This window comes from Grammomys surdaster, unplaced genomic scaffold (genome assembly GCF_004785775.1).
Source record: "Grammomys surdaster isolate TR1022 unplaced genomic scaffold, NIH_TR_1.0 99, whole genome shotgun sequence".
Taxonomy (NCBI): domain Eukaryota; kingdom Metazoa; phylum Chordata; class Mammalia; order Rodentia; family Muridae; genus Grammomys; species Grammomys surdaster.
The window spans coordinates 15,982,563-16,054,651 of NW_021604578.1; the positions used below are offsets into that span (position 1 = coordinate 15,982,563).

Consider the following 72,089-nt stretch of genomic DNA (forward strand, 5'->3'; position numbering starts at 1 on the left):
CCGTGGCATGCCTGGCTCCATAGTCAGGCCCACCACTGGAAAGAATGGGGTGGTCAGAAGCCTGACGGAAAGCAAAGCTATTATGACCTCTCTGGTTTCATGCTGTGAGAAGGTGTCCTTGAACCTACACTCTAACTACCTACTTCTGCTTCTCACGACCATCCTACAGAACAAGAACTCTCTTTTTTCATATGCCTCATGTAGTAGATTCCATTTGGGACTTACCAGTCCTAAGGGTGAACATCAGTAGATGTTATTCTAGTATAGGAGGAGACAAAGTACTGTGTAACTGTGAAGGCAGGTGTAAAGGTTCTAGGAATTGGCACTCCTTTGAAAGATGGAACTTTAGATGTATTTACATTTGCCCTAAATGATTAGTGGAAGAATGGTCCGAGCAGTTTCAGGGCTCCTGCCCCTCCCTCTCCTTCATATGCCTAAGTTAAGTTTCCATGGGGGATCATTTCCTACTTAAAAGGAGCATCAGATAGAGCCTGTGGCACCCGATCCCAGAGAGCACGGATATAAATGGAAAGCGGTGCACATTTATCCTCTCGGGCAAGCCTTTGTGATTCTTGATTTGCCTCGTGCTAACCCCAGAATGTAAAGTCGAAGATACAAAGATAGCTGAACTTAAATTGGATTTTAAATTTTTCTTAGGAAAAAGCCTGCTTTATCTGGGATGAGAATCACAGTCTGTCCTCACACAATTTTTGGATAACCTCTTATTTCATGACCAGCTAGAGAGATTTGAGCAGCAGCAACAACAACAAACCTCATTAGGGAGACACAGGATAGATGTGTACAACTGTAAGCTCCTATGCATGGATTAAATAACATTTGAGACATCATAAATATTGTTGATACAGAGACTAAGGGATGTTCTTTGCTCTCGGAGAGTACAGGACATGTATATGAGAAAAAAACAACTTAATTATCCCAGGCTGAAGCAGAGAAGGAACATTGTGCTTCTAGAGAGAACATTCTAAGTAGGGAGAGGCATGCCAGGGGAGTGACAGTGACGTGGAACTTAAAAGAAGGAATTTGAAGGCACTGGCAGAAAACTGGGTGTACAAGTCTTTCAAATACAGGTGCATTTAAATGCCTGACTTCCCTCCCTCCCCTACCCCTCGTAATTCCATCCAAGGACCAATTTTCAAAGGGCTTAGGGTCTAAGGGTCCAAAATCAGTAGTCACTGCATTCCAAAGGTCCAGGGAGAGCTAGTGGATAGAAAGTTATTCCTCCTCATTAACTCATATTAATTAAAAATTGGCCTTCAATGTAGGGCTCAGCGAGTTTATAGAGTTAAAATGAATCACAGCATTCTCCTTTATATCCCAATGTGACAACAGGAAGACAGATCACACAGTGACATCAGGTTTGAGAACTTAGTTCTACACAGCAACCCTTCCTTTGTGAGTTCTACCTAACTAGGGAGGGATAACACTCCCAGTTAAGCATCCCAGAGATGGGAGGCTAGGAACTGCTGAGTTTTGAGATTCCTGGGCTATGAAAGTCTCCTGCAACTGTCTTAGACTACCTAGGACAGACATCAAGAAGGAACACAGGTTTCCAAGTCTCAATTGCCACTTCACCCACAGTCTGTGATGGATGAGAGCCTCAAATGACTGTGGAGAGTTTGTCTCCTGTGTCTTTCAGTTTTGTGGGGACTGTTGAGAACAGCGGACAAAGAAAGTCACGATCTCCAAAGTCCCTGGCTCACTGTGTGTAACCTTTGGAGCTGGAGAATAATTCTCTCAGTGGCCAGCCATCCTACTGATGCCTTAGATCAATGATATTTCTCAAGCAAATTTTTGTTTGTTTTGTTTGTTTGTTTTTCTGTGTAACCTTGGCTGTCCTAGAACTCACCCTATAGATCAGGCTGGCCTCAAACTCAAGAGGCCCCTGCCTCTGCCTCCCAGAGAGTTGAGATTAAAGGCATGTGCCACCACCGCCTGGCAAGCTAAAGGAACTATAAGTTATAAATGCTAATTGCCTTAGTTTGCTTCCTACTGCCATGATAAAGACTGTGGTCAGAAGCTACTTGGAGATGAAAGGTTCTATTTTTGTCTTAAAACTTATAGTCAGTCCATCATGAGGAGATGTAAGGGCAAGAGCCTGGAAGCAGGGACTGAAACTGAGGCCATGGAGGAACACTGCTTCCTCAGTCTTTGTTCCCATATGCCCCAAGACCATCTCCCTGTGGGTGGTACTGTCACCACTAGGCTCTGCCCTCCTACATCAATGAAAACTCAAGAACACCTCCCACAGGACAGTCAGATGAGGGGCATTTTCTCAATGTAGGGTTTCTCTTCCTAAATTACCCTAGTTTTTGTCAAATTGATTAAAAATTTTAACTAACTAGCACAGATATAAATAAATAACTTATATACATATATATGTATATATGTATATATATATTTATATCTGTGCTAGTTAATTATACATACATATGTATATAATATATACCATATTATATATACATGTATATATCAACATAGAAATATACATACTTATGTATTTTTATATAATATATATATTGTACTCTTCATAATAGTAGTGTTTTATATGCAAAATAGCTCCTGCCACAGCCTGTATTTATTTCATAACATACAGATGTTTATGGAAAGAGAAAAAAAATAAGCTAAATTTATGTTGTATCTTAACATGATTCTGGATTTCTAAACCTCTCTTCTTGCTTCTGTGAGACTGTGTATGTAGTTCTCCTCCCCCTAGAAAGGTTTTTGGAAATGTCTTAGAGAAGCAGCTGGCCTTCTGTGTGAACTTTTACCTCACCTTGTGACTGTGATCACCTCCTACAACCTACAGCTTCATCACAGGGTACAGTCACTGTGGGCCATTGAAAGGGTGCAAGCATGATAGGGTGGACCATGCTGTGGCACCTTCTGGAAGCTGTAGAATCCTCTGGCTTCCATTTAAGGCATAGATCCTGCCTCTGGTTCATAAAGGAAGCACTCAAGAACAGTAACTAGTGTAACAAGACAAAGAAAATGCAAGGGGTTTAATTATCGCCCTGGTGACCTGTGTAATCATGCAGCTTTCTTCCAAACTTAAGCAGCAATTCTTGAACAAAGAGTATAACGTGGCCAGCGTTGGCAGTGGGCTTCTACACGCCATGTCTGGCTTCACATTGGGGTGGCAGCTCTGTTCAGTATTCCTGCCTGTCATTCCCATGGTCTTTCATACTTGCTTAGTATTTACAGCATCTTATGGCATCCTTAGGAAACAGTGGTAAGATCACTAGTGGGGCTGTGTGTCCATGTGTAGAAGCACACGAACTCCATACATCTATCTTGTGGGTTGAGAACACCGAGAACACTTTCTACATCCCATTGCTGCATGTTTAGTCTCATTTTTCCTTACAGCATTGAAGTAGACCTGCTGTGGAAGCTTCTACTCACAAGTACAGGGAGGTGGGTCCAACAGCAGTCAGCAGTGTAGACAGACTCCTGGGATGAGTGGATGGTCAGCTCTCTCATACCTTCCCTTCCAGGAGAGTTTGATCATGGGACAGCATCAGTCTTTCAAAAGAACTTCATGGTCTTCCTTTTACTCTTCCATCACGGATGGAGACTGTAATGTCCCAATTTTCAGCCCTTGCTCAAATAACATGCCAGGCTTAACCCCTGCAATTAGGAAACTTTCCACTCAGCCTTATTGCTTTGTTTAAATTCTTGGTGCTTAACAGAAACTCTAGGCCTCACCAGCACTTGGTTGAGGAACTTCAAGAACTCTGGGAGCTTCTCAATTATGGGGTAGGGACAATCAAGTGGTATGACTGTCATCCTTCCATATTTCCTTGTATTTCCAGAGTTTTGGGCTAAATACAGCAAGAGTCATCTAAAACACAATACCTAATGAGGAGCTGAGGTTAAAATTCACTTGGTAAAGTACTTGCCTTGCAAGCATGGGGACTTGAGTTTGATCCTCTAGAACAATGGTCCTCAGCCTTCCTAATGCTGTGACCCTTTATTACAGTTCCTCATGTGGTGGTGGCCCCCACATAAAAGTATTTCATTGCTACTCCATAACAGTAATTTTGCTACTGTTATGAATCCTAATGTAAATATCTGATTTGCAGATATCTGATAATGTGAAATTTGCAGATATGTGATAATGTGGCCCACAGAATGAGAGCCACTACTCTACTCATATGGGTGCAGACACCTAAAAGCAGAGACAGGAGTGTCTCTGGCTTTGCTGGCCAGCCAGGTTAGCCTACTTGGTGAGTTCCATATCATGTATCAGGAAAGAAGGTAGACAGCACCAGAGAACAGCCAGCTAAGGATGTCTTCTGACCTCACATGCTTGCACATAGACACACACACACACACAAATCCTACACAACACTCATACACATATATAGCTAATGAAGCAAGAGTACTTGGCACCCACCAGGCTCTGCTGGGTTTTGCACAAATTCATGTGACCCCCAGTTCTTCTCTGAGGCAGATGCTATAAATAGAAGTGCCCCCATTTTCCAGACACACAAACCAAAGTAGAGTGACATGAGTAAAGCAGCCACAACCATCTGCTAGGAGGATGATTTCAACCCAGTGTGAGTCAGAGGCTGTGCTTTCAATGCCTACCACACACTCCTTCAACACATGCATCTAATTACCAGTACCTCTAGTCTAATGCTCACAGCAGGCCTAGCAACACCAGGCTATAATCAAAGTGCTAAACATAAGAAACAGACTGTAAACATGACAGAAGTTCCAAAGAAGGAAAGACTACCAGCATGCACCAAAAAATCTCCAGAGAACAGGGGGTTAACCTGTGCAGGCCTTAAAAGACAGTTGGAGAGTTAGTACATGGCAAAGTAGATTTGGATAGCTCCAGCAACATGAATAGAAGTGCAAATGTGAGGCGGGTCTCAGGTGTTGTGACGTACACAGTGAGCCTGGTAGGTTGAAGCCTTGGTTCATGTTGGAGTAAAGTGTGCAAGCAGGCTGGAGCTAGGGTGGAGGATGAGAGTCAGGCCACATCACAAGGGATGCCAGAAGAAAGATATCCTACCCCAACTGAGCTTTACAAAGAAGATCAGACAGAAACAGTGGTCCTTAGTTTCCTAAGGCCAAATAATAAACTGACGAACCCAGACTGAGACCTTGAAGGTACTCAGTTCAGCCCACTTAAAATTCCTTCCCTCCCACTGTGCACTAATCATGGAAAGACTTGCAAGTAAAAGTGAATTAACCAGACATCTAGTAGTCTGCTTCCCTGGTTCTGTTGTGGTTGCTGTTGTTTTTCAAACAGGTATCACAGAATTTCTCTGAGTTCTCCCATGCCTCAGGTTCCTTGTAGCTCTTGCTGTAGCTAGGTGGATCCACTAGGTGGCAGGCTTTGCAAATAGCACCCAATAGTTTTTAATTTACTGTTTCTATTGATGTTTCTGATTAATATTTGCATGATGCATCTTGTACATTTCTATTACAGGAGCTGTCTTTGGTGTATGTATATCATTCTGACAAATTTCTTTTTGAAAAGTCATAGGTAGTAACATAAAGTAGGTTTAGTTTTTGTTGAAGGAGGCATTTATTCAGAGCCTCACGATGTGCTGAGTCAGCGGGCCCTGCTTCTCTCTATTTTCTAATGAGAAACACTCATAATTGTACTCTATTTGTCTTACACAATTTTATCATGCGTATGCCTCCTTCATTTCTCAGTGATCTAATTCTCTGAGCATGTTCCACATGGCCGGTGATGGTTTGCGGACCACCACTGGGATGAACACAAGCCAAACACTAGAGAGAGAGAGAGGACCAGGCAACTGATGCTCATGTGGATCAAGTTAGGAAGGAGGAGCACTGGGGGGATGAAGGACAGAGTAGCTAGGCTTTGATGGTTCCATTTTCCATCTTGTTCTCTGAGAACAAGAATCTCAGGGTCCTTGAAACTGTTATCATTATCTGACAATGACAGTCCTTTCTCACCTCAGTAGTGACCCAACCCTCGGATCTGATTATAAGAATAAAGACTATACATGGAAATGGCTTTAAAACTAAATTGTATTTTTAAAACACCAGGTGGCATCGTTAGCCTCCTACAAAGATATGAAAGTCTGAGCCAGGTGTGATGGGACATAACCATCATTCTAGCCCTCCAGTGGCTGACAAGGAAGGACTGACACAAATTTGAGGCCAATGTGGGGCTACCTTGTGAGTTCTAGGCCAGCCTGATCTACAGTGTTTGACTGTGCTTTTAAAAAAAAATGGGGGGGGGCAGTGTTGAGATGCATTTGAATACAGGCTCTGGTGGCTCATGGGATAAGTCAACCCTAGTGATCATATGGAGGTATGTGTGTACTCAGTATAGGAAAGTGGAAAAGAACACCCATGAAGGATGAGTCCCAGCTGCCTTGTTGCCCCTTTCATCCATCACAGGGGACACGGGCAGGTGGTTATAATGTCACTGTAGCATCATGGGTTCAATTTATGAAGATCTCCTTCTAAGAATCTTCAGTACTGAATTTTCCATTTGGTGAAAAATAGACCAACCTCTCCCATTAAAGTAAGTGTAAACGTTTTAAAGTTCTGCATCTACATGGAAGACACACGACATGCATCTACATGGAAGACACACGACATGCATCTACATGGAAGACACACGACATGCATCTACATGGAAGACACACGACATATCTTTCTGTTGGAATTCAGACCCCGTCTACCTACAATATTTTTGCAAATCTATTATTAGGTGGGAGATTATACTTCTAAAATGATATGTGAAGAGCTATGAAGGCACTAATAAAACACTGTGTCTTTTCAATAATAAGCCAGAGGTAAAATATGAACAAAGAGCTCCCTGAAGGTGGTCAACCTGTGGGTCATAACCCCCTGGGGTTTGCCAACTAGATATCCTGCATATCAGATGTTTACATTAGTGTCCCTAAGGGTAGCAAAATTATAGTTTTGAAGTAGCAGTGAAATAATTTTATGCTTGGGGGTCACCATCACTGTATCAAAGGGTCACAGCCTTGGAAAGGTTGAGAACCACTGCCCTAAAGAAACATAAATAACTAATGAACCATCAACTCAGAGAACTGAAACTCAGAAATGAATAATAGTGAGTAGACACCGGTAGGCAACCAAGACAAAGCATGACCTTAGAGAATCTCCAGTGAGAGGTTTTCAGACATATAAGATGGAAAATAGAGAGCCACAGATATGACATTAAAATTGTTGATAAGATATGCATATATTTATACATGCTCAAAGAAAGACTAGTATGCTCTAGGGATGATATAGCTTTGTAATTTAATGCCAGGGTGTTGCTTAGCATGCACTGAGGCCCTCAGTCTGATCCTCACACTTCCTACTCAGAAACAATTAAAACCCAGCAGGAAACAGATTGAAATATCATCAGTTGTAGCTTAGTGGAGATTTCAGTGATTTTTTTTCTTTTACTTATGCTTCCCATTTTTTTTCTTATAATAGCATGAGATACTTCCCAATCAGGGGAAAGAAGGTAGATATCAGCCAAGCAGAGATCTGCTTTCCCAGTCTCTGTTCCCACAACAGTTACCTTCCCATTGCTCAGTATGGCTTAGAACTTAGCGTCTAGGAAATCATCCTGGTGTTTTAAAAAGCCCTTATTCTTGGGCTACTTCTCATTTCAAGTTTATCATAGCCACCTGACTTTGAAAGACTGTATTCATTCCCTGGCTGTTATGACATGTAAGAAGAGATTGTAGGTACCAGTCTCTGCCCACCTGACCCGGCACCCCTGGGCCTGGCTGTATTCACCTACATTTCTAGGACCTGCCAAGTAACCCCACCCCGCCAAGGTGAAGTGAAAGGACTCAGAAGCCCACCAGGAATTATGTCGCTGTGCATGACCTGGTTAGAGAGCTTTCCCCGTGGGCTGGCACATAACTCCCCAGCTCTGCAAGGTGACAGGTTTTATGACAATAAGAGAGGAACCTTCTAACATCATTACAAATAAAAGTCTCATTCGGTTCTGTCGCCCTATGATTTCTAGGTCAAAGAAAAACATGAAACAGAGAAAGAAGGAAAATATATCAAGCAAGACCAGACAGCTCCCGGGCACATTTATATTTAATACATATGGATGAAGATAGCTGTTATTTATAGAGTCCTTTCCATGTGTCACTTGATGCTAAAGGCTTTGCAAACTCTCATTTACTCCTCTGCTGAGCTCTAGGAGATGGTGGGGTCCTGCTGGGAGCGAGTATAGTCATGAGAAGCAGCGTAGGGCAAGCAGTCCTACTGATCTTGGATTTGACTCCAATATATGGACTCCCACCTACAGCCCACTCACCAAAGAGACTTGTTACATTATCTTCTCCCCCATTTGGATTGGCAGGACCTCATGGGTCCAGCATCATTTAGCAGCAGGAGGCGCCTTTACATGATGAACCCATCTTTTTACTTGTCTTTGAATCTTAATTCTGATCTTGCGTCTTCACAACGTTTCTTTTTAACACCACCTCAACTTTTTTTTTTTTTTTTTTTTTTTTTTTTTAGAGTGGGAATAAGGTTTCAATCACCACTACCCCATTTGAAAACACATCAATCAAAACGGGACCAGCCAGGAGAAACAGTTACAAGGGCCGGATGGTGAGACGAAGCAAGAAGTCCAAGAAGAAGGAAAGTCTAGAAAGGTAAATTGGGTCGGCCGTCTTTGAAAGGTTGTGTTGAGTAAAATATATTCCTTCTCAAATATGTCTGAGAAAGATAAGTTTCACCACGTATGAGAAATGCTATGCCACAGTTCACAGGAGACATTCAAGTTCAATGGCATTGCATGTATAGCAGACAGGAGTTATTGATCTCACTGTATATCGATTGCTGTTAATTGTTTAGCATGTATGGGCACCATGAAAAGTCCTTTGCTGGCTTAAATTTTAGTTTTAGTGTGTGTGTGTGTGTGTGTGTGTGTGTGTGTGTGTGTGTGTGTCTATGTGTACGTCCACACATGGCACAGTGCATCAGAGATCAGAGGATAGCTTTGGGAGCTAGTTCTCTCTTTCAACCTTAGGCTCAGGGGACTGACCTCAGGTGGTCACACTCCCATGGAAAATACCTTTACCTGCTGAGCCATCTCAGCAGCTCCTCTGTATTTTGTTCCTCTTTGTGGTATTGTTGCTGTTATATTTGTTTAAGCCTTTAGACATCGTATCAGGAGAGTTGGATTTGACACACTTAGCCATCAGGAAATTTTCCACATGAAATCTGCATTTAAAATAAAATGTCCACTGTGTGATTAAGGAAGTCTTTTTTTTTTTCTTGTCTGTTTTTTAATATATCGAAAAAAAAAACATATTTAAGCCTTTCAAATAAGCCTGGAATTAAAAGGCCCTGGGGGACTGAAGTCTAGTGAGGTGATACACATTGGCAGACGGGGAAGCACCGAAAGTTCTATGTACAGACTAAAGCATGTGTGAGCCTGGCTCTGGGAAAGCGTGTTTCTTTCCAGTCTAGGCATGGCTCCTTTGAGCTACCATCGTCAGGATCCTTTGTTCACTGGAGCCTGAGTCTCTTCATTCTGAGTTTGGAGAGAAATATAAAAGAAGTGATCTAATAAAAATCCTTTATTAACTCCCAAGCAAGAAAACATATAGAGCCCATTTGAGGAAGAGATCCCTGCAGGAGCCACTTAAGTACTCAGACTGGTGGGGGTCAGGCAGAGTGTGGTATTAGAAGGTAGAGGTGATTTTATGTGTTTAATTCTAATTTTATGGTGATGTTGAGGTTCTTTTATTTGGTTTAAGTACTGGGCATTGTGCCTGGGCCTCCTGCACATAAGCAAGTACTCTACCACCGAGCAATGTCTTTGGTCTTCCTTTTACTTTTTGCTATTGTTTTGGTTTGAGATGGAGTCCCGGTTTCCCAGGGTGGGCTTAAATTCTCCCGGTAGCTTTGTTAAAATTAATTTTGTAGCATCAACAAGCCTTAAACTTGAGATCCTCCAGCCTCAATGTGCCAGGATTACAGACCTGCACTTCCTGACTCAGTTTCTCATTTTTCATGGTTGGATAACAACAGATAAGCCCCAGGCCTGAAAAATCTAAGATAACCACATACACATATGAGTTATAGAGGGTTATGTACACTGCAGAAGCGGAAGTAGAATCGGGTACGGGAATAGAAGGCAGTCATTCTGCAGACTGAGAAGAAAGCAGAGCACTTCTTCAGGGCTTACAGAGCCATCTGGCTTCTTTCTATGTGTATGGGGTTCTGCCTGCAGGTATGTCGATGTAGCATATGCTTGTCTGGTTCCTACAGAGGCCAGAAGAAAGTGGCAGGTTCCCTGAAACTGAGGTTAGAGATGTAGCACCATGTAGTTGCTGGGAATCAAACCTGGGTCCTCAGAAAGAGCAGCCAATGAGTGCCCTTCACTGCGGAGCCATCTCTCCAGCTCCTTGTGTCATTTTGTCCTCAGTGTATCTGTTTCCCTTTTATACAAGTTCTTAGATCATTCTGGGTTTCTTGAAGGGACATTTTATATTTTCATGATTTCTTCAGGTTACCCAGGAAAGTGTTCAGTTTAGTTTGTGTTTAGTATTATGACAGCTATCTGTGTAAGCTTACCGGGACTGGCTTAGGCATCTGTGGTAAAAGTACTGAGTGCAGCTACAGCACTGATAAGCCTTGGGCACCCATGCTTTTTATTTTTATCATGAATTCTTTTAACATTGAGTGTGCATCTGTATCTGCTGCCCGCTGATACAATGGACTCGGCTTCACCTTGCTCTGTGCTTCCCATGTAAACACAGCATACATTGTGTGGGGCATATTTAAAAGTTTACAGTGGACGACAAGCACAGCAATCAGCCCTCTACAAATAAAAGCCTCTGCCCCACACCTGTTACCATAAAGTAAATCTATACCCAAGTCAGTAGTCATTGGGAGAAAAGTCTTATCTTTTGATTAAGTCACATCAATACATACAAGGCATAAATGTACTAAGAAGTAGAGTTTTAATATTTTATAACTTGCTTACTGTTTCTTGCTGTTTAGAATTAAGCCATTCTTCATGCGTTCTGTCAGCTTCCTAAGAAATTGTCTGTACAGAAGTGGCATGCTGCCATTTAGTAGGTCGGCTGTCTTGTCACCGGGTGACAGGGTGGCGCTGAAGACTTAGCTCTCATGAGGATTGTTTTAAGGAGGTTCTGAGCCATGTGCTCCTGTCTTCACTCAGGAGGAGATCTCTCTTCAAGAAGCTAGCCAAGCAGCCTTCTCCTTTACTCCACACCAGCCGAAGTTTCTCCTGCTTAAACCGATCCCTGTCATCTGGAGAGAGCCTCCCAGGTTCCCCAACTCACAGCTTGTCCCCACGATCTCCAACACCCAGCTATCGCTCTACCCCAGATTTCCCATCAGGTGAGTAGATCTTCTAGCCTAGACAGTCCTAGAAAGGAAGGTATGAACCGGGCAAGGCAGAAATCGGGAAGGAAAGCAGGCTGAATGGCACATGACAGACAGCACTCACAGAGAGGACACAATTGGGGATCATTCTATCCATCAGAATAGAGTGGGTTAAGAGGGCTGTGGGGAAACTTGTGTAAGAAGCCTTCCCTGAACTTCTGGGACCAGAAGTTGACCTTCCCCAGACCAGGATGGGATGGAAGTATAGGAAGAAATGGAAAGACATCTGGTTGCTCACGGACTCATGTTTTCCACCCACAGGTACAAATTCCTCCCAGAGCAGCTCCCCAAGTTCAAGTGCCCCGAATTCTCCAGCAGGTTCAGGGCACATCCGGCCTAGCACCCTCCATGGCCTGGCCCCTAAACTCAGTGGGCAGCGATACCGCTCCGGAAGACGGAAGTCAGCTGGCAGCATCCCACTCTCCCCGCTGGCCAGGACACCCTCTCCGACTCCACAACCTACCTCTCCTCAGCGTTCACCATCTCCACTGCTGGGACATTCACTGGGCAATGCCAAGATCACGCAGGCCTTTCCTAGCAAGATGCACTCTCCCCCGACAATTGTCAGACATATCGTGAGGCCAAAGAGTGCAGAGCCACCCCGCTCCCCACTGCTGAAACGGGTGCAGTCGGAGGAAAAGTTGTCACCCTCCTATGGCAGTGACAAGAAGCTCCTGTGCTCCCGCAAGCATAGCTTGGAGGTCACACAAGAGGAGGTGCAGAGGGAACAGTGTCAGCGGGAAGTCACACTGCAGAGCCTGGAGGAGAATGTTTGTGATGCACCATCCCTCAGTCGTGCCAGGCCGGTGGAACAAGGCTGTCTGAAACGCCCTGTATCCCGGAAACTGGGCAGACAAGAGTCTGTGGATGACCTGGACCGGGACAAGCTGAAGGCCAAGGTTGTAGTAAAGAAACCAGAGGAGAAATATGAATCCCACCAGAAACCTCACAACCTTGGTGGTGATTCAGAAAGTTATGCCCTCTTCAGGCTAGAGGAGAGAGAGAAAAAAGTATACCCCAAGGGGATGGAAAGGTCAGGTCATTTTGAAAACACATCAGCAGAGTCACCTTCTGTGAGCAGCCTGCTGAAGGACACTCTTCACAAGCAGGCCAGTGTGAGGGCCAGCGAGGGGGTAACCTCAGATGGGGCAGCTTGCAGCCTGGCACCAGGGGACCACAGCCAATCTCTAGGTGACTTTAAACGGGCCTCTGCTTCTGGCATCCTCCATGATAGTGTGTGCCCCATCTCTGACAGGCCTGCTCCTGTAAAGGTTGACTACTCGGAGAAGGTCTCTCAGGCCAAAGAGCTCCTTCGAAGTGAGAAACTAGACAGCAAGCTGGCCAATATTGATTACCTCAGAAAGAAAATGTCATTGGATGACAAAGATGACAGCCACTGTGCCATCCTGAAACCCAAGATAACATCTAGCACCCATGAATGCCTGCCAGGGAACCCCGGACGGCCCATGGCTGGGCAACAAGAGACCCTGCCAGCCTCTGAGAACCGGGCCTACATCAACAGTACCCACACATCTCAGATGAGTGGTGTTTCCTTTGTTCCTCTCAAAGCCTTAGCTGGCCGGGTAGAGAATGGAGGAGAAAAACCAGGCTTAGCTGCTCCTGAGTCCCCTGTCAGGAAGAGCCCCTCTGAGTATAAGCTAGAGGGCAGGTCAGTTTCATGCCTGAAGCCGATTGAGGGCACACTGGATATTGCTCTCCTGTCTGGACCTCATGCCTCCAAAACAGAGTTGCCTTCCCCAGAACCTGCACAGAGCCCCAGCCCAGGCATCAATGTGGGACTGTCGGTGCCACCAGCTCTTCCCGGTAGCAGTGGGAAAAAAGGAGACTCCACCAGCCTGAGAGAGCCTTCCTCAGCCAACTTAAAAGTGAATAAACCTTACCTGCTGGAGTCTCGGTTCCTACCCCCGAGCCGGGCTCTCCAGGACTCTCTTACAACTCCTGGGCCAGAACCAAAGTCAAAGCAAGAGAGGAAGGTCATTCATTCTTCTGCCAGGAGCACAGCATCTGTCACAGAGAGCAACCTCCAGCAGAAAGAGGGTGGTCCCACAACACACCAAGACCGCTCCACTGACACCAAGGTCCTCGCTGGCCCAGGGCAGACCCTACACAATGTGGACCTACCCAGGCTATGCACACGTGCCCCACTCCCACCAGAAGGGACATCCTCAAAGGAGAAGCCAGGTCTGAAGGAACCATCCGCAAAGGTGAAAAGTGAGTCATCTGCCATGAGGGATGATGGACACAGAGATCCTTGTGTGAAGCTGTGCCCTGCAGACACTGGTAAAGCCAGTGACAGTTCCAAACCCCTCCCTTCCGGGGGAAGAACCCACCCTGATTTCTACAAGCCCACCCAGACTTCGGAGAAAGCATGGGCATGCACAAAAGCAAACCACAAAGATAGCCAAGACGAGGTGAAGTCCCTGGCCAGGGAGGACTCAGCTTCACTTCTGTATGAAAAGGAGATAGGCCGGGCAAGAAAAGGCCCAGAACCCAAACCAGATGTTCCCAAACTGGAAGTTCCTGCTATCCGGTGCCCTCCTCAGCCGCCAGGAATTGAGGGTGAGAAGCGTGAAAAGCTCTCTGCTGCCGCCTCTTTGCAGAAACAGGCTTCCAAAGAGCCAGACAGGAAGGAACAGGCCCCGCAAAGGTCTGGAGGCAGTGGCCCCCAACAACCCTCATCCACCAAAGAGCTGTCTAACTCAGCAGCCTGGCAGCATGGTAGTTCTCCAAGTCACACTTTAAAGAAAGAGCTGGGGGCCAAAACTCCTGCTGCAGAACCAAGCACCAGCCTTCAGGACACTCCTCGATCTGCTACAGCCACCACCACTGCCATTGCCACTACTACTACCAGTGCCGGGCACAGTGACTGCAGTAGCCATAAGTCCCGGCCTGGCCCTGACCCCAGCCCTTCAAAGTCTAAGCATCAAGACAGGTCCCTCTCCTCACAGAAGCCAAGTGCTGGGTCTGCAAAAGGCAAAGAGCCTGTCACTCAACCCCTAGGTGGTTCCATCAGAGATGGCAAGGGTGGTGGCAAGGGCCCATTGGACATCTGTTCTGCTGTCCTGTCCACTCAGGGCAAAGCAAGTGATGTACTTGTGCAGGGAGAAGGGAGAGTCAGTATCATGCTCCACACTGAAGGGAGTCCTCTAGATGCCAAACTGCAAACCACCAATGGAGGGAGTCCCCCAGAGATGCAGGAGAAGCATCTACCCAGACAAGGACATCCAGGCCTCAGCGAAGCAGCAGACCAGAAGCTTGTCACTGCTGGTGAAAAGCAAAGCCTGTCTCCAAAGCATCCCAAACCATCCACTGTGAAAGATTACCCCAGTCTGTGTAGACAGACAGACAAAAGCCCAAGTCAGCAGGCTACCCCTGGGGACAGGAAGGCAGAAGGAAAGAAATGCACAGAAGCACTTTATGTTCCAGCTCCAGAGGGCTACAAGCTGGAGGCCAGCCCTTCCCTCCACCATGGTGAGTCTGGACTCAAAGGCCCAGAGAGGCCAGCCATGGGCATGGGGAAGGGCTTCTCTGAGTCCAAGGGGAAAGGGCCTGGTCCCCAGAAGCCACTGGCTGAAACAGGCAAGCCCAGCGGTATGAAACGGTCACCCTCTGCCACTGTTCAGAGCTCTCTGCGCTCAGCTGCTCCCCCAGAAAAGTCTCTGAGTTACTCAGCCAGCTTTCCTGAGGCCCAACCTGGAGTGCGAGAGGTCACCGCAGCCAGCAGCAGCCCCTCATCTGCCAAGGCTATAGGGGGGACCTCAGAATTTACAGCCCCCAGCAGCAGGGACCATAAGAAGCTTCAGTCTGGAGGAGATGGCCGAAACCAAATGATAAAGAGTGACTCTCTGCCCACCTTCCGCCTCTCCAACTCTGCCCTGGAGTCACATTTGCAGGATCCACTGGTGCCCAGCCCAGCAGGCCACCGAGACAGGGCACTGTCAGTAACTGCTGCCACAGGAGAACCCAAAGGGAGAGAGCTTACCCAGCCTCCCCCAGTCAGGAAACAGAATGTGGGCAGGGAGGTGACCAGAGCACCCCCAGCCCCAAGCGCAGATCGCTCCCTCCCTCTTTCCTCAGAGAAAGACTTCGTGGTTCGGCAGAGAAGGGGTAAGGAGACCTTGCGGAGCGGTCCTTACAAAAAAGCCTCCTAACCTGCAGCTCTGGTGACAGGGCTGTGAGATCCAGCCCAAGCGTAGCTGTGACTGGGTCTTTGTCACCTTACAAACCAGCACTGTATGGGAATGTCCTCCAAGCAGAGCCTGGAGGCTCACCGAGGATGAGGAGCGACAGAAAAAAAAAAAAGGGAACTTTCTTCCAGATGCCTTCCCAGTAGTCACCGGTAAAACTGTTGCCAGATAGTGTTTGTATAAAACCCGCCTTCCCAGCGGTGTGTGGGTGAGGAAGAGAATCTCTCTGTACATAACCTAGCAATGTGTTTGGTTCGGGATGTAGAGTGTGTACCTTGCCGCTGACCACTTTGGTGACCGAAGCTTTTCTAAACTGAACATACTTGTTTTTACCACTTAACCATAATGTAGTAATAAAGCAAAAGTGGTCAGACTTGGGGGGGTGTGAAAATAGAAACCCACCCGGAACTGCACGTGTACACATCCACCTGTGTTTTGATCTGTGGTTTGAGAATCGTTTCAAGGCTCCATTTGTAGAAGTAGAGTTAAAGATGAAAGGAAGCCCTAAATACAGTAGACGGTGAGGGTTTTTGTGTGTGTGTGTATATATTTAACCAGAATTTCTGATCGTACTGAATCTGGCTACCTGTATTTCTGAGCTGCTGCATTTGGACCCCTCCACTAGGAGTGGCCAGGACAGGGGGAGCTGGGCATCTATTTCACAGCTCTCATAGGGGACATTTTGACCCTCAGGTCCAAGTGGCCAAAAAGACAATTGTCCTTGTCTCTGGGTTATATGTCTGGTCTTCACCGGAAGGCACACAGGGACTATAAACACACTGCAGGTCAGCTTTCTTTCTTTCTTTCTTTCCCTCCTTTCCAAGCTCTTACCCTCAGGCCTTTATGCTGTGAGTCCAAGAAGCACATGTTTATGGCAGGTGCTGTACCAGCCCTGCCGTTGAGGAAACAGGAAAAAAATCACTGGCTGCACACAAATCTGCTAGCCCTTAGGTGGAGCGATATGCGTTAGGCATTGGAAGAGATTTTAAATTTGCTTTTGTCAAGGAAAAGGAGGGGGTGGATTTGGCATCATAGCATATATATTAAAGAATAATCAGGACATCAGATACATTTTAATACATAGCTGGGGCCTTATGTTGTAGATGAAGCTTGCTGTTTTTAGCAAGTTCCTGGGTTTCACATTCATCTCTGACGCATCAAGTAGCTCCGTACATTTCATAACACAATCTCTTTATTTGTATGCAAAAAAAAATTTACTGTATTAATAAAGAGCATCATTTTGTAACAAAGAGACTGGAGCTATTTGGTGCTTGAATGTGAGCATCGTTTTTACTTTTGCTAAGCCTTATTTAAATTTTGTATACCATGAAATATGTAGAACTTGTCAGATCATTTTAGCTCTGAGGGTTTTTCTGGGTTGTTTCTGTTGTTGTGATGGTCTTTGTTTTGTTTTTTGGTGGGGTTTTTTTTTTTGGTTTGGTTTGGTTCGGTTTGGTTCTGTTTTTTTAACGGCTTGTTTTGAATTGTAAGATGGCACTTGCTGACTAAGACACAATGCGGACACATTTTTTATAAGATGCTTGGGATCCATAACAAGACTTTGTTCTATAAGAGAAAAAAAAAATTACAAATGACTAATGAATCTAGCTCCAGACCCCTCAGGGGGTGTCCTGGTGTCTGTACACCATAGGATTGTTTATGTGAGCACAGCCCTGTGGATTGTAAATCACCTAGCGAGGTTGTAAGCACTCCAGAAACAAAGGCATCACATCACCAACTGCTTGGGTTGCCCTTGGTTGCAAAGCCAGTTGGTGATGGAAAAAGGAAAGGAAAAGGGAGTTTCCACTCCACCCCTGTCTCCCCACCCCCAGTTCCAGCCATCCCTCCATCACTACATTAAAAAACTGTAGAACAAACATATTTTTTTACAAGAACTCAAATGGGTCTCAAAAAAAAATAAAAAAAAAGATCTCCAAGCTCACAATGCATATCTGGTTGGCAGATCTAATCGCCCAATCATTCTCCACTCAGACATCAGGACAGGTCTGTAGTAGTTCATGGTTTACAGCCTTTGCTTTTTAACTGTCCGGTTTTCTTTAAAGCACAGCTAGCTGCTTGTTTACAAAGGATATTTTTTATCTATGTTTTGTACAGTGTATTATCATTTTGCCAAATTTGTTTTTGCATTTTGGGTAAGTAAAGGAGTACTTAAGGTTGCTTACATGTGATACCTGTTCGTTGTTGTGAACTCTCCCCCAACCAGCTGGTAGAATTTCTCCCGTGTCCTCTTTGGTCAGTCTCTGTGTGGTTGTAAGACGTGCCCCTTGGTAGTGCTCCCAGCCGTAGACTTACCAGCTTCAGTTTTTAGGATCTGTGCAATAAAGTGTTTGCAGTCTTATTTTCTCTGAGAAATACCCCCCATGAATGTCATAATTGTTGTATATTGAACAAATATTTATACTTATGCAGTTGCATAACATTGAATAAAAATTTAGCATGAAAGAAGACTGGTGTGTTTTTTCCGAGTATGTACAGATACACGCCATGTACACATGATCCCTTGGGTTCCCTAGGAATGCTTTTCAGTGAGCGGAATGGTGTGGGCCTCTTTTCTTTTTGCCCTACATGAATAGTTTGTTCCTCAAGGAAAATCTTCTAGCTTATTCCTCCTTATCACCCCCAGCCTTCCACAGAATATACCAACGTACCCACGGATACTCACCACCTTCCCAGCAAAGAGGTCTCATCTCCCATGCTCTTTAAGATCCCAGTCTAATGGTTACACCCTAGTTTCAGAAACCCCTTTCCCGGCTTCCTTCTTTACTGAACAAAGAAGCATTTGCACTTGATAGTTTTCAGACCCCTGTCACTCTTGATACCAGGGTGTGGCTTCCACATCCTGTTCTCGATGGTTTGAGGAGTGCAGTGTTCCATAAGTAAAAAAGACTGCTTCCCAGTATCTCTTATGTGGGACATCACCATGTCCCAGTACTAACCAGTATTGTCCCACTACTAACCAGTATCCCCCAACATGACTCCCTTTTAATTTAAAGAATCCCACTATTTTTCTTCTCACACATGTATACCCATGTGAACACACATACACAAAAATCCAAACACGCACTCCTGCTCCCTAATGTTCCTTCCCTCCCTCAAACCTGCCTGTGTTCCCCATCTTTCCCCACATCCTAACTTTCTACCAATAGGATCTCTCTCTGGTAAAACAAAACAAAGCAGCAATAACTAAAACAAAACATGTCTGATCAATTTCACAAATGCTGTCATTAACCCCCCTCCCCACACCCCACCTCCACTCTCCTGCCCTGAGCATCTTTAGTTAGTTTGTCATAGTCTCTCCCCAAAGTGACTCTAGAAGCTTCCTAAGTTTCTCTCTCTCTACTTTCTGCCCTCTACTGTTTCGCACAACGACCCTAGAGAGATTTTTACACATACACATACACAATACTGCTTTAAGTATTTGAAAGCCTCCCTTAAGCATTCTTTTTTAGTCTATCTTTTAGGGACATTTCCTATTGTTTTAAGAAAGTTTCAGGTTCCCAATACTTTATCGGAGGTTTCTTTAGTTCACATTTCTAGAGCTGAAAGCCCAGAATTGGCTGGTCCCGTTTGTTCAGCCTCTGGCCAGAGCTTCGTGGCAGCGGCTGTCAGAATGGTGGAAGCATTTGCACAGAGATCATATAACAAGCTGGGAGGCCAGGGAGACTCGGAAGCCGGGCTTGTTCTTTTCTATATAAAAAGCTACCCTTGTGAGAACAAACCAGAGCCCAAGACAACTAACTACTACCCCCTACTAGGGGTGGCATTTCCAGTGTCCTGTCTACTTTTTACTGGGCTTTAAAAGCTCAGTGCTGCCATCTTGTGGAAGGAGCTGCCAGCATTTCATCACTTTCAAAAGTAGCAGTGAATAAAGCCCCAACTAGTGAATATGCTTTGCCTAGGATTCCAGGATAGGCCTTTCCCAGGGGGCTATGGAATTCACTGCATTATCTTGGAATTTTCTGTTCCTATGTGGATCTTTCTGAGATCCAGGCTTCCTGTTTATCGGTCCACCTTTTTTCTGCAACCACAAACATAGGAAATAATATTTCCTGAGCTGAATTGAAGAAAAAATGTTAATAGTGCCTATCATTGTTGCAGCTACGTCATGGGAGTACCACATTATACACTAGATGCAAATCTTATTCAGACTGCATCGTTGAGTTACATGCTGTTTCACTGTAGCCGTTAGGAAACCATGACCCAGAAGACAGAGGTTAAGAGGCAGTCTAACCTTGACTTACAGGCCTATGAGTTGACCTTCTACAGTCTGACTGGGCATCACATGCCCTCTACCTCCAACCAGGTCTTTCTTCCACCTTCTCTTTTTGTAAATTATAATATGAAAGGGGTCAGAATCACAACATATTTTTTTTTGCTTGCATACCATAATTCCTGCTGAGAGGCATGGTTTTATACATGAAAATGATCACTTTACTGGACCTTGGTACCATGCTATGAAGAAAAAAAGCTGAGCCTCCCCATGAAGGAAAATCTCTAGAGAGTTTTAAGCACACACATTTCCAGAACCACTAGTTGCCACAGCAGTAGTTGTTACTCAGCCAGTCTCTAGTGAGCATATAACGCATTAGAAGAAGAAATGAAAGACCAGAGTTCCAAAGGTACTTACTCTGTTCCAGACTGAGCAAAATTAAAGAGCATTACAAGGCAGACTCTAGACTGCTGTGTTCCTGTGAGTCTAGTCACTGGGATGGAATTCCCTGTGTTATGTTTTAGCATCTACACAATACTGTTGGAGATTTTAAAAGATGCATTCATCTTTATGTATATAAGTTTGAGTGTACATACACATACACAACCCTTGTTTGTATGTCCAGTGTCCATGAAAGCCAGAGGAAGGGTATCAGATCCCCTGGAACCGGAGTTATAGACAGATGAGCTGCTATGTGGGTGCTGGGAAGTGAACCCAGGTCCTCTATCAAGAGCAGCAAGTGCTTTTATAACACTGAGCCGTCTCTGCAGCCCTCATTTTTTTAATTTTGTAAATAATTGAAGCAATCGAATTTATCTTACAAGATGAGGACTATATCCTTTCTTGAGCCCAAGGCATTGTTCTTAGTGAATCTCTAATGATGAGGCCATAGCTTTCAGAAATTATGAATTATCTTTTGGCATAGAAATGAGAACTAGGGAGAGAAAGACCTATGAGTATCATGCTTAGATAAATAAGAAAAATCACTTCCAAAACCAAAAACACTATTCTATTCATGAGAGGAGATCATATTGGCCCCCAACAGTCAAGCTCTTCTAAGCCAGCAGGCTGGCTTATTTCATCCCCAGCATGCATATGAGCCTCATGGGACTCTTTCATGTTCTGCCTCAGACTGCTGGGTAGGGTTAAAAATTCTGAAAAATCTAATAATCTCTTCAGTGAATCAAATGCTACTCACTATCTGTTTGACCATAGCAAGGAATTACCAGACTGGCATATCTATCTCCTCAAATGTTCTGAAATACAGTCAAGGAAGAGCAAAGACAGAACATTGTTTGAGTCACCTCCTCACTCCATGAGAAATCACCAATAGAGCATTAAGATATTTGCCATTTATTAATGAAAAAAACAAAATATATTACCCATACAACTGCTAGTGCAATTACCTAGAGTTTAAGGACCCTGCCCATTCAAAATGGATCCAACAATGCCTGTATCCCCTGACTTCAAAACCAGCTAGAGGCTGAGGTTCTCAGGTCCTACTTCTGCCCCACTAATTTTTCTACATTTAGCCCACTTGTTTCTCCATTAAAGTTTGAGACATTCTGTTAGCATTTCTTTCCAGACTTCCTAGAAGAAAGTTACTTTGGGTCTTTATCAAACATACAGATTCGAAACTGCATCTCAAAGCCATTGATGTAAAAAATCTCCAGGGAGGGGCTGGGTAGATGAATCAATGATTCAGCAGTTAAGAGCGCTGGCTGTTCTTTCAGAAGCTCTGATTCCCACCACACACATGGCGGCTCACAGCCATCTATAACTCCAGGCTTCGGGACCCGATGCCCTCTTTTGACTTCCAAAAGCACTGCCACAAGTGGTGCATAGACATACAGGCACATAAAACACCCACATACACTAAATGCAGTCTTTAAGGTGAGGTTTTCCTTGTGTTTTATTCTGCAAGAAGTCTGGAAAATGATTTGTAATCATTCAATAAGATTCCACCTAATCCTTCTGATTAGGGCTGGTCTAGAAGTATGCTGACCATGTGTTCAAACTTGGCTCCGGCCAGTGTGTGACACTACTGCTTTAGACCCTTAGGTAGGAGATGCTCATAACTATCAATAAGGAAGTAACTTAAATGTTTGCTTACCTACTTCACCTGCTTAGTGATGTCTGCCACCTGCCATCTAACTTGTGCCTCCACAGAACCCTTGGACTAGCCTATGGTTTTCCCATTTTCCAGGCAAGGAAACACCCCTACACATGCTGACAACCTTTCCAAACATCACCAAGTGGCATAGGATGCCAGGCTGCTCTCACCAAATTAAAACACAATTCTTCCTTTAACACAGAAAAAACACATAGAGTGCTAAATTACAACCTTTAGAATTGGTGGAAAATCACAAGGCAAAGGAAGATGATCGCTGTCTATAAAAGGACTCCTTTATTCTAATTAATCAGCAATTTCCCACCTAGCATTTTTGGTTCCCAACACAAATGCAACATGAAGAAATCTAGCTATATCAATTACAGACACATATGCCCTTCAGTGAAGGTCAAATGTTAGGAACTCAAATATTAGAAAATATTAGGATGGTGAAGTAATACTAGAAACTTATTTCCTACTAGTATGCTTAATTCATTCATCAAGACAATACATGTGTTCTATTCCTCTCTATTATAGTTAGTATTACACACACATCATACGTAAAAGCTAGATGTGAACAACACGTTGGAAAACCTACTTTCATTACTTTCTGCATATTTGGAAGCCAGTTGTCCTAAGTCAGGGTCATATTCTTGAGGATTCAGACACCCCAGACTCCTGACTAGAATCATTAGCCCCTATCCTTACACAGAAAATATGACAACATCTCAATGAATTCTGAAACCACAAATTACAAAAGACAGGGTCTTTCTCATATCTGCAGTTGAGAATAGACAGTTGATCTTGTTCAAAAGAGAATTTCTTATACCAATCACTTAAGTTTACTGGTATTTATTGAACAAAGAAAACTACAACTTGAGTCAGGCAGGATTTCTATTCCTGAAAGTGATCAGACAACAGTGGTAGAAAAAGAGAAGCAGAGAAAAGATCACTGGACACAAGTTAAATCACGTAGGCAATTAGTTACAGAGCAAGTTGTTTCCAGCTTAAGCAATCAGCTGTGTTCAGGGCCTTCTTTTACTAACCAAACTCGCCTACTATGATTGAACAGTAGTGTTTTGCTTCATTGGCTTCTGTTCTGTATCCAGGCTACATCCACAGTCTCTCACAAATCTTATTCAACAATTCCCACTGTATGAGAACCTGACCAAGATCTAGACCAGTGCATCCACTCTCAGGAGACATCATCTCTAGAAAATGGTAGCCTCATGATCAAACATTTGAGTTGTCCTTCCAGGCTAGAGACCAGTTACATCCCATCAGATGGCTACATGTAGGCATTCAAGACTTTGAGGGAACACAGTGTTCAGGTTGAATGATAAAACTACTAGAACAGTCTCTGGAGCATGTTTCCTAGTCAAGGTCTTCTGTTGGGCCCCATTTCAGCCCTGATTTGGGCCTTGTGGACAAACCTGAGCCTGGCTCGAGTTTGAGACCTGTCTTAGTCACTTCTGTCCTGGAGTGACTCAACAGGACCTGTTTAGCCCTGCCTCTCTGCTCAGCTATTGCTGATATAGAGCTTTGCCATTGGCCTTTTCAGTCACCCCATACCCTCTGTCACCCTTCCCTGCCTGCTATGTCATCTCACCCTTCTGAAACCCCTCCTGCCTATGCTCTGAGTTTATATAAACAAGAGGTTGTTATATTAAAGTTGAGTTCCTGCTCAACAAGACTCCCGGCCAGGTGTGTTTCTTTGGGCCGCTCTCAGCCCCAGAGAGACCCGGGGCGGGGCGGGGGGCACCCAGACATCTCTCTCCTCTTGCCTGGACCTGCCGGCTGCAAGGAGCCAACAGTCTTCTAGAAGAATCAAAAGTCAGACAACTCAAGAACAGGCCACAAGAAGAATCTAGCCTGCTTGTTTTATTCAGTCTAATTTACTTGTAACTGAGTATCTGACAGTCCTCAATGTACTTATGTACATTGAACACAAATTATTTGTTGTACAGTCTCTGTCCTCCCTGTTCAGCTGGTAAATTATCTGACACCTCATTTCTGAATGCAACTAACACAGGGATAAGTTGGATTTAGAGGTTTAATTGCCTGCCCAGTGCTTTTGTGTTAGAACCACTGGGATTTACAAAAGGAGTAACTTCCTTGTCATGATAGTCTTCTTCTGTATTTTGGGGAAATGTGTCAATGTCTAAAGCTTCTAGAAAGCTTTTTCTAGTAGGTGCTACATGAACATTCCAACAGATATACCATTCTAGAAGTCCAGAGGCTCCCCAAAGTTGGAAGATACAGACTTAAAAGTTCTGAAGTTTTATTTCAATAGCCAACACCACCATGTCTTCCCCACATCTACAATTATTCTGTACACTCTACATCAGAAGGTAGAGCCTTTAGCAGTGAAAACTAAAACTCAACAATGACTGAGAAGCCTTGATGCTCCCTCTTTGTTCATATTTAACATGAAATTTAAATTCCAATGCAGTCAATCTAATTTGGTCAAGCCTTGAGGCATTCACTTGAATTGCACATCTCAACATTCTTAGCACAACCTGGCTTGGTATGAAGGCAGAGAAAACATTCCTTGGATTTCAGTCAACATCTCTTCTTCCTGATATAGGATTAGCTGTTTTAGGAAGAATTTCTCTGCTAGTATTATAGGAATTCTTTATCTTGTCCAAGAATAAGATCTTTATGCCATCAGAAGCCTATACTTAGTAGGATCCCCTTCAGTGAGCTTACCTGGAAATGACAATGCTTCAAGCAAGAGAGAACATCTATGAAATGATACCACCCAAGGTGGCTGTGTGTGTTAGTTACTTTTGTACTGTTGTGATAGAGCACCACGACCAATGCAACTTGTAGAGAAGGATTCATTGAAGTCACCACACCATAGTCAGAGACCAGCTGAGATTTCACTAGAAGAGTCACAAAATTGACAAAAAAAAAAAAAAAAAACACCTCTGTAGAAATGTTTCTGTGCACCGTATAAAGATTTTCCCTGTGTTATTATGCAAATGCTAATTTCTCTGCCCTCATATCTTGTTTCAATCTGGACACAGCATTGTAATGCTTATGTCAAGAATCCCCTGTGTCAAATTTGTGTAAGCAATGTTTACCATTTATTCTCTACCTTGTTAATAAAAGCTAATCACCCAATGGCTAAACAGAAAAGAGAATAGGGCAGGACTTCTGCCAGCCAGGGGAGAGAGAAAGTGGGAAGAGTAAGACAAATTGAACCAAGAGGAGGGAAGAGAGAACACATCATGACAGTTCAGCTGGAACATGGAAGGCCCTAAATGCAAATATTATAGGGATTTTGGCTGAAAGGTAGGCAGATTAGCTTAAAGGCTTAAATATATATCAAATGGCTGCCCGGGTAGTGCCATAAAGGCTTAACTAAATCTTGGTTTCTCTGTGTTGTTATTGGGGAATTACTTAGGATAAAGAAAAACAGCTGCTGTATTAATTTACAGCATATATGTATATTAAAATTACCATTTACAAAACTCAGCGTCTACACCAGTCTTCTAAAATTATCATGATCAGGTCAGGAATATTGGGTTTCAATTTGAATTTCAGAATTTTTAATTCTATTTTTATTTCTGTGTATATGTATGAGTTTGTATGACTATATATGCAACACACACATCTAGGAGATCACAGAGGCCACCAGATGCTCAAAGTTGGAGTTACAGAAAGTTGCAGGTGCTGAAAATCTAACCCATTACTTCTCCAACAGCAGCAGTAAGTGTTCTCAATACCTGATCCACCTCTCCAGTCCCTCATGGTTTTTTAGAGCATGTTAACTTATCCACACAAATGCAATTCAAAGACGATCCAAGACCACTTATTGAGTGTGCTAAATTCTGTGAAAAGCATTGTCAAGTCTAACGCTCGTCTCCATTCAATAGTTTCAAAAGACCTATTTTGTCAAATTATAGAATACAACGTTTCCGGGACTAAGAACAGAGGCTAGCAAATTACTATCCTGCATACTTACACCTTTGATACAGGTGCTCAAGTCTCAGAAACACTTTACTTATTTTCTAACTTCAATCAGCTTGATCAAAAAGCTTTTTCATAAGATTCATCCCCCACAAAACTTACAACCTTACTAGCCTTTCAATTATTTGTTCTGGAGTGTTTTTCTTTTTTTCCTCTCTCTCTTACTTTGGAATAACTAGTCATTCTACTTTAGACCAACAAAATCACTTTAAAAAAAAAAAACAACCAAAGGTTTTTTTAAAAAATAGCCTTTCATAGTTTTCTAAAGGGTTATTTTAAATTATGTGTTTGTTTCTGTGTTGATATAAACATGTTACTGCAGGTGTCTGTGGATACCAGAACAGGGCACTGGATACCGAGAGCTGGAGTTATAGGCAGTTGTGAGCTACCTGGTGTGGGAACTAGAATCCAACTGTGCCATTTTACTGTGCAATAGCAGTAACTCAACCGCTGAGCCATCTCTCAAGTCATCCCCTAGAGCTGAAGTTACTGACATACAGATGATTGCAAATCACATGACATGGGTGCTGGGAACTGAACTTGGGTCCTCTGTAAGAGTGGCAAGTGCTCTTAACCACTGAATCATCTCAACATCCATAACAGCATAGAATTTCAAAACACTGTCCCACACTTGGCAGTATTAAATTGTTGCTTGCTCATTTTTGTCTTAGGAATCTCAGACTCACCTGCAGTAAATTATAGGCTGAAAAGATTTGGAAACTATTTAGAGCACATCCCATCCACCAGCCACAGAACACATTCTTGTTTTCATTAGCACATACAAAACAATTTTTTAAAAAATAGACCAGGTATCAGGGCTATAGAGATGACTCTATAGCTAGAAACCTTTTCTGCTCTTCTGTGGAGTGGTCCCAGCAATCATATTGGGTGGCTAACAACCACCTGTAACTCTCACTTGAGAGATTATAACACCTTTTCTGGGTTCTGTGGGCATCTGCACACATGTGCACAAACATGCACACATACATACACACACACTTAAATACATTTTTTTAAAATTTTGAGACAGGGTCTCACTATGTAGTCCTGGCTGTCCTGCAACTCTCTCTGTACATCAAGCTGGCCTTGAAACTCCCCACCCTCCTCCCCAGTACTGGGATTAAAATATTCCCCTCAATGTCCAGCCAAACTGGATAGCTGTATGTAGAAAGGTGAAACTACATTCTCTTACCTGTACTAAACTCAACTCCAAATGGATCAAGGATGGAAACATAAATTTAAAACTTTGATGGAAAGATAAGAAAGTAGGAAAATGTTTGAGCTTATAGGAACAGGAAAAAATTTTAAACAGGACCCCAATACCATGGACATTAGGGCTACTATGTACAAATAGGACCTTTTAAAACTAAAAGTTTCTGTATAGCAATGGACACCAAGAGGCAGCCTACTGAATGGGAAAAAAACGGAGTTCCCTGTGACAGAGAGTAAATTTTTTTGAATATTCAAAGAACTGAGACTCTAAACACAGAAACAAAAAGCCAATTATAAAAAAAAGAAACATTGGACCCTATCTACCATGTCATTCTAAGACTATGTAGAGACCTGAGAACCTGAACACCAGCAGAGTCAATCACCTGCCTGCTTACCATGCCACAGTCTACACCTCAGCCTGGGGCATGCATGTAGGGTCTCTCCCTCCAGAGCCAGTCCACCACCTCATCCACCAAGACACACCAGAACTGCAGGATATCTTGCCCTCCTGACCCCAGATAGGGACCCTAAGCTGGGCCTCTATGCCATACACCTTCACGTGAGGAAGCTATGGCATCTTGCCTCTTGCTCCCAAGCAACACTGCCCACTCCCACTGTGATCTCAATCCCTGCCACTCAAGGATCATATGTAGAAACCAAAGAATCCTCTCCAGACTTCTGAAGATCAGCTGCAAGAATATTGTAAGCCTACAGAGGTTTGTTACTGGGCTCAGAAGTTACAACCATCCCTAGATGGTTTGGGACCCTACTGATCCCTCATTAGCAAGTCAAGACTGAACTGCAAGCCACCATTTAGCTTGCCTATAACCTGATAGAATGGGGGTACTGTGGGAATAAGGCCCCGGCAGAGTCCCAGAGACTTTCTACGAGGCAAGTCCCACAAACAGGAGAAAGGTCCAGAATTCCAAAGGCTGGAAGCTTTGGCAATGGCAGGCCCCAAAGACACAAGAATGTCCATAGTTCCGAAAGGGTTTATTTTCATGGCGGATGGTAGATGGATCTGGATGTACCCTCCCCCCTCCCCCCACCTCCGTGAAGACCTGAGTTAAATAGGGAGGGAGAAAAGAGGGAGAGTCTGGGGAAAAATGCTTAATTGGCTCCGCCCTCTGGCCTTCATTAGTATGTAAATCCCTAGGGCCTGAGGCCTGTAGTCATGCCCTTTACCTGTGGACTTTGGGAGGGGCTATAATGGTCTACTGAACATTGTAAGTCTATGGAGACTAGACTGTGTGTCAGGACCTTGGGTTCTGGGGACATGGCTGAACACCTGACGTTTCTCCCTTGGAGTCTCGGGGTTCGAGGCTCATGCCCAGCCAAGAACCAAGATACCCTTACTCAGTCCCACAGGGTACTAGGAAACAAAGATTCAATCAACTTCTTAACAAAAGTGAGACCAGTTATTCATACCAGGAAAGTTCACCAATGGCCTTACTTTAGATGCCTAGATCCCAACACAAAATACAAACAACATGAATAACCAAAAAATGTCTTCTCCTGAAATTAGCACCCCCATCAGAATATTCCCTGAGAAAAACAATTCATCTGAATAGCTATTATAAATATGTCACGGAATTGAAAGATATGAATAAGTGCCTGAATGAAGTCTGTGAAAACACAGTTAAATTAAGTAATAAAAACAGAATTTAATAGATAGACTCTCTGAAGAAAAGCTGAACTAAAATAAAACTGAAAATGAAAAGACTTGGGAAACCTAGCAAGCTCAGTGGAAAGCTACAGCAATATATTGGATCAAATGGAGGAGAGCATAACAAGTTTCCAATGTAGAAGAAATGGATCACTCACTAAAAACTCCAAACAGTGAACAAGAAAAATCAAACCAGAAATGGAATATTCAGGAACTCTGTAACACTATGAAAAAACCAAGCCTATGAATCACAGACAAAGCAGAAATGAAAGAAACTTGAGTCAAAAGTGCAGAAAATATTTTCAACAAAGTCACGGAAGAAAAATTCCCAAATCTAAAATATGTTAGTGGAGGTGCAAGAGGTGTATTTAACACCAAAAGACAGGACCAGAAAAGAGATTCCCTGTGTCTCAAAAATCAAAACACTAAAGTATATAACAAAGAAAAACATATTAAAAGTTGTAAAAGAAGAACAGTGCTACATATAAAGGCAGGCCCATTAGAATAACTCCTGATTTTTTTAAAAAATTATTATTTAAAACAATTTTTAAATTTAAAAATGTTTTGATCATTTTCTTCCTCTCCTTCAAGTTTGGCCAGATCCTTTCCTCCCTCCACCAGACCCAACTATGAAGTTCTTTCTTAAAACAAGCAAAAAACCCAATATAAAGACAAAAATGCCTAAAATCTAGAAAATAAAATACATGACCCAAAACCAAAGCAAAACAAAACCAAAACATCAAATGATAACTAAATAAAAATGCACACACAAGCTGGTGCATGCATGCATACACACACACACACACACACACACACACCCCACAAACAAACAAGTAGTTAGTCTATTGTTTGTTGATCAACTACTCATGAACATGAGATATGCCAAAGTGGGTGATACATTCATGTCACTCCATTGGTGAAATCTGGTTTCCCTGCAGGTATAAATGACAGTTCCATTGTTAATCTTTATCCTAGAAACTAGGTTTACATTCATTAATTCATACATTTAAAAAAGAACACACACAACAAAATAAAATATAATAATATAAAAAAAACTATCACATCAAAGTTGGATAAAACAGACCAACAGAAGGGAAAGAACCCAAGAGAGAGCACAAGAGTCAGAGACCCCCTTATTCATACACTCAGAAATCCCATAAACACACTAAATTGAAAGCCACAATATAAGTACAAAGAATGCACTCCTACAACACCCAGAGGAAGTTCAACTTTCAGGAAATCTGACATATTCAAGATCACAGTTGAGGTCACAACATCTGCCCAACACCCAACATTACTGAGACTCCCCACAGGAACCAGGGAAGCAGAAACCCCCTGCACAGCCAGAGGCACAGATTCCTTCTGGCTTGCACCTGTGCCCAGAGTGGACCCAGGGCTCTGGCTCCCAACCCATTCCTGCAACACCCAGAGAAAGCCTGACTCTGAGGACCTTTGACACACCAGGATCTCAGGATCCTAGAGGCAGCTTGACTCCCAGGAGCTCGGCCACACCCAGAATCTCAAGATCACAGGATGACAAAATCACAAGATCACAGAAACGGCTAAACTCCCAGGAGTTCTGACACAACCAGGCTCAGAGACAGCAAGGGCAGTTAGCACCAGTGATAACCAAATAACAAGAGGCAACCACAAGAACATAAGCAACAGAAATTAATGCTACTTGACAACATCAGAACCCAGTTCTTCCACCACACCAAGCCCTGGATACCCCAATACACCTGAAAAGCAAGATTCAGATCTAAAATCTTATCTCATGAATATGATAGAACTTTAAGAAGGACATAAATAACCCCCTTAAAGAAATATAGGAGAAACAAGTAGAAGCCCTTAAAGAGGAAACACAAATCTTTAAGGAAATACAGGAAAACACAGTCAAACAGGTGAAGGAATTGAACAAAACCATCCAGGATATAAAAATAAAAATAGAAACACTAACAAAGACACAAAGAGAGATAACCCTGGAGATGGAAAACCTAGGAAAGAGAGAGTCACATCAGAAAAGGACAAGAAAGAAATAATTCCAGAGCATTTCATCAAAACAGATCCAAGAAAATGCCATCACAACAGGAGTCGATAAACAATGTTTGATAATAAGTGTCAATATTAATGATCTCTCTGGTTTTCAGAGACATTGACCAATGGCGTATAATTAAGGACCCAGATATAATCTTACACACCTACAGCCAACTGATTTTTGACAAAGATTCTAAAAGTAAACAGTGGAGAAAAGACAGCATCTTCAACAAATGGTGCTGCTCAAACTGGATAGCCTCAGGTAGAAGAATTAGACAAGATCCAATACAACAACAAAGGACAGCAAGTTTGGGGGTAGATGTAGGGAAGGAGGAACATTTATTTACTGTTATTTCTTCCCTTAAAAAGTTATTGCTAACTTGTGTAGCTTCTATGGAAATCAATGAGGAGGTTCCTCAACAAGTCCTATCTGTTACATCATCCAGTTATATTATATAACCAACAGACTCTACATCTTACTACAGAGATACTTGCTCAGTCATGTTCATTGCTGGTCTACTCATAGTATCCGAGACACAGAAACAGCTTAGATGGCCATCAACTAAAGAATGGATAGTGAAAAGGTGATACATTTATAAAATGGAGGGTTACTCAACTGTTAAGAAAAATAAAATTATGGGATTTGCGGATAAATGGATGGATCTGGAAACAATCATCCCGACTGAGGTCGCTCAGATGTAGAGAAACAAAGATGCTTTCTCTCATATACGGATGTTAGCTTTCGAGGTGTGTGCAAGTGCATGTGTGTGTGCATGTGTGTGTGTGTGTTTAATACGTATAGATGTTAGGAAACTAATTAGGGGCTGTATATGAGGGAGAAATCTTCCAAACAAATAGGAACAGAGTACAGTAATATAATGAGAAAAGAGGAATTATGCAACAGGACAGATTAATGGGGTGGAGGAATGGGAGAACACCACTACTGTAGAACCTCCCTAAAATTCGTACATATAAAAGTAGTTTAAGTGAAGGTACCCTAAAGTGACACTTGGGGGTGGGAAGGATGACAATAATACCTCCTCCAGATACTATAGATCACCAAATGGAAAGCCCAGTGCCGGGTACCTTTGTGTGTATATGTGTGTGTGTCTGTGTGTTGATCAATGGAGTCTCATAGAACTCCCTCAAAGACTAGACTATAGGCTGCTGCCGTTGCTTTCAGTTACCCTTCAGAACTCTATGGGAAGACCATGGTGCTGAATCACAGAACTTGGAGAAATCAAGCTGGTACCGATCTGGAAACTTCACCTCCACTACTCAAAACTCTCATCGGGATAGAAAGTGCTACACATATTACAGGGGGAGAAAAATGGACAGCAGTCATTTGTGAACCTACTTAGGTATAATAACAAGTGGTCTGGAAAGATATCCCATTGGTGTAATAGTGACATAATGTTGTAGAACTATTTGGCTAAATTTCAGATTGGATTTAAGGCTTGTTCCACAAGATAGAACTCTTGTCTGATACCATTAAAATCCCATTGCGGTCTAGGTCATAGGCCCTTCGAGTGAATCTAACACTATTATTCTGCTAAATAGATACAGTAATAAATGCATCATAAGTTCTTATCTTTATAAATTAATGCAGATCCCAATCCTCATCAGAGAAGCTTCTTTCTACACAAGATGGCAATTATATAGAGACCTACAACTGGTCAAATACAGAGAATAAGGGATTCTGGGATATTCATCTCCAAATGATACATCTGTATCTTACCTTTTCCCCTTGAGGCTCAGAGACCTACTTGGAAGAGGAGGCAGAAAGATTCTAAGAACAAGGGGTAGTGGAAGTCTGCAGCAAAGCAGTGCCTTTGCCTCCAATGGCAGGACCACTGTACACATAAACTCACAGTTGCTGTGACTGTAGGCACAAGACCTACAGGAAAGTCAGTTCACACACAATTCCATTATATCATCAGGAGATGGCCTTGAGAGCACAACTATTAGTGATTGATAGCTGCTGGGAGAGGGAGAATCAGTTTTCTTCAATGATGTATCCCCCTAGAGGCTACTCTTTATCTAAAAGATGTATTGATGCCTCTATACCCATGTACGTATAGGCAACACTATGTTGACTCAGTAAGGTTTTTTTTTAAAAAAAACAAAACACAGAGAGTTTAGAGGGAAAAGTGGGGGAGGGTGAGTAATTGGAATGAAGGGACAGGGAGTGAATTTTAGTAAAACACATTACATTGCATGTATCCAATTTTCAGACTATAAATAAAAATTATAAAAATAATAGGCCATGTATCAAGCCAAAAATATATTGTGACATGTTTAACATTTGAAATAATATCATACATCATTTCTGATTATTACAGAATGAAACTAATATCAATAGCAAGAGAAATTTTTAAAATACACAAGGACATGGAGACCAAAGGAATAATGGGTTATTGAGGCAACAAGCAGGGATTTTAGAAAATTCTTCAAATCAATCATTAGTTGAAATACAATGGAAGAAATCAATAACCATTTATTAACATTTTACTCTTAGTAAGACTCATTTGCACTAAAAGCTTATGAAACAGTTGAGAATACTTGGTATCAGCATTTTCTAGATAGATACCATTTGAAAGTCTAGAAACATTTCCTCATAAAACAATTGTTTTCATGACTTTAGAGACCTAAGAACTGCTTTTCTCTACTATATGATACCAAGATGTTCCACCATCAGAGATCATTCATTGTCATTCACTAAATGGAGACCAGCACAATGCATATTAAATAACGGGCAGAAGAAAGAAATTTGTGAATTTAATTCATCCATTCATCAGTTTGCAGATACTAACACAGGACTGTGAATGGAAAACTCTCTTTCCTCTCAGCACTTGATGTAATTACTAATTTTCTGTATTCTATTGCTTACAGTGTATATAAACACATTTCTTCTGTGACATCCTGACAGAGGAACTGTACTTATTCCATTTATCATCTTTTCCTGGTGCTAGCAGAATGTGTTACATGGGCAGCCAGGTACCTGATAAATGAATAGGTTCCATTATTCAGTATTTTCCAGCTAGTCAAACATGTTACATATTTTTTCCATTGAGAAAAGTAAATAGATGTCTTCTCTTCAAAACATTTTCTAGTATTCTATTCCAGTCAACGGTAATTAGAACATATCCTGAAGTCAGGCTGTAATTTATCCTGCCAGACTCTCTCCACAAATACACAATCAAATCAGAATTAATAAAAAGCCTGTTTTAGTATTTAATATCTGAAAAAAGTAATCTGACAGTTCATAAATTTTCAACATATAATTTGCTACAGCTAGACTCTTAAGACTTCAGGAGGATTCTGGAAACTAGGAAAAATTCCACTCATGAATCTCTATCTATCTGCAGCCATCTGAGCACCAAAGCAAAAGGGTTTCTAAGTCCTCCTGCAGTTAAAGACAGAGCCTCCATTGCACTGTCTCTCAGCCTTCCTAATGCTGTGGCCCTTCAATACAGTTCCTCATGCTGTGGTGACCCCCAACCATAAAATTATTTCCTTGCTACTTCATAACTGTAATTTTGCTACTATTATGAATCATAATATAAATATCTAATATGCAGGATATCTGATATATATCCCTTTTGAACAGGTCATTTGGCTCCTAAAAGGGTCTCGACCCACAGGTTGAGAATCACCACTCCAAAGGGCCTTCTTACAGTCCTCTGAAGATTATCTTATTCCATGACAGAGAATGTTAATATGTCGACAGAACTTGTCAAAACAATCCCAAGGATCTAAGGGCCCTTTCATCATTTTAAAAGTCTACCTCATTCTGTGTATATTTTCTTTGCCCTTTTCCATTTTACTCGTTTTTGCTAGGGTTTGTGTTGAATCATCTTTCCCCTTTTCTGGACTGATCTCCCTCATTATTGCCCTAAGGTTGGTGGCTGGAATCAAATTTCAGGCCTACAGATCAACATGTGCTGAGATGAACACATACAGAAAGCGCACTTAGTATACTTGGTCAAAGGTACTCCGGGATACATCTTAGTTCTTTTGTTGGGAAAGCATCCAGAAATGTAGTCTTTCCTCTCCTTTTAGGCATAGAGAGGGTGAACTTTATGAATAGAAATTTACAGAGACATATTTCCTTCGGTGAAGATAGGCCGAAAAGGATAACTAAACACTGGTAGCTTTGCAAACCAGTCTTTGCTACCAGTGTGGTCGATGCAGATCCTGTTAGCGGGAAGGGTCGGAAAGCATGGTTCTTGCTGCCCTAAGATGTCTTGCATCATAAAGTTGCCTGAAGAAGAAGATCCTGCTGAATGGAGGGTGTAACTCTACAAACAGCTCTCTATCTTTAGCATTTAAAAGTTTCTGTATGTAGCTGAAAATGAACCTAAGGGTTAGAAGGGTGTGGCTCAGTGGTGGAGGTCTTATTTAGCCCAAGGGAGGCCCTGGTTTCCATCCCCAACCCACAGTAGCAATACAGTCTTATTAGTTCTGTGACGTCTTTGACCCAGGTCTAAATTGCCTTACAAATACACGTTTCAACCTACATTTAAACTCCCTTGTTGTAGCTTCAGTATTTTTAAGGTATTTCTAGAAAGCAAGGTAGAACAGGAAATAGTAAAACACAACCCACACAAGTAAAAATCAAGCAAACTAACACAACAACAACCACATAGCGAGAGTTCTTAGGCTTTAAAATTAGCCAGAGTTCCAGACCCCAGACCTAGCTACCACGAACTTCCCAGCAGTCTTATTGTCTTCCCATAGCACAAACGGACAGTCAGTACTCACCCATAAGGTCACATCCTCTCTCACAGCGTGAATCAACCTAGGATAATGCCGTTACCTAGCAATTCTACTTACCTAGGAAACTCAGTTCCCTTTCCTTGTCTTAGCAAATGAGACTCTTGAGCGCTCTCCACAGAGCCTATTCCTGTTCCAGCTCAATCCAGTTCAGTATCTAGCTGACCCAGTCAGTCAGACACTGGGGTCCTTTTCATGAAGACCTGATCTAGTTTTAAGTTATACCTTACAAACCCAGCTTTGATTTTTTTTTTAAGTTTGCTCAATCAAGTTCAGATAACACAACACACAAATCTAGGGAGCTTCAGCGGCCAAGAGATAACATATTTTTGACACCCAGATAGAGAGCAAGGACTCTGGCCACAGCACGTCCATCAGGCTCAAGCATGAAGACCCTGCACTTCCAGGGTCTGTGGATTCAACTTAAATCCACTGACTTCCTCAAGAGTGTTAAAAGGTTCCTGAACCAATCACACATAAATGAATCTGAGTGTAACACACTCATTGGGCAGCTCCCAGAACAATCCTGGAGAGGCCCCAGCAACACAATCAGAGAGGATCAATAGGAAAAACGGAGCAAGGAATTAAAATTCTAATGTGCTACAGCCTAGTCAACCAACCAGCCAGCTGGTTAGAGCCTAAGCAGTTAGTTGTTTGTGGCCTAATTATCTGGCTACAAAGCTTTGTGAAGCCAGCCTAAGTTCATCAACTGTGATCAAACATATTGTGTGGCATGTTAGACCTGTTGGTGGGTTCTCAGCCCAAATCCTTGCTCCTTGCAAAGGTTTATTTAATATCACAATATTAATTTGTAGTTGAATACTACACAAAGGGAGGAAGAGGCACAATCTGTTTTTTTCCCTTTTCTTTTAATTGGATATTTTACTTATTTCCATTTCAAATGTTGTCCCCCTTCCAGGTTTCCCCTCCACAAACCCCCATCCCATCCCTCTCCCATTGCTTCTACGAGGGTGTTTCCCCACCTACCCACTCCCACCTCACCAACCTAGCATTCCCTACCCTGGGTCATTAAGCCTCCATGGGACCAAGGGCCTCCCCTTCCATTGATGCCAGATAAGGCTATCCTCTGCTACATATACAGCTGGAGCCATGGGTCCCCCCCCCACACACACACATGTGCACTATTTGGTTGGTGGTTTAGTCTCAGGGAGCTCTGGAGGAAGGGGGTGTCTGGTTGGTTGATATTGTTGTTCTTCCTATGGGGTTGCAAACCCCTTCAGCTCCTTCAGTCCTTCCCCTAACTCACCCATTGGAGTCCCCATGCTCAGTCTGATGGTTGGCTGTGAGCATCTGCATCTGTATTGGTCAGGCTCTGGCAGAGCCTCTCAGGGGACAGCTATCCCAGGCTCATGTCAGCAAGCACTTCTTGGCATCAGCAATAGTGACTGAGTTTGGTGTCTGTAGATGGAATCCTTAGGTAGGGCAGTTTCTGGATGGCCTTTCCTTCAGTCTCTGCTTCACTCTTTGTCCCTCCTTTAGACAGGAGCAATTCTGAGTTAATATTTTTGAGATGGGTGGGTGGTCTCATCCCTCAACCAGGGGCTGTGCCTAACCTCTAGATAAGGTTTCTGTGAGTTCTATCTCCCCTTTGTTGGGTATTTTGGCTACTATCATTCCCATTGGGTCCTGGAAGCCTCTTGCTGTTTCAAAAGCCCAGTTCTCTATTTAGTTAATGACATGTTGGTCCAGCATACTTGGATGTGGAAAGAAGAAAGACCTTTTGGCCATGGTACAAATTAGTACCCTACACAGCTCTACAAAATTTCTATTAATACGGTGAAACCAAATCTCTTAGAAATATCCATCCTCTGTTTTATTAAGCTTTGCCTGAAGATGGATGTCTGTAGCAGGGAGGTGAAGGATGAAGATGTTTGGAGGACCTGCTGCAAGAATGCATGTATTAATGCCACTTTACCATATCCGTAAGCACCAACCTTTCTAAATAAAAATTTTTGCCAAGGTGTCCTGTCACTTTGGAATACATATATTCTGTTCAATGGTGTCATGCTAAAGTAATTCTTCCAAGCTGGAGATATACCCATTCCTGTTGGACCCCTGGGGCTCCTGTGAATGGCCCACTGTGATACAAGCCCTTCCTCATTCCAGTAGTTATCCTTGGCAACTGCTATGGTCTTTACTAGGAAAACAATAGAGTGACCACATGGAGGTTGGGTGCGACCATTGCATTTGAAAACACAAACATTAATAAAGATAGTATTTTTCAGCTAGCGCCCCTCCTGAGAAGCTATTGACAGTTGAGGGCTTCTGGGAGAGGCACACTCATCTTTCTTCAAGGGTGGCATTTTACAAGAGTCTTCAAGACCCCTAATAAGCCAATTGTGCTCCAGCGGATAGCCCCACACCCAGGAGTATATGATATATAGGAGTATATGATATGGTGATACCACCAACTGTGCTTTGTGGTTTATTTAAAAACAAAAGAAAGAGGGCAGAGAGATGGAGGGATTGGGAGGTGGAGTGGATCCTTGAGGAGTTAGGAGGTGGAATAGTGAGTGAGTGTGACCTAAATATGCTGTATAAAATTTTCAAAGAATTAACAACTATTTGAAAAGTTAGTGCCCTTTTCCAGTATGTGCTGTTCTCACAATCCAGGACTCTTTCTTCATTTTTTTTTTTTTTTTACACTTGCAGAGACAGAAGTCTTAGGAAAATCCAGGCAGCTCTTTTCATGTCCTTATGTATGGATTTCTGGAGAAGTAGAATTGACAAAATCTCAGCGTGAATGTGAGTCCCAAGGACTCAACCCAGACTGATTAAAAGGCAGGAGAAAGGGTAAGCCCCCAGGTCCTGTGCTCCTCTTCCTCTGCTTCCTTCCTGTGACTACACTAGTCCTCATGGTAACTAGCAGCCCTGCTATGCCTCCCTCACTAAAATGGACTTTAGTCTCCCAAACCATGAGTTGGAACAATCCTTCTTTAAGTTACTTTCGTCATGCACTTTGTCACAATTGAGAAAACAAAGTCCGTTTTGCTGAATCATGAAGTAACAGTGGCTGTGCTCTTCAACAACCCGCTCTTCTGCATGAACTTTAAAACATAACTACATCCTGAAGATATTTATGACAGTACACAGTTCATGTCATGTATGCCATACTGTGTGGGTGAGAGAGAGGGGAGAGGGAGAGAAGGGGGAAAGAGGGAAGGAGGGAGGGAGAGAGAGTAAGGAAGAAGGTCATTCTCTGCTGGGTGAACAGTCTTCAGGCAGTAAACATACAGGAGGAAAAAGCTACTGTGGACATTTTGCACACACACCATCAGCATCTCACATGGACTGGAGGAAGGTTGAACCTCATGCTGTGTGTGAGGATGGGAAGACTTGGCATTCCTCCATGTGTCTGAGGCTCTGGGTCCTTGGCGCGGCTGGGCCCATATCCACAGCACACCCTCACTCGGGTATCTCTCCACTCCCTGCGTAGATCTGCCACTGGAATACTACAGCCTAAGTTTGCAGCCTACCCAAGAACACATCCATGTATGGTAACCAGGCGGTCGTCAGTCAGATCAGCTGAGTGCCAGCCAATAACAAGCTGTTATGTTCACACGAGGCAAATTCTTCTTGATACCTTACCTAAATAAGTCAAGGACAGCTGCGACCAATCAAGTTCTTTCTGTATGCCACTGTCCTTTACTGCTTATCCTTCTTTGCTCAGATATACTCCACCAAATTCTATTTGTCTCAACTTAATTTGTCTAATGGTATTTACAACAAAATTCCTCTATGGTTGTGTCTAATCCATCACCTCTAACTACTGTCCAATGTCCTCTATGGCATGTCCACCTTCCCCATTTAACTTGTATACTTTCCTAGTGATGAATTCTGAAATTGCTATGAATCTCTTTCTCCATAACTAATGCTGGGAGGGAAGTCTTTGCAGATACATGAAGCTTTTTTGGGGATGTAACCCCAGAGAAGTTTCAGTCTATGTAATTTAACTTGACTGGTTATTGTCATATAGTTCTAGGACTGAACCAGTCTGATAACCCTACAAGTATGGCATATAGTGCCTATAAGCCTACACCTGCCCCCTTGCTACTCCAACATTTTATTGTTATCAAAATAAGTTTTATTTTATTTTGATTCGTGTGTGTGTGTGTGTGTGCGCGCGCGCGCGCGCGTGTATGTATGTATGTGAGTATATGTGAACCTTTGTGTGCAAGTGCCTGCAAATGGCTGAGCATATACCAGATCCCTGGGAACTGGAGTTATAGTTACTTGTGGGCCACCTGATGTAGGTGCTGGGATCTAGACTCCAGTCTTCATGATAAAGCAGAAGGACTCATAACACTCGAACCCTTTCTCTAGCCCCACTTTTAAATTTTTTGTCAGTCTGATATTAACGTTTATCTCACTTTGATAAGTATTTCTCTGATATCTATCTGAATTGACACATTTTTATAAAATTAAGTTCTTCCTTCTAAGAACATGGACTATCTCCCCATTTATTCAGAACATCCCCTAATTAACTTCATCCTTTCTCTATCACTATGGTTATGTTATTCATTTAGGTTGTTTCTAAGAGACGATAAAGCTATATAGACAATAAAGGGAAACCCAAGATATATAGAGAGCTCATGGACCAAACTAGATGTGCTAATGTACATTATCTTTCTGAAACACATAGTAAGAGACCCTATCAACAACAGAGAGACGGAGGAAGGGGCAGAGGATGGCATGAAGACGACTGCCTATGGGCCAAATGAAAAGAAGGTAAAGAAATGAATATGTGGATGCTCTGAAGCCTGCTTCACCCTCTGCTCTTCTCTGCCAGACTTGGACCCACATCTTAAAGAGCCAGGTGCTCATAGAACATTAAATAGAAAGGGCAGAGGATCTCCAATGAGCCTCCCTGCTCGTTAATCTTTTGTGAGCAACAATAGACGTTAAGCATAACCCATAGATTCTTTCCAAGTTCTATAATATTCAATTCAATATTTCACCTTTAAACTGTTAGCAAGTGGCAGGATTGGGTAGGAGAGACAACACGGCCTCAGGGTCAGTGTCTCACAGCCCAGATGTGATGGCAAGAGAGGCTGTCAAGTTACTCGGCAGATTGTTGCACCTTAGAAGCGCCAATCATGTCTGTCTAATTTTTGGAAAGAAACTTCCTCTTCTGGGGTATGAAGTCTCTAGCTTATTTGAATCATGGAACCTAACATGCTTTTGATATTGGTTGCTAGAATTAAGATTAGAAATGATTTTATGTAAAATTATTTGGTGGTAAGACGGGGTCAATATCCAAAGGTAGGTTGAAGACTTCTGCTTTGTCAAGAATTCTCCAGGGGGCTCTGGTGTTCAACTATGCTTGGGAGCTGTCATAGGCTAGATTTTTGCTCTGTGCCACAAGCTAACTCCTACTGTGCTAGACAGGCACACCCTAAACATGCCCAGCAGCTGCCTCCCAGCTTAGAGATAACCACTTTCTATTGCTGTAATTCAAGTGCCACTTCTGCACCAGAGAAGAAGGGAAACACTGTTGGTAACTCCACTCCCATGCTCTGCTAATATAAACCAGCGAGCCAGTTATTTCATACTTTTGTAAAAAAATCACACTTGCGTCTTCTCTAAGAGTTGGACAAATCAGAGCAATACAAAGCATCCCATCTCAGAATGTTTCCAATAATGCCTGTGTTTGAGAGTGTGCTGTGCTCAGTTAAAAGCTGCTGCTATGGAGAAGGGTATAATTCTTTCCTGGATTATAGGAGCTGCAGCTCATGCAGAGAGTCCTTTGTGATGGAGGCCAGTCAGCTTTTATGGACTTCAGTGCTATTTGCTTCAGTACACTTTGAAATGCAGGGTCAGCTCGCTGGGCTACATCATGCAATAATAACACATTTTTATAGGCATAGCTTGTCAGAGCAGCAACAACATGCAATACATAAAACCAATAAACACACGATGTCTACAGATTCTATCCTAGTAACCAGATAAAGCAATAAAATTGACAGCAGCCATCTAAAAGCTCCCTTTCTGACTCTGTGGGGTGAATTTACTGTTGCTTAATACAGAGGAGCTGCCAGTGGGCCTTAGATCAGTGTGCTGCTTTGGTACAGCGACTCACAGGGAGTGAGTGGGGCAGGCCTGACACATGAAAGCAAGATGAGCTTGCCAAGGCGTGAGACATTGAGGCCATTAGTGGAACGCATCTGGAGCAGAGATTTTCTACAGAATATTTTGGATTTTTCAAGTTATAAATTAATATTAAGAAAAATGGTGTGGTCAAGGTGTCTCTATTGCTCTAAAAGGTTTCTATAGCTGTGAAGAGACACCATGACCACAGCAACTTTTACAAAGAAAAACATTTAACTGGGGCTGGCTTTCAGTTTCAGAGGTTCAATCCAGTATCATCATGGCAGGAAACGTGGTGTGTAGGTAGATATGGTGGAGGAGGAGCTGAGATTTCTACATCAGAAAGTGAGTGGCCTTGAGTTTCTGAGACCTCCTCCAACAAAGCCACACCTACTCCCACAAAGCCACACCTTCTTGTAGTGCCACTCCCTTTGAGCCTATGGGGATCATTTTCTTTTGAACTACCACATAGAGTGGTGGATTCACAACTGGTATCTTCCATTTTCATCTTATATCCCTAAGGCAGAAATCAGCTGGCATCTGACAGAACAGAGAGAGAACCCAGTGGGTTAGTGTTTTCTAAGACAGCATTCTGAATGTGGGCTCCATCTACACTTTGAGATGAGAGAGAGAGAGAGGAAGGAAGACACGAAGAGTATGGTGGGCTATTATAGAGATCAGTCGTTGGCTAGGACTCCACAATTAATCTCTTTTTAACAATATCCTAATTACTGGAGGCTTGGCCTAGAAATCCATTATTAACAGATTGCTCTGGGTATCGCTGCTAAGAGATAGGTGGGAGGTGCAGTGCAGGAAGCAATGGAGATGTTGACCACAGCTAAGGGTAGGTGGGAACGGGCTTGGTCACAGCAGTAAGCACTGAGAAGAGCTCAAGGATCAAAGACCTGCAAAATCTCAGCAGTTGTTCATGTTATAAAGCACGAGGGTTGTGTGGGAGCTCAAGGAACGGGCTTTCTGCACAAGCCTACAGACTGAATCCAGCTCCCTAACACCCAACTAAAAAGACTGTCAGAGCAGTGTGCATTCGTAACCCCAGAGGTGGGTGCAGGAGCAGGGCATGGAGATGGATAGATCCCTGTGGTTTGGGTGCATTCTTCTTTCAGTGAGGGATCCTGTCTCCTGTAGGATAGTGAAGCACTTGCATGACATCACCATGTGGCCTTCACTTGAACATTCACATCTGAGCATGAGCAGGCACACCCTGAGCCCTTATCATGTCCCAGTTGTGATTCTAGCCACTGGAGAGCCATAAGGACAATGAAGGCGTTGGAGAGTTCACTGGATCTGGCAACATTCACCATTGGATTTGGGTTGGCTCTATAGAGAAAAGCCATTTTCAGAAGAGGAAACCATGCCTGAAAATCTCAGGAATGTGAGGACTGACTACAGGAGCTTCCAGAGGCAAAAATGACCAAGTGAGAAAGGCTGAGTCCCTAAGTAGCAAAGAGGTTCATCCCAGCTGCTTTCATCCTAAGATGAAAGCATCCTAAGAGGTTCATCCTAAGCAGCTTTCCAGGGGTGAAGAGAAGACCCGGCTACTCTTATCATTCTGACTGGATATTACTTTACCATTGGTCAATCATTCTTTGACATTTGACCAGCATTTCATAATTAGTTAACATATCTAACCTAAAATTGGTTATGAAATTTAATGAAGGCTTTAGGCAGCTGCCTTTTGATTTTCCTGGGGAAATTGAGGCCAGGAGTCCTCACAGATACCAAAATCCTCAAATATTCAAGTCCTTAATGCAAAATTGAATAGAATAGTATTTTTATACAACCTGCACAATCTTTCCACATACTTTTTGTGTTTAGATCACTAACAATACTTAACATGGCATATACTGTGTAAATAGTTATGTTGTCTAGGAATCATGAAATATATATATACATTATACATATACAAAGTATTTGTGCAATCTTTTTCAAATATTACCAATCCATTGGTGCTTAAATCCCTGGATTCAGAGAATAGTAACTATAAACATTTCAATAACTGAGTTTCAACCAGCAATTCAGACTTCAGAAGATCCAGCCTACACCAGAAGGATTCTGGGACTTAGGAACTATTTGTTCTGTCCATCTGTCTACTTTCAATAGCTTCATGCTGTCTGTCATTGCTACACCCTTGGGAATACCCCTGGCCTGAACAGAAACTCTTCTCAGTACAACTGGCCTTATCATGTTCCCCTTAGCTAGTGTGCAGTGATATGTAAATCCACAAGGTTCCATTGTGAAGGTGTTCAATATTCTCCAAAGGGATTAACAGGCTTTGGAAGGCCAGCCTGGGAACCAGACACAACTCTTCTCTCTGTTCCTGTGGGAGAGAGATCCAAGGACCAGAGTCCTGGATAATAAAAAAGAGCAGTTTGGACCTTAGCCCACCTCTAAGTCTGCAACCAAAGAGCCAGGGTACCAGATCAGGGAAGAGGAGCCTCCTTGTGAAATGCTTGAAATCTTAACCTTTAGGGATGGATAGGATCAGGCTTTACAAGTTTTGTTCTGTGGCGCACCCTAGGGGCTTCTCAAAACCTTAGAAAGCAAATAATTGAGGTGACTAATAGAATCTAGTTGAGAACAGAATTTATTACTTTGTCTTTTCTTTTAAATTCATTGTGGGTTTTTTTTTTTTGGTTTTTATTTTTATCTTTTGTCATTTAAAGTGAGCGTTAGATTTTGCTGGAACCTAACTTTCCCAAACGGCTCAATTACAGAGAGCTCACCCTCAAGCAAAATGTCAGTGTGTGAGAGAGTGGAGGGTCACAGTTGGCCCCAGCAGAGCCAGGTTGGGTGGAGGCTGGGCTGGGGGTGGGAGCCAGGGTGCGGGCTGGGGTGGGCAGATGAAAGGGGTGGGGGTGGGGTGGGGAGATGATCATGGTTGTGGTGTAATGCTCTTTTTTTCTCAGATGGGTGGGGTTGCTATTGGGTATTCGGTGAATGTGGGTCCCTTCTCACTGGAGGAATTGGCTCTGTGTCTCAGTCGCGTCTGGTCCTCCAGCCACAACACCATGGGAGACTCATATGAGTAAGACATATGTACAGAAAAGCTCAGTGAACCCCCAGCCCAGCCCTAGGAACTAGTAGAAAAGTCTGGTCACTCAAGGATGACAGTTTCTTCACTTGGGACAATTTTGCTAAACACGTTTATCTGCCTTCTCTGGAAACCTTGAGCTAAATGTGCTGGTATTTCCACCTGAGAAAGTATTTCACGGCAAAAATCAACAAGACAGCAAACAAGAGCAAGCATACAATGAGAAAGAAAATGCCCACAGCTGCCATCCTACAGGACAGTGTGACATCGGAGAGCCTGACTCCCCTCAGCCATGGGGGATTTTCGCAAAGAGTGTCCTCTGTGTCCTCAAGTTTTTGCAGGTTTTCTATGTACCATTCCAAAAAGTAAATGTTTGAGCAAGTGCAGTCAAGGGGATTTTGTCTTAAATTAATGGTCCTCTGCTGGGACAAGATGGGGAGGAGACTGGGCAGGATGATGCTGATGTGGTTGGAGGCTAGATTGAGGTAGATCCCCTTCAGATGACTAAGAGCCTCAAGGCTACTGGCTGTCAGCCTGTTGTGACTCAGGTCTACGTGATTCATCATTTTCAGCCTGGTGAAGGCTTGCTGGTCAATGGAGGAGAGATCGCAAAAGGATAAAATCAGGATCTCTAGGCTTCCCAGTGTCTGAAGTGGGTTGGTCTTTTGAATATTCCCTTTTGGAAAGTGATTTCCCTGTAAGTTCAAATGCTGGAGCGCTGGCAGGCCATTGAGGAGATGCTGATTGCTGGTGTCAAGGAGGCAGTGGGAGAGATTTAGCACCTTCAAAAGATGGAGGTTCTGGAAGGGACTTTGTGCATCTTTAACCTGCAGTCGGGTAAATGCCAAATCTAGCAGCTCTAGCTGAGGACATTCTTTGAATGCCTCAGTCTTGAGGCCCAGTGGTTCATTGTAGCTCAGGTTCAGGCTCTGTAAGTGAGACAGGTTTCTGAGTTGCAGGTTGCAACAATCAGGAGTTTCAATGTCGTCATGGCTTAGATCAAGTTCACGAAGATTTTCTAGGCTTTCTAAACAGCCAGTACCAAGCTGGAGTCTCTTCATGTTGCCTTTGACGTAAAGGTGAGTAAGGGAGGGGAAATTAGAAGCACTGATTTGGCACAAATTCTCAAACTTATTTGCACTGAGAACTAATTTCTTAAGTTTGCTTAGTCCCACAATCCCAGACGGCAATTCTCTCAAGTGAGTAGCCGTTAGGTCCAGTTCCTGGAGGCCACTAAAACAGTGGAATGTGTTGGAGGAAATGTTGAAGAAGTGATGCTTCTGTAGGTTGATGCTCTCAACAGACATTTTGCAGAGACCCTCAAACACAGAGGTACTAATATTTTCGTCATCAATGTCCTCAAATGTCCCCAGCCAAAGAGACTGGATAGTAGAATTCTGCAAACCCTTGAGGATAACGAGCAAGCTGTGAGTCCCCCCAAAGTTCAAACTTTGGAAGACAGTTGACGTGAAAGCCCCTGGCTCTATTCCTGTAATGTCATTTCCGTTTAAGTTAAGGCTCAGATTAGTGGCTTGCTGTAGAGATCTCAGATCTTCTTTAGACAGGTAATGGATAGCATTATTCTGAAAATCCAGGACCTTCAGCTTCTCTGTTGGGAAATCTTTGGGGAGCTTAATGGAGGAAATATGGTTGCTTCCAAGATAGAGACTTTCCAAGGTTTTTTGATTGTGCACTGGGATAAAATCAATACTGGATATCCCTGTTTGGACGAAGAACAGATGCTTCAGTGCCTTAGGCCCACTAAGTGCTGTCTCTGCCATAAATATCAGGGGATTTGCAGTTAGCACAAGTGTGTCTAGCCGATGTTGGCTTTGGAAAGTATCTTCATGTATCCAGTAAATCTGGCACCTCAAAGAAGATAAGAACATTCAGTAATCATTTATACAAGGACAAAAGAACAAATACCAACACAGTGGTGGATTAACAAATTCATTGTGTGCAATAGCCAAATAGTATACATTACTGAAAAGTAAAATAGAACCTTATCCATACACACAGAATAGTTTGTTGGATTAATGAATAGCCTCAGTTCTGAACACTCTGATTCAGAATTTAATCTATATTCCTTGTCCCTGTTGGAGTGAACTCTCAGGGATTTTTAAATTTCTTTCTTTTATGGTAAGGGAAAAAAACAGTGATTTGATTGATTGTCAAAACCCAAACCATGATTTACTGCTTAATTTAATATAAACTATACAAAAAACTATATATTTGCATAGGAGATAATATATATTGGTAACATCATAGACAACATACAACCTTTACTGATTTTTTTCTCTTTCTCTTCTTTCTTTCTTTCTTTCTTTCTTTCTTTCTTTCTTTCTTTCTTTCTTTTTCTTTCTTTCTTTCTTTTTCTTTTTCTTTTTTTTTCTTTTTTTTTTTGTGGAGGGCAGTGTTAGTAAAGATTGAATCTAGGACCTAGCACATGTACCACCAGGCTATAGTCCTGCTCTCTTTTTGTATCAGGTAAACATAAAAGGGTCAGATGCTACGTGGGGAAATGCTCCTTGAACTGGAAAACAGTAAAGAAATCACTGCTCTCGGTAGGCAGAAGCAGACAAATATTTGTGAGTTCAAGGTTATTATATCTAAAAATACTGGATTAATTACACACTTGTGCACGTGAACACACACCCTTTTGTTTGCATGCATGTATACTGATGGTTTCCTTATCTACCCACAAGTGAGTAGTGTTATTGGCCATAGCATCTCACAATAGTGCTTATAAGCAAGAGAGATTGCTACAGATGCATGTGTTTTCCCACTCTGCGGGAATGGAAGGACCAATGTAGAAAGCTGCTACAGGGGTCAGAGATGTTGTGGAAGATTCAGGCTTCTTTCTCTTTTCCACATATGCAAGTTGCACACCCTCATTTGCTTTGGATATTTCTGCCCATTTGTCCTTAAGCATTCAGATAAAACTTTCTGGCTATATTTCACCAATTGGAATCATGATTCTCCCTGTAGAACAGATAATGGAACTCTTTATCCAATTCATATAAAACAAGTAAATAGTTAATAGAAGCCAGAGGAAGGGGTGCTAGCCTTTAATCCTAGCTCTCGGTAGGCAGAAGCAGACAAATATTTGTGAGTTCAAGGTTAACTTGCTTGACATAGTGAATTCTAGGACAGTCAGGACTACATAAAGAGACTTTGTCTCAAACAAACAAACAAACAAACAAACAACAACAACAAAGTTACTAGAGATATCTATGAGTTTCTCCTAAAATATCATTGCTCAGTGACAGCCAACTCTGTTAGCATGCAGTGTAATATGGTATCTGCTTTGATCAAGATTTGTTTTTATTTTTGCCATCAATAATTCTTAGTCCAGTGGTTTTCAACCCTCCTAATGCTACAACCCTTTATTTAACAGTTCCTCATGTTGTGGTGACCCCTCAACCATAAAATTATTTTGTTTCTACTTCACAACTGTAATTTAACTATTGCTATGAATTATAATGTAAATATACAGGATATCTGACATGTAACCCTGTGAAAGGGCCATTCCACCCAAAATGGGTCCTGACTCACAGGTTGAGAACCACTGCTTTAGAACTTCTAGACAACACTACTACGGCAGAGCTGGAAAGCAGAATGCTTTCCTCCTAATTGACTGGCATTTATTTGCAATAGAAAATAGCACTCAGAATGTGTTCCTTAGGAAAGGATAAAACACACAAGCAGCTTATGCATGGCCCTATAGGAGATATCAGAGACACTTGGGATTAGACACTTGGGATGTACAATACAGTTTTGCTTAAGTAAAATGTCAAGAGCACTCAAGGAGTTGAAATACCTACCTGGTTAAATCCAGAAATGTGAGATTGACGAGTCTGCTGAAGGTCGTATTTTGAATCGTAGGCAAGACATTAAAGCTGAACTCCAAACATTCTGTTGAGTTCGGTAGAGTGCCAGGAATCTCACTGAGACCTAAATTTTCACAGTTGTATGTTTTGTTGGCTTCTTTCTGATGGGAGAAGCAATATGAATTAATACTGGATTTAGTAGTTTTATTCACTCTCTAGAAAATTCATGCATGATTTGCCTTTTGAGATGCAATCCCGTGTCTAGTAATCTTTATCAAAAATATACTTGCAAAACCACAAAATGGTTATGCACAATCATATTCATCATAGGTTTTTTTTTTAGTAAGAAACCACAAAGAATAACAATAAAGCACTCTGTCTTGCTTAGATGATGATTCAAATAAATCAGTTAGTAAAAGGCGTTTTGTAGTCCATCAGAGAACTCTGAATGATGGCATTAGATGATGTTGGGAAAATTACACTTTGGTAGCCAAGGATTGGCTGTAAGCCAACGTGTGGGGGACATACCTCTAATCTCAGCACTATGGAGAGAATCAGGAGGTTTGTGAAGTCAAAGATGACGTGAGTTCCAAAGCAAGTCCCTGTCTCAACAAACACCCCCCAAACAAACAACAATTAAAAAAACAAAAAACAAGAGAGCTTTCTATAATACGAAAGCATGTTTTCAATCCTCATTACTGGACGAGAAAAAGATTGTCAATAGCCACACTATTATCAGTATGAGTCTAGGTGAACAAATGTGGTTCTCCCTAAAGGAACCCTGTAGAAATAGTAGTGCCCAAACCAAGCTACCAAATGAATGAATAAATTTGAATCTAGTCTAGCTTTATGTCTCTAAGTGAACAACAGACCAGCTTTAAGTTAAAACATCATAAAATAGCAGTCAGCAAAATAAAGAGAGTGAGACATTCTATACTAACTGGAGAAAGAAGGGGACAAAGGAAGAAGAGGAGGAGGAAGGGGGGGACTTTTGTTAAGAAATAAAGATGAGGCTAGTGATAGGACTCAGTGGATAAGGGCACTTGCCACCAAGCCTGCCAACGTGAGTTTGCTCCCTTGGAACTCACGGGATAAGAAGAAAGAACCAACTCGTGCAAGTTATCCTTGCAAGTTGACTCCACCCACATGTACACACATGTTGAAAAGTTATTTTAGAAGAGAAAGATATATAAGATTTCTTAGAAAAGCAAATAATAGTAATAGACTAATCCCTGCTTAGATTATGTTTTTGAAAAATGTTAGGAAAAGGCATTCTATTAACCATCAGAAGACAAGATTTAATGATATTGAGAAGTAATAAATTTTCCAAAGAGAAGGGGAGGGGAAGAGTGAATTTCTTAACATCAGTGGCTAGCTAATGCAATTATGTAAAAGATGGGCTTAGTCTTTTGAGAAGCACGTTAAAGTAGCTAGAGATTAAATGACAGCGGTGGGATTTGTTTTAACATATTTTAGTAAAAAAAAAAAAAGTAAGGAGAGAGAGACAGAAAGACAGAGAGAACACGGGAGAGATCAGAGATCAATCTATAATCCCAGCACTTGGGAAGCTGAGATAGGAGGATTGCTGTGAATTTTAGCATGTCTGAGATGGAGAAAGCCCCTGTTTCAACAAAACAAACAAACAAACAAACAAACAAACAAACAATCCAAGCAATCAGAAAAGGAGGGGAGAAGAGAGAACAGGGTTCAGAAAGATGAGCAACAGGGACCAGCAGTTCGCAGATATCTCACAGCCTAAGTGAATCCAAATGCTGCTGGCCCTTGGATGGTGAGGGATGAGTGTTTGGAAGCTCTTGCAACTATTTTGTAACAAATTTCCTAGACAGGATGTTAAAAGGAAACTAGATACTGGGCATTTCAACCTTAAAACATAAATCACCATTTCCCCTTTTTGGATCTGCAGGCTGTGACTACCAGACGGTGGGGCTTTTGGTCTACCCTATGTTCAACATAGTTGAAGATCCTAAAATCTAATAGGGATTGCCTCCTCAATTCCTAATCTAAGATGCAGATCTTGAACTAAGTAGAATTGGGAATATATTCAACAGAAGGCCACCAAACTATATGGTCATGGTTTATCTGAGAGTGTTACAGTATAGAGGGCTGATGTATGTCTGATGAGGGGAAGAAGGTGGGAAGGTCTGCTGATATGCATACCACGTAGGGGGCTCCTAGGGAAGAAAAGTTCCATTGGAGGTACAGGAAGACGGGCAACAGGGACCACCAGTGCTCAGATATCACAGCCAATGGGAACTCATGCAACTTCTCAGCTCCTGGTCCTGGACCTGCTCTCTACTGGTTCATAGAGGCTGCTCTACCCCCTGTAGTTCAGCTGCCTTCCTATTGCTGTCTACACACAGATTTCCCTAGCAGGAGACAGAAGTGCACACCCCTTCCTGTGCTCTGAAGGGCGAGGCTCTTGAGTGGGCTTCACTTTAGTTCAGATTTTGCTTAACTCTATTTCCTGCCCCGTGGCGCACTTTCTCCTAGTTCCACTAAGCATGCGCATCTACAGGAAATCACTGGTTTCCTTTTGTGCTGTGAGGTTATTATAAGTGTCACTGAAGAGAATGCCATATTTATATTTCCTTGTAATTTATTCTCCATTTTTATAGACCCAGAGTCCTCTAGGCACTGTCGCAAATCCATCCACATAATGTCCTTGAAATGCACACTTTGCATTTAAAACTTAGATTTAGCTGACTGATGGGAAAAAGCATGTTACCAAACTGTCCCTGGTGCCTATGAATGAGGCTTACCCTGAGAAAACCTGTGAGGACTGGGCTCAATGCTACTATGGTAACTGGTCGCTTGGATGCTATTGTTTTTTCTGGTCCCCATTGGCATATCACATACGAGTGGAGAAAGGGGAATCCCCCAATCTGCCAAGCTCTATTCTAATCCTACAGCAAAAGGTTTAAGGCTAACAATTCCCCCCTCCTGCTCATACACGCCCAGGACACTGAGATTATTTCCTGCGTCAGCCTCTCCAGGTCTTTCTAAGCTTTTTACTGCACTGATGGGATTCAGAATTCAGAAAGTAGGGACTGAAGGAACTCTGCTGAGCCAGGGGCTGGAGAAGGCAAGGCAAGGCAGTGAAATAGAAGGGGAAAGGGGAGGGAAGGGGGAAGGGGGCGGGGCGAGAAGAGGAGAGGAGAGGAGAGGAGAGGAGAGGAGAGGAGAGGAGAGGAGAGGAGAGGAGAGGAGAGGAGAAGAGAGGAGAGAAAAGAGAAGAGGGCCTGACAGAGCCTAGAAGGAGCTCACCAAAGCCTCTTCCACAAATCTCCATGGAGATGGAAATAGCAGTGACCGCAGCTGCCCTTGATTTCCAAGAGGGAAGGTGAGTTAGTTAAGAGTTTCAGATCAGGGCTGGTGAGATGGCTCAGTGGTGAGATGATGGCTCAGTGGTTAAGAGCACTGACTGCTCTTCCAGAGGTCATGAGTTCAAATCCCAGCAACCACATGGTGGCTCACAACTATCTGTAATGATATCTGATGCCCTCTTGTGGGGTGTCTGAAGATAGCTACAGTGTACTTACATATAATAAATAAAAATAATTAAAAAAAAAGAGTTTCAGATCAGCTGGGCAGTGGTGGCGCAGGCCTTTAATCCCAACACTTGGGAGGCAGAGGCAGGTGGATTTCTGAGTTCGAGGCCAGCCTGGTCTACAGAGTGAGTTCTGGGACAGCCAGGGCTACACAGAGAAACCCTGCCTCATCTTGGGCTCCATTAGCAGTTCCCCTAGGCTCTGCCCACCTAACAGCTTACTGACAGGTACAAGCCAGGAGCCAGGCCTATAAGGACTGTTTAGCTTCTCTCTCCCTACTCTTCTCCTCTCCCAGCCCCTCCTCCCATTGTGTTCCTGGCCGGCCTCTTCTCTACCCCCTCTCCTCTCTCTTTCTGTTCTCTGTCCCCCCTCCTTTCTCTGCCTCATACCACCAATAAACCTTTTTCATATTAGGCCTGTCACACAGCTTGATTGCTCAGACGTTCACCAGGCCCACCGAGGTGCCCTCTTACGCCAACACAACAGGTTCCACACACGTGTGCCCCCTACAGTTTGTGTGAGTTTTACAACACAAATTGTATGACTCTCACGCCATGAGAGTCAGAAACATTTTCAGTTGATTTGTATTTTTTAAGGCTAGATGTGTGAGCATGGGACACACACAATCACTCTTGTTTGTTTCTCTGGAATGTAAGGCTTTGTATGTTACAGATACCCAGTTTATACCTCCTTAAGAACAAAGACATACAATCACTGTACCATTATCAAGTCCAGAATGTTGAACATCAATTCGAGTTGTCATCCAACAATCCGTAATTTTTCTAGCTGTTTTCACACTGTCCTTCGATTTTCTGTTTCTCCAATCTGGAATCATACCTTCCTTGTATTTGTTGTCAAATTTCCACAGACTTCTGTAGTCTGAGGCAATTCCTCAGCCTCTTAAGACACTGTACACGCACATACACACACATGTATGTATGTATATATGTATATGATGTATATGTATATGATATACGTATGTATATGTATATGATATACGTATACATATATGTATATGTATGTATCCGTGAATGAGAAAAAACAACGTAGGCTCATTGTGCCTGAACATCTTGTGCATCTACATGTTTCCTGGTCTTGGTTCAGGGAGAAGCTGCATCTTGGTAGAAGCTCCACAATAGTGACCTTGTGTCTTTCTCGACACTGTCAAAGCTTTGTGAGTTCTAACAGCACAGCATGGGGTCATAGAGGACTGTTGTTCTTCAGAGGATGAATAGACAGAATGCAGGGAAGCAACAAACAGTTCAGTCACTCCCAGGACCATCATGCACTTTGAGATTTCCTCCCCAGCAGACATCTCCCATGCCACAGCTCTCTAAGCCCCGTGTCTGGAGATAGGCAGTTTTCAAAGTTACTTTTGCACTCTTCCTCCTTGATTGGCTGCACTGCAGACAGGGCCCATCCTTAACGTGAATTTCTGTGCCATCGGGGCTTCGGCAAAGCCACTCAGATGCGTGCAACTGCACACACCCTGCTCTCGCTCAAGAAGCATTTGTTTAGGGCGCACGGTGCGCTGGGACTTGCGCCTGAGGCTCTGTGGTCAGCTTGGGCACAGGGCTGGGCCTCTTTCACCCAGAGCAGGGCTCCTGAGTGCCGCCTTTGTTCTGCAGCCCTCTCTCCGTGCAGACGGTCCTTTGCATTTTTTCAATCAGGACGTTATTTTGTTTCTGCTGTACGTCAACTCCCTCCTGTCCTGCTGCATTTTCTCTCCTTGCAAGCCTTGAGACGTTTTTTAATTTGGAAGCCTTTGACTTTCTCTGGAATGCTTATTCCCACCTTTTCGGTTGTCTAGTACACGTGATACATGCAGGCATGAGGCTTTGGAAACACCGCCCCTCCTCCACCCTTTAATCACCTTGATCCAAAGGAGCAATTTGATTGGTAAGCTAAATTCCAAAGCAAAGATTACTCTCTGTCAACAAAACAAAACAACAAATGAAACAAAACCTCCCAGGAAGGCACATCCCTAAGATTATGCAGTTAAACTCCAGGTGAAGGATATTCCAGTTAAACTTACTTCGTTTTCTGAGCCTCTCCAGCAGCTGCGGGTTGTGACCCCCCCACCCCCCAGGAGGGTGCAGGGGGAGTGCTGAACAACGCTTTCATTCTTCCGATAGCAGATATTTACATTACAATCCGTATCAATGGCAAGCTTACAGTTAGGAAATAGCAATTTTATGCTTGAGAGGTCATGACAACAGGAGGAACTGTATTAAGGGGTGGCAGCATTAGGAAGGTTGAGAACCACTGCCCTACAGAATTAGCCTGCTTACCATTAAATCTAAGCTCACAGCACTGTGATGCCTGGGCCTCTCTTTTCCCAGCTGTAGCTTGGGGATGATAAGCTCACCCTGCAAGCAGGGGTGCTGTGAGAAGCATGCAGACAAGGGCCGGTCAAGCCCAGAGCAAGCCGAGTCAGCATATCACCCCACAGTCTAAAGTTCCTGGAAAGCTTTTGCATCTGTGAGCATGGAGTTCTCAAAGCCCACTCCACTCCTCCACTCCTAGAAACTGAAAGACTTTATCTTAGCCTGGTTTTGAGTGAACAGAGTGGCCAAGAGGAGCATATTTGAAATGGGGTGGGGGAAGTAAATTTACAGTCTCTGGAAGTAGTCCAGGATGCTTTGAAAATGCTATAACACAACAGTAGCAATTGTGGAAGACTAGCAAAGCTAGTCTCTAAAGGCCTAGTTATGGCTGTAATTTTGTTACACACATAAAGAGAACATGTGGCATTTAACAACAGAAGATTCTCTGTGGAGTGTTCATGAGTTTTATTATAATTTTCTCAGAATTTGTGTGTAGGTTGGAACTTTTGTAAGCAAAAAAAAAAAAAATAATAATTAAAATGTTAATCCTGACTTCTATCCAGGATACACATATATACAAATGTATATATCAGTCCTTGAGCTCTGAAACTTCGATATATGAAACAATTAAATCTTCCAGAAGAAACTGTGGGATAATATCATGATAGCCTGGGGTAGGCCAAGATTTCTTAAACCAGAAATGCATTAAAAATAAAAGGGAAAAAATGTTAAATTGAGTTACAATAATATTAAGAACTTCTAGTTGGGAAAAGATACGATTAGAGAAGTTGAAAGAGAAGTTTCAGAGTGGAAGGAAGAACACATGGGCTATCAGATACGGAAGAGCCCTTACAAATCAAGGCAACAAAGGAGAAGTCGGGCAAAGACGTAAGCATTTCACATACACAAAGGTGGTAGTAGAGAGCTGGGGGTACATTAGAGGCACAATCCTTGTCTACCATGAGACTGACACTGGGCTCGACTCTCAGCAGTGCAAGAAGAGGGAGGTGTGTAAACTACAGTGATCATTACTCAATGTAATAATTCATCAGAGAAATTAAAACTGAATTCCAATAAAATACTACTTTCCCAACCATTAGGACGGGAAAGTATAATTTAAAATCAAATGTTAACAAGACTCTGAAGCAATCAAAAGTCACATACACTGCCAACAAATGTTAATTAGTAGCGATGTTTTATAAAGCTAGCAACATCTACTATACAGACCCCCCCACACACACCCTATGAACAAATATATCTATGTAGGTACTCAGTGAATGTAAATTTGTTTGCTAAAGAAAGACATAATCAAGAAACTCCTAAACCAACATCATACATAACTTCTGAAAAATTATAAACAATGCAGTTTTTTATTGGTAGAAGAGAAGTACATAAATTGTGTTTGGGTCTTCAACCAAAGAGTATCACTCAACGGTAGGACTCAACAAATGACTGTTACACATGTCATCAGAAAGTGTCACCAATTCAATGTCAAGCAAAAGCAACCAGGGAGCTGGAGTTTCTATGATTGGACTCCAAGCGTGTAAACTTATTTTTTAACAGGCATAAACACAACCCTGATGATAGACCTAATACCTAGGAGGAGGCTTAAAGTCTTCTGGGGTGTAGAGTACCTACTGTGTCTTGAGTTGTATGTGGAGTACCTGTGTATGTTTATTAGTGAAAATGCAATTAATTGCATATTCAGGGCCCTGTGAACTTTCTGTATGTGTGTCTTGCTTCAACAAAAGTTTAATCAGGTGAAAAGAAGGCTTTTATCTTTACAAAACAAAACCTTCTTATTATGGTGGGCAAGATGAGCTCAGGATGGTGAGTCATGGGGACAGACAGGCAGCAAGTGCCTGACGATGCTTGAAGTGAGGAAGAAAAGGAAGCAAAGAGAAGGGTGTGCAGAGGAGGCTGCTTTGGATGGAGGAGAGGGCCACATGTGGAACCCAAAAGCACAGTCTTTCCTAACCCGTCTCGAATTCTCCCACTTGCCTGTGCCCTAGAGGTCAGAAACACGAAGAAACATGTTTCTGTCACATACATGCAGTAAATAGCCTTGGAATTCAGCTGCTTAGAAAGAAAAATGAAAGAAGAGGGAAGAGAAAGAGAAAGATCGGATGTTAGTGAAACAGGTTACAAGGCTATTTAAAAGCAATCCCGTGTTAGGGTGCAGCCACAGGGAGGAGGCTGGGACTGCTGGGTTAGAGGGCTTCACTCTCACCTGTCTATCCCAAAGGGAAGTCTTCCCTCTAACACAGGGTGTTTAGCGGATCTGGGGCACTGAGCCTCACCCCCAGGACCTGAAAGGCACATCGCTAGAGTAGACAACTTCTCTCTTTTTGCCCCATTCCTCTTCCCTCTGCCAAAGCAGGGGGCCATGTACACAAGGGAACTGGTGTTGTCCTTGGGCAGTTGGAATGGTTCAGTAGTTCTGCTGGAAGCTTCCCTTCCTGGACTCCTTGTGGCCTCAGAAGGGCTAGACGGACTTCCCACAGGCGCAGGGCTTTGCGAGCTAACCTACTAAGTGTAGAGCAGAGCACTGCATATTGCCTAGTTCTGTGAAACTCTGAATGAATGACAGGATCACCCCATCTGAGGATGATGTTAGCAGGTGCCTGGCATTTGTCCTTGGTCACTGAGGAGGTGATGTCCCCATCCTCGTCCCCCTAAGACATCTACATGGTGCATGGCATTGAGCTCCCAACTTAAATGCAGTGAGTGGAGCTGGGGCTGATGAAGGCCCTTTCCTCTTTTATTTCTTTTATAGGCTGAATTGTGTCCCATCCTCCCAACCATGTACTTCTGCTATTGGTGCTCTAACTCTCAGGACCCCGTGCCTCATGTGACTATAACTGGACAGAAGGCCTTTCAAGATATGATTACAGTAAAATGAGGAACTCTGGGTGGGTCCTAAACCAGCATGACTAATGTCTCAATAAGAGAAATTGAGACACAGCTAATCGTGGGGATGGCACACTGGAGAGACACAAGAGGACAGCCATCCAAAGGCAAAGAGAAAGTCTTTGGAGGAAAACAAGCTTGCTGCTACCTCCCTCCTGGATCTCCAGCCTCCAGAAATAACAACAAGTTCCTATTGAGTAATTTCTCTCACTCTGAAGCTCTGCTTCTGGAAGCTTGAGGACACTAATACAACATTCCTGCCCTGAATTTCCCTGGTATCCTATCTCTGCTCAGTCTGAGAGCATCCTGAGTCCACCCAAATTCAAGGCTAACAAGCTTCTGTTTGTTTCTGCTCCAGACATTATTCCTGGCTTTGGGTTTGATTCATACCCTTGACTTCTAACTACCCCTCAGGTTCATTGTGCCCCTAAGTATCCCTGGCTTACATTCTCCTTTCAGTCTTCAAGTAGGAAAGTGGCTAATCAAGCCTGAAACAGCTTTTAGACTGTGGCAAATGTCTGTCTGGAAATTTTCTGGTCTCGAATTGTTGTCACCTTTTAGGCAAGATAGGCGTCGGGTCAACACTTATTTGGAGCTAGATAGACCGTATTTCTTTATACACTTTCTGTAAACATGGCCTCTAAAATTTAATTACCACTAGTGCTAGTATAAATATCGTTTGTTATTTATCAAGTGTGTGAGATACTCTTTCTTTTTCTGTTTTCTGTGAAGCTTCACCAAGACAGCTGTTCATCAGTTGTTTTCTCGTTTTCAGGCCCCATGGTAAACATCAAGCCTTGATCAGAGAACTTTGTCTTGACTTCATCTCTTCTCGCCTTCTGTTCTCCTTTTGTTCCCTGCCCTCTTTTCAGGTAAACCCGTTCGACACGTGGCCGCGGGCGGCTACAAGCCACCAAGGCTCACAGTCTTTCTGTCTTCACCATTTGTCAAGCAGGCCCACATGGACTGGCCACTTGCCAGAGTCAAGGACGGTGGTAGGGAGGTTGAGTCATTTTAAGATGGCAAAAGACAGGGGCCATTCTCTCTCTCCATTCTTTCCATGGCTTCCCATGCGTTCATAAATATTCTTACAGTTTGAAACAGAAGGTTTGAGTTGCCTCGGTTCTCAGATTTACTGTCTTGGGTTAGTCCTACAGATGGAAGGGTTTGTCTGACTGGAGGAGAAAAATCAATCTCATTCACAATGATCCCTATAAATGTTCTGAATCCTGGCATGAGCCTGTCTTTACTAGTCTATACCAAGACAACCAAGAAACCAAAGGGCTCTGTGGGGAGTGGCTGTGTCCTGATATGGTGGACAAACAGCTCTCCTCCTTTAGGTGTCACAGCTGAAGGGCTCTGCTCTTTGCACCAAAACCTATTGATATTTCCTGTTGTCCTCTTCAGGACAGCAGTGACTGAAAGCTAAGGCTCAGATGAATCTGTAGATGGTATCTCAGGTTTTTCAGCAAGTGTCATCTGGGTAGAGGTAAATAATTTGGACTCACCTCAATGCACCTCTGATCCGAGGATGTGATGGCTTGGCAGCTGGCGGAGAAGAGGACCACTAAAAAGAAGCAGCTGATGTCCAGAGCCATCCCAGGTCCAGAGCAAGCACAGCTTCGTAGGATTAGCTAATGCTCAGAGCCAGGCAATCTAATTACACTCTAATAGCCCTGGCAGGCAGTGAGGTGCTCATAAGGTCGATCTTAGAACCGAAATGCTAGGAACTGCTCAGCGTTTGTGGATCTGATCTGCAAAAGAAAAAAAAAAGGGGAAGTTCTTTTTGCATACCAACCATCTTGGCCAAAAATAACTGAGAACCCTGCCCCAAGATGGCCCACTGCATTTCCTGTCAAACATGGATGAGTTGTGCAGCCGTCTAGAGTCTCACTATGATGCTTCCCACTGGCTTGAAGCTAGTTTCAAGGGGTTTGGACCACTCAGCCAGTTTCTAGTCTCTATCCTTGTTAGAGTCTGTGGATGCAGGAATCTGCACTCATACTGGATTCCACTTTTTCTAGCTCTCCTTGTGAGTGGCTAGGAGAAGGGCTGGAGCAGGGTAGAGAGCTCCCCTCCAGCAAACCAGAAGGCTTTGACACTGGGGACTAGGGCAAGAGGTGACAGGCCCAACAGTCCTGCTAGCTGGACCTCAGCTACTTCCTGGACCACTACTGTTCTTTCTATGGACGGAGATTACTTTCTCTCTTACTCTGGTGACTTAGGACTGTTATAACAGCTCAGGTGAAAGCCCCTTTTCTGGCCTCACAAATGGCTCAAAGTTAAACAAGACAGCTGTTAAAAAGCCTAGCCAATGGAGTACAAATAAGTATATCAGCTTGGGGTACCTTTTGCCTTAGAAATAGCTTTGAAATTGAATAACTCAGTTGTTAGAGTGATTTCTTAGCATGCATGAAACTTCTAAGTTTGGTCCCCTAGCATCCCATAAAATAGTCATGGGTATACCTCCAGAAAATTCAGCATTAGGAAGGTAGAGGCAGGAGGATAGGCTGGTCAAGGGCGTAGGGAGTTTAAGGCCAGCCCAGGTTACAGGAAAGCCTCTCTAGGGAGTAAGGAGAGAAAAAGGAAATAGAGAAACCCCTTTGATAGGGGCGGCAATTATTCAGATGGTCAAGGAGTGGCAGGGAGAGAAAAAGTTCAAGTATTTACACAGTAAACTTAGCTACCATAGGTCTTTTCTGACCTTGGAGCAGTTGATATAGGGGGGATAACTGGTGTTGCCTCCTAAAACAGTTGAATTGTAGATAGGACAGAGAATGTTCACCCATCGATTTCAGCAGAAGCTGAACATGGGCAGGAAAAGCTTCTCACTTGGGCTATGTTAGGGCTGTTCTCAGTAACTAGGCTTTCCATAAAATGCCATCCTCACCAACGAGCATACCTCTGAAGATGCTATTTGCAAAACATGATCTAAGCCAATAAAGGTGAGTGACAGGACACTTCACAGAAGGCATTCGTTATGGTGAGGACCCATAGGTGCTAAGCCTCGGGTCCATTGCTTGCCAACTGAATGACCTCCGACAAGACACCACACTTCCCTGGGTGTAGTTTCTCATCTGAAAGACTGGGGCTGTTCTGCTTACATCACATGGTAATTACGAGGATCAAACGGGATCATTCGTAGGAAAATGCTTTCTTAACCTTAAAGCCCTACATAAACATAAAGAATGTGAAGGGAAGTCTACTGTGAGCTACCAATCCCAATGTCATGCAAATATCACTCTCAGGAAATTGTCTCCTACCCCAGAGACACTGAAAAGGCAGATTACTTTCTATCTTAAAGAAAGGTTTGATGGCTCCGTTAAGGCCATAAGATTTTGTCATTTTCTGAGGCCACATCATTTGCATATGATTTGCGTGCGTTTGCATAATGGATTCAAAAGACTCGCTGCCAGTGTATAAGAGTAAAAGAAAATAAATGAATATGAGTGACCTTCTGCCACAGCATTCAAATCAAATATTCAGGGCATAATACCCTGAAATATGAAATAGATTAAAACTTAAACTATTGCAAACAGATAGGAAGATAGGTTTTAGAGTTCAGAGGCAAGAATGAAGCCCTTATTTGTTTCCAGATTGTAAAGAATCACATTCTCCTAAAGGTCACCCCATTCAAATGATTTTCATGCCTCAGTTCTCCCCTCCACAGCCCTCTGCTCCACTGCTGTGGTTAGACAGACTGCACTATTTTTTCAGTCTTCCCCCAAAAATGTCTCAGTGACAGTAAACACACCATTCCTCAAGAAATTGGTCTGGGCAATTCTAGCTCTTAATATATATGGTATAGTCTTTTATTTAACTGTGAAAAATCTCCCCTATATTGTACTGGTAGTATTCCTGGTTTCCAGCTGCTAAGTGGGTAAATTCAAGCCCTTTCATATCTATCAGTCCTACGGGTATTTAAAATGATAATGTCTCCAATCCTTCCCCTTTGTAGGTTAAACATGTTCAGTTCCTCTATGTCACAAGCTCATGCATTGTCACTCCTTGCACTTCCCAATGATCACAGAAAAATGAGTTAGAGTCCTATCTTTGTCACTAGCTGGTTCTGTACCATTTAGACTATCAATTATGGAATTAGATTAGTTTTTCTTTTCTTTAAACCTTTTATTTTATTTACTATTGATATATTTGCATGTTTGATGTGTTTAGGCTTATGTGGAAGTCAGAGGACAATTCTGTGGAGTAAATTTTTTTTTTCTATCTTTATGTAGGTTCTGGGAATTGAATTCAGGTCATTGGGCTTGTGCAGCAAGCACCTTGAGCCACTGAGCAACCTCCCTGGCCTTTAGCTATTTTTCCTTTAAGAAACTTCTTTATTTAAGATTTTATTACTCTATTTTAAAATTATAGTTTCCAAATTACTTATGTAACAAAGTTGGATGAGCCGTGAATGGAGTTTATACTTGCTGTGTCTTGACAATCTGCTCTCTCCTTCTTCCTCCAGATGGCATTACTTCGTCTTGGCAAACAAAAAAATCTAGAAAAGGCTATCTGGTGCAAGGGGTCAGGGGTACTATCACTTTCTGACGCCAGTCTACTCACAGTGCCATGGGTTGGGGTGTCCAGGAAGAGATAGAACAGCCGTGATTCACACTGAGAACGATTTCTTTCAGAGAGAAAGAGGATAAGCTAAGAAAAGGCAACGGGAGCATTTATTACTATTGACCAGTTGCCACAGCAATAGGTGTCCTTAGAAGAACTTTTAACATGGATTTGCATACAAATTCCCTATGCCTTATTATTCCACTAAAGATCATTCTTTATGGTCTGTAGTTACTTAGTGGATGACTCTGGAGAACTGACCATTTTCATGTCTGGTGAGGCCTTTGTGATCACTTTTGTGCTTCTAAGTCAATGGTTCTCAACCTATTGTTTGCCAACTCCTTTGGAGGATGGTGTCGGATGACCCTTTCACAGGGGTCACCTAAGACCACTGGAAAGCACAGATGTTTACATCATGGTTATGAAGTAACAACACAACAGTTTTATGGTTGGAGATCACCACAACATGAGGGACTGTATTAAAGGGTTGTACCATTAGGAAAATTGAGAACCACTGAAGTCATTAGCACTAAGAGTGACTTAGGACCCTAGAGACCCAGCTTTGGACTTTGAACACTTTCCATGTAGATATCCAAAGGCTAATTTATATTCAGGAATATACAAGCTAAAATATGTTGTCCAATCCAAGTTTGAAAAGCACCACATGAGTAACTCCTATTATATCATGTGAGCAACAGTAGACGTTACAGTGACTTACAGCTTTCCCTTTTGTATATTTAGTTTTGCTTCTGCTTTTGGCTCAAGCCTGGTTCCTCATCCTATTCCATGGCACCTCCACTGGATGGTTCAACATACCTGGTTTTCTAAAACATTCTTGAATATTTGAATACACTTTATGGTTGTTTACTTCGGATCATTATATTTTCTGATGATTTGTGTACATTTAATCAAATGGTTATAACACAAAATGTAGAGCCGTAAAAACCCAAAGTACAGCATCCCTCAAAGTGACTCCCCCTCTTTGAGGGTTGCATGGTGTGCTGTCTCATGACATATCTAAACACCCTCTGCTCCTTTGCAGATGGTGACACTAGGGGGTCTGATCATCAGGCTGCCTAGAGCCAGTAACACTTGAAGGGACTCTAGCCAGCCCAAGCATGGCAAACATGGCTATGACAGGTCTTGTCCTTCTTCCCCATTCCCTCTGCTTTGCTAAAAACTGTTAGATTACATTTCTAAAGCTAGGCATTAAAGTCATTTCTCTTATTTGGCCAATTCCTCCTCCGGAGGCTGACCACCAAGGTCCAGCTACCAAAGTACTCAAATCCGGTACCCGAGAGCTCCCTTTGGCTCACCTAATTAACATGCCTAATTAAAATTAAACACCTCATTCTACCATGGGATTTCCCCTTTACCTTTATAAACCCTCATTTGCCTATGGGCCATGTCTCTCTCCTTGATATCAAAAGGCACTCCTTTGTCCCATCTGTGACAAATCCCCCTTTCCCTTCTCTCTTGTACCTTTTGTCTTTTTCCTCATCCCCTATCTCATGTCTTTGTCTCTTGATCTCTGATCTTCATTCCTCTAGAGAAAATAAATCTTTTTGTGTGCTGAGAACTTGGTTTGGGGGTATCTTGTGCTGAATACTGGTCTCTTCAACACCAATTTCTTCCGGAGAGGTGACATGGCTTTCCTCAGGTACAGTCCCTTTGTAGGGACTTGTCTTCTCCCCTCCTGGCTTCTGTAGGTGGAGCTTAGGAACTAAACTGATGGAAAACAGATGAGCAAGCCATAAAGCATGGAAATCTAATAGATGTTGATGTTTTTATGTGGTACACAGTGATCCATACAATGAAGAGAAAATTCTCCAAATCCCAAAGAAACAATTAGACATGGGGGTGGGGAGTGTGTCTTATTCCATTTTAGTGAAGATTAATAAATTATGGACATGTAGTGAGGAAAAAGAAAGAGCTGTTTGAGATGCTAGACTGTGGAAAAGCAGTCAAGAATCTGTGGGTGAATCTGCTGGAAGATTGGTGGTATTCTGTTGGTCTGACACTGTGTTCACTGATGAGAATGCTCTCTGAATGCTGGAAGGAGAAAACCTTTCCTCTGGGAAATTTAGACACCATTTAAGGATGAAAGAGGAGAGCCATCCTCCTACCCCTGCTACTCCTCAGTCACCATTAGCTCAAAACAATCAATATGAGGCGAATTTGGGGAAGGATGTTCTGCAAGTTTTTGGTGACACTGTAGCCAACAGAGGGAGCACAGTGTCCTTACATGTCAAGGACAGCTGGCTTTTATCTCAGAAATACCCAAAATCTTTCTTCACTTCCAAGGCCATGTCTCCTTGGCCTATGAACTCAGAGGAAGGGGTCGTTCTTGTTTTGAAGAAAAGGGCAGTTTCCATTTCCTGCCCTTGGTTTCATCTCTTCCCAAGATGACTATTATTGGATGTTAGTGGAAATACTCATTTCCCTTGGCTTCATTATGGTCACTAAAAAAGTGTCTAATGTTGGAACATCTCCCCAAATCTGGATTTCATTCTTTTCTATGGTCATCCACGTACCCTGGAAAGACAGACAGTACATTACAACACTTGCTAAGCCTTAACTTTCAACTGACCACAATATCAGTATTGTTCATTAACTTCTCTTTATTTCAGTGAATGTATTTTATAAAGGCACACATGTTAAAGACATCCCCAGGGTATGCCTCTGAAACTGTAAAATGAATGCAATATTCAAAGGGAGAGAAGCCTGACTGGAGTGTAGGGATAGGAATTAGGATAATTTGTAATTGAGATAAACTCTCTGATCTAAAATAACATGGTTGTCTTAGGGGTTCTACTGCTGTGAAGAGACACCATGACCACAGAAACCCTTATAAAGAAAAGCATTTAACTGGAGCTGGCTTAGTTTCAGAGGTTTAGTCCATTATCACCATGGTGGGAAACATGGCAGCATGAAGGCAGACATGGTGCTAGAGAGGTAGAGAAGTCTCCACCCAGATCCATAGGCAGCAGGAAGAGTTGCCACTGGGCTATCTCAGGGTTCTGAAACCCAGGTCCCATCCCCAGTGACACACATCCTCCAACAAGACCACACCTACTCCAACAAAGCCACACCTCTGTTGTGGGGTGTTTACAGTAAGCTGTGCCCCTGTTCCTAGAAATAATGACTCTAAGGCTTTATTATATTTATAAACATCTTGGCCATAAGCTTTGGCTCATTCTCATAACTTAATACCCCATGTATTCTAATCTAAATTCTGGTACATGACTAGCTATCCCTGCTCAGCTTTCCTGTGTCTGTCCTTCATGTCCCAGGTGAATCTTCTATGCTTAGCTCTATCCCAGAAGCCTTTCTACCTACCAGATGTCCCACCTTTTATTCTACCCTTTCCTATAGGCCATAGATTTTTTTTTTTTTTTTGTGAGAAGGTGTCTTAGAGTTTTACTGCTATGAACAGGCACCATGACCAAGGCAAGTCATAAAAAAAAAAAACATTTAATTTGGGCTGGCTTACAGGTTCAGAAGTTCAGTCCATTATCAGTAAGGTGGGAGCACAGCAGCATCTAGAGAGGCATGGTGAAGGCAGAGCTGAGAGTTCTGCATCATCATCTAAAGGCTGCTAGTGAAAGACTCATTTTCAGGCAGCTAGAATGAGGGTCTTAAAGCCCATACTCACAGTGACACACCTATTCCAACAAGGCTACAACTATTCCAACAAAGGCATACCGTCTTATTGTGCTACTCCCTGGGCTGAGCAACTACAAACCATCACAGAAGGCTGACTCCATGGCAGGCTTCAAAATGGCAGTTATGGAGATTAGGCCTACATCTCTGTTTCCAAGAACTGGGCAATTCCAGGCAAGTCCAGGCCACAGAAGCTGCCCTACCACCTGGACTGAGGCAAGGACAATGGGTCAGCCTCAGTTTCTAGACTTCCTCAGCTACTTCTTCAGTAACAGTTTCCAGACCTCCCCAGTAACAGTTTCCAGCCTCTGTACCCTGATAATGGAATGTCTGTAGAGAAGAATCCAACAGATTAACATAGAGGTCACCTACCCCAGAATTCCCTAATGTGCTTTAAATCAGGCCTGCAAGCTCACTTGGTTGTCTATCTTGGTAATGGGAGACCCCAGCATGCTGAACTTCTACAGAATAAAACACTCTTTGTGTTTACATACTAATTGAGTTCGGGGTACCATTCTTTGGTGAATCATGAACCCTTACAGTTGTTGTTGATGAAAGGTGATGTATGCATACAGTACACAAGAGATTCTCTCTACACACCTCCCAGCAGTGCCACTCTCTATGAGGCTATTTGGCCATTTTTATTCAAACCACCACAGAGGTCCTAAGAGTGGTGCATTGAAGTCAGAAAACTTAAAGCTAAAAATAAGTTTATAAGGAACCCAATCACCCTTGTTATTTCTCTAATTAAAAATGTAAGTGAACAGCCAATGAGTCCAGTGGTCCCAAGAATTACGAGTATTCCTATTTCACTCCTTTGTTTCTGCCTTTCTGAAGTATTTCTTTACATGCTTTGTGTTGCCACAGTTTTAACCCCTAACAATGAACTTCGGAAGCAATGTTTTCCTGAACCAGCAAAGAGGTAGGCAATAACTGCCCAAATAGCAACCTGCCATCCTTGCTTCATTCGAATTCCTTCTCTTCCAGAAACAGCACATCCACATGATGCAAAGCATTATGGGGGTGGTTGAGCTGATGAACAAAATTGCTGGGCTAACCACTATTTTTCTCTTGTTGGTAGGATTATCAGCAGAGTTCAACAGCCTGTTAGGTTTCAATCTTCAGACACAGGCTCTCCTGTGACCTTAGACATACCATTAGCTTCTAAGTGTCCCTGTTTCTTCAGTGAAAGAGAGACAACTCCCTCTGTGCTCACCTCTGAGTGTCTATGAAGAGAGAGCGCCCCATGAAAGCTGATGAAATTTTTATAACATTGCTCATAGAGAGCCTGTGGATGACCAGGCTGGATTCCTGTCCTCATTCAGGATAGTGCTTGAAGAAGCAGTACCTTGAAAGTGGCTAAGGGCAACAATAAAATACATGGAGGAGATACTTAGTAGGTGCCAGTTGCCCTGGTAGCTTTTGGCATGCCTTCTGCTTTACATTTTCAGGACTTGTTGCCATTAGTTCTATTCTTATCCCAAATGTATAGCTATAATGTATAGTAAACTAAGACCAGAGTGGCTCAGGGCTATGAGCTAGGTCAAGGTAGGAAAGTAGAGAACAGAGGACTCTGAAGTACCTGGGTCTGATTCACACTCTTGCCCCTGCTATACTGTCCTCAAGAAACACCTTGTTTGTAACAGAAGTACTCTCTGAGCCTCCGCCATACGGCTGGAGATGTGGTGGGTATGGTTGTCCCAGGAGCTGAGGGTCTATGTTCAGAACCTTCTAGCTTTCAATTCCCTTGTAGGGACTCTTCCTCTTACTTTTTGCCAACCCCATTTTCCTGGGATGAAGAGAGTGTTTGGAAGAGTTGTCAGCCTTAGAAATTTAATCAGCTGGGCGAAAGGCAATCAAGATGCCATCTGGACAGGCTCTGACTTGCTGCCCGGAAGATAAAGACATCTGGACTTAGTAAATGCCAAAGACATGCTGACTTGATCCCCAGGCCCGTGGGCTTCACACAGACATATTCTGTAATTGTTCAGAATCTATAGCTTTGAGCTATGCAAGGCCACCAAGTGTCTGCTGTGTTTCCCAGCATTGCTTTGCCTGCCTTTCCACCAGTGAACACTGTGACTTTTTGAGCTACTGAGGATTGTCTAAATAGGCTGCTTTAATGACAGGGCAAGAGGTAACTGCCCTAGGCCTAACTTTCCATTGATTCAGAGTCTCTGAATTAGGACAAGTAATGACTGCTGACCATTAAGTAGGGCTGAGAGGAACTCTGTGCTGTAGCTGAACAAGGTACCTGACTAGATTTGCAAGCCAATATCTCTTAGCACTCTGTTTCCTTCTTGTGAAGAAGGCTCTTCACTGTGGGTATGATGTTAGCCTGCTTATGGGGCCCTGTGTAGAGGACATAAAGGCCAGGGAAGAGCTGAGCAACTAAAAGCACAAAGTCAAGTTTTTTTCACACAGAGCTTTGATAGTTGCGACATTGAAACGTTTGTGTATGTTTTCTGAACAGCTTTTCAAACGCACTTTAATTCTCACATATCAGTTTCAGTTTTAAAGTAGAATTCAAATCCTTTCAATAAACCTTCAAGTTAGGGGCTGGAGAGATGGCTCAGTGATTAAGTACACTGATTACTCCGCCAGAGGTCCTGAGTTCGATTCCTAGCAACCACATGGTGGCTCGCAATGACCTATAATGGGATCCAATGGTCTCTTCTGGTGTGTCTGAAGACAGCTACAGAGTACTCACATACATAAAATAAGCAAAACAAATACAAACAAAACCCTTTCAAATTAGCCAGTGTTTTGCAGGCCTGGAATCCAAGCTCTTGCCTTTTCCCCCTCCAGATTATCCCAGAGAGGAACACTGTTTTGTGTCACATAGACTCACTAAATTTCCTTTTCTGTAAACAGGACTGAAAAGGAACAGTCCACATAATCCTGTTAGCCCCCATGTGGTTGGGATATGTTAAGGGATATTTAGGGCTTGGGGAGGTGGGGGTTAGAGGGTGAAGCTTGCTCTTTTGGAGCAATTCATGTCTCTTATATTTGATTTAAAAAGTAAGAACTATAATGTGGAAATGCTTGTAGTTTCTAGTTCTAATCTAATATTGAATGACTGTGACTTCTAATTTAAAAACAAAAATAAAACAAAGTCAATAGTAGGAATTACTGCATCTTTTGAGCAGGAGGTTGGTGGGGAGTTGGTGGAGGCCTTGCATCCCACGGGCCCCTGTGCTCAGGAAGGAGTGTCTTCATCCCTCTTTGACTCTCTTAGGGGTCATTTCTTTACTAGTTCTCCATTGCATTTCTATTGCATTTTGTTCCTGAAAGATTCTTTCCCTGTAAGACATACCTGTTTTGTTAGCATTCACCCCTGGCTTCCACTAGCTCTCTCTCTTAAAATGTGTCTGGGTATTCATATGCAGGTGCAGATGCTTGAGGATGCCAGAGGCCTCAGATTCCTCTAGAGTTGGAGTTATAGGTCATTTCTGAACCACTGCTGTGGGTACTGGGAGCTGAGTTCAAATCTCTGGAAGAACAGTAACTGCTGTAAATGGTGAGCCATCACTCCAGCCCAGTTATTAAGCTTTTCACTGTGGGTCTTCATCATGAGCTCCTCATTCTTCAGAACTTGGTTTCTGTGAGGTCATGTCTTGGTGTCTGGAAGGCCCAGGAATCTCATCTCTCTTCTCCATCTTCAGAATATTGACTTATATGAGTTTACTCTGAGCTCAGATCCTGATTGGGTCAGCAGTCAAACCATCAGAGTGGGACTCTGCCACGAGTCCCAGCTTTGCGTTCCTCCAGGAAGGGCCTGGAAATCCAGTGGTCAGCTGACTCTAGGCAAGAAGATGAACCTGGTTGGCGGTAAGTCACGGAGTGGTGGCTTCAACCTCTGCCATGCGTCAAGGCCTGTTACCTTGGCATTGGCAAGCATGGGCACAAGTCTAGCCAGACTGCGTATGTGTGTGTATGTGTGTGTGTAAAGAGAGAAGTATGTGGCGACTGCAGACAAGAAATAGGAATCCAAGAACTGGCGTGGCTTGGGACTTTTTAACAAGAAGAAAAATCCTTTTCCTTGGTACCATTTGTGCACTTGATAGTTTTCATTTTATATCGCTGAGTAAGCACATGTCCTGGTAGACTGGGAATAACTGAATGTCAGTGTGTAGAGGAAGACCTTGCGCAGACATGCAATCAGCTGTTTCAAGTTTGGAGAAAATTGTACAATTCGAGCATCGTTTTCTTTTTATAGAACACAACTAGTTCCTGTTGCAGTCTATTATTAACAAACCAAGAAGAAGAGAAAGAAGAAGAAACTCTGAAATCCTCCTCTCGCTTTCACATATAACTGAGCTTATGCTAAGTGAAGCTGTCATTTGTTCTATACATTTAGACATTTAAGTCTAGGTGACAAATGAAGCCCGTTTGTGTTGTTGCTGTTGCTGGATTTTAGACACACCAGAAGAGGGCATCAGACACAGGTGATTGCAAGCCACCACGTGGTTGCTGGGAATTGAACTCAGGACCTCTGGAAGAGCAGTCAGCGTTCTTAACTGCTGAGCCGTCTCTCCAGCTCATATTGCTGGATTTTAAATTAATGTCGTTCATTGACATTGCCATACATGTATATGATGCAGTCTGATCACTCTCTGCCCTGTCCTCTTCTCTCCCTTCTGTCTTATGTCTCCTCCTCCATACCTGCTCCTTTTCAGATTCATGACTTTTGGTTTTATTTTGTGACCCATTTATTAACCATGGCCATTTATGTCATCATTGGATTAATTATCCTTTGGAGTCTTGTGGGGTCATCGGTGGGTAGACAACTGGAGGCAAGGGTGGCCCCATCTCCTTGAAGCACTTGATAGCAAATGTGAGTAAATAGTTCATGGGGAGAAGTAGTGCTTTCTGAATCCTTCCTCCATTCAATTTGACTGCTGGCTGACTGGCTAATTCTTGTGCAAATCTAGTGGATGCTGCTATGAGCTTGTGATTGCAATGGCTGTGTCTTGCTTAGGAAGTGCCATTCCCCAGTCCTTTTCCTATTTTCTGGAACTATACTATTTCTGTCTCTTCTTTAACATTCTTTCAACCTTTGGAAGACAAGTGTAGATGTCTTGTTCAGGGATCACTACTCCTCTGTCATGTATTCTCAGTACCTTGTGAAGCTGTGAGTCTCAGTCCTTGCCATTGTTCACTGGAGAGGCTTTCTCTGATGCTAAGAGTAGCTTTTGCTTATAGGTAAAGACAAATTTAGAAGGCAATTTGATGCTATGCCAATTTAGCTTAACAACAGTATTCAAACACTCACTCCTAGTACCTACAACTTCCTTAGCTGTGGGTTTTTGATCAGGTCTTTAGTACCAGGTATAGATTCCTTTCTGCAAAACTGGTCTCAATTCCAGTTAGAGAGCTGTTGGTTACCCAACACCAGTAATGCCACTATTGAGCAAGTGGGCACATTTTGCTTGGTAGATGGCCTTATATTTCATAGGGTTAACAGCTGAGTAAGACCACCGATGCTCTCTCCCCTCTATCAGCTTCCACAGTGTTTTCTGGAACCATAAAAGCTAGCTGGGAGAGAGGAAGTTTCTAGCTAATTCTAGCTTGACTTCTCTAGATCACACACAAAAAAATATACATAGTGTCTTCAGCAATAGTGTCTCTTATGATCTGGCTCTCGTAGGCAATCATGAGGAATGGTAAGACCCTGCATAGTTCTGGGAATTTCTGGTCCCTTCAACCAGTAATTCATAAGGAGGTGTCTAGCCCTGCCTGGCACTGGAAGTTTTGGAAAAAAACAAACAAACAAACAAAAAAAACAACCTCCAAAGCCCAGGGGTTTCATTTCCTAGCCATGTAGGATGGTTGCCTTCTAACTCTATCTATCTATCTATCTATCTATCTATCTATCTATCTATCTATCCATCTATCCACCCACCTATCTATCTATGATTTCAAAATATAAGCGTGCTTATCTCTGAATAAGGTGAAAATGACTTGTAGTTCTCACACTATTATCTTAGTCAAGAAATGTCACAACCCCCGAAAAGGAACACCTCTTTTGGAGCTACATCCTATGGATGTGTAGCAGGCAGATACTAAATGCTCAGCCTTCTGATCTATCACTACATAACATTCATTACTCAGCCTCCTGATCCATGGCTTATAGAACCACAGAGTTGAAGCCAGTGGCTAACTACGCATCACAGGTCCTGGTCCTGACTGCTGCCAGATAAGCAGCATCCTGACCCAGCCCATCACTAAGAAGTGGTAGACCTTGCTTAGCTGATATTCTTGCTCAGGAGAAGGGGGGGGGTAGGAGGGGGAGAGGAGAGAGAGAGAGAGAGAGAGAGAGAGAGAGAGAGAGAGAGAGAACTCTAGGTGATTTGTAGAGTTTCTTAATGGTTCTTGACTAATGAAACAAAGAAAGAAGGTGACAGGAAGTTCTAAGTGGAGGTGAGGCTGGAAGG

The 72,089-nt window shown here is 42.9% G+C and overlaps 2 protein-coding genes across 3 annotated transcripts in view; one reads left to right on the plus strand and one right to left on the minus strand.

Annotated features, from left to right (window-relative positions):
• The window catches only part of LOC114634821 (microtubule-associated serine/threonine-protein kinase 4), a 166,609-nt gene extending 148,520 nt beyond the window's left edge, over positions 1 to 18,089 (plus strand). For both annotated transcript variants that reach the window (XM_028783425.1, XM_028783428.1), the window contains 3 exons: positions 8,512 to 8,648; positions 11,189 to 11,370; positions 11,677 to 18,089. In XM_028783425.1, the coding sequence (XP_028639258.1) occupies positions 8,512 to 8,648; positions 11,189 to 11,370; positions 11,677 to 15,587 (4,230 nt within the window). In that variant the 3' untranslated portion in view covers positions 15,588 to 18,089. The remainder of the gene's footprint in view (positions 1 to 8,511; positions 8,649 to 11,188; positions 11,371 to 11,676) is intronic.
• Positions 18,090 to 44,322: 26,233 nt separating this feature from the next.
• Cd180 (CD180 molecule) lies at positions 44,323 to 59,155 on the minus strand. The gene is made up of 3 exons (XM_028784409.1): positions 58,932 to 59,155; positions 48,612 to 48,778; positions 44,323 to 46,656 (listed from the first exon to the last, which is right to left on the minus strand). Exons 1-3 carry the CDS (start codon positions 59,019 to 59,021, stop codon positions 44,928 to 44,930), a joined length of 1,986 nt encoding a protein of 661 aa, XP_028640242.1. The 5' UTR covers positions 59,022 to 59,155; the 3' UTR covers positions 44,323 to 44,927.
• Positions 59,156 to 72,089: the final 12,934 nt, after the last annotated feature.

Bases quoted from the DNA above. Each gene is read 5' to 3' on its own strand.
- Cd180 (XM_028784409.1), bottom strand. From the start codon at position 59,021: ATGGCTCTGGACATCAGCTGCTTCTTTTTAGTGGTCCTCTTCTCCGCC. The intron at 48,779-58,931 runs GTGAGTCCAAAT...TTCTCCCATCAG, and splicing joins CGGATCAGAGGTGCATTGAG to AAAGAAGCCAACAAAACATA. The intron at 46,657-48,611 runs GTAGGTATTTCA...ATCTTCTTTGAG, and splicing joins ACATTTCTGGATTTAACCAG to GTGCCAGATTTACTGGATAC.